A 72,089-nucleotide genomic window follows, 5' to 3' on the forward strand; every position below is an offset into this window, starting at 1 on the left:
GGGAGTACTATGAGCCTCCTTGAGAATCTTACATTTTAAGACCTCACAACTAGGCACACACCAATGACCTTGGAATCGTAGACCATCATCAGGTCCAACGTCGAAGTCTCTGGCGCGCCCTTCGCTTATAGCGACTCGAACTCCTTCTAAGTATTCATTCTCTCTTTGCTTAACTCGGATCTCATGAAGAATCTCGGGTTCAGCAACCATCGCACTCAAATCTAAAGTACCAGGAAGAACTACCTCAAGGCTCATCTTCTAGAATTCTCGACTTAAGTCATCAGGTAACACCAACACAAATCTCGTAGTATGGCACACCTTGCGACTCAAAGCATCGGCAACCACGTTTACCTTACCCTCATGATACTGCAGCTCAATCTTGTAGTCGTTAAGCAGCTCCAACCAACGTCTCTGCCTCATGTTAATATCTCTCTGAGTGAAGCTATTCTTCAAGCTCTTATGATCCGTATAAAAGTTGCAAGAGACTCCATGCAAGTAGTGTCGCCACAGCTTAAGTGCAAACACCATTGCTGCTAACTCAAGATCGTGAGTCGGGTAGTTCATCTCGTGAACTTTCAACTGACGGGAAGCATAAGACATAACTTTACCCATCTGCATCAAGACACAACCCAACCCAAACTTCGACGCATCACAAAAGACAGCGAACTCAACACCCTCTTCTGGTAGAGTCAACACAGGAGCGGTAGTCAACCTCTTCTTCAACTCCTGAAAGGTAGCTTCACAAGACTCAGTCCAAATGAACTTGGATTCCTTCTTCATTAACTGAGTCATCGGTTTCCGATCTTAGAGAAGTCATGCACAAACCGATGATAATACCTATAGATGCTTCATTTCTGCACCTCCCGTAAACCACCCGGTGATGATTGGGCCGCATGTTTGGTACACGGAACGATTTATAACATTTCGTAATTTTATCGTCAAGTGATAGCTCAAATACTTGTGTCTACCTCATGGTCGTCATCTAGGTGTCATTACGGTCATTTTGGTAGTAATTAGAGTACATTTGGAGTTTGGGTCAAAAAACCGTCTTCATTTCCTAAAACCGTCAAATCCCGAGTCAAAGCAATGTGCTTGTCTACCTAAGGTTAGGATGTCATAAAATGTCATAGGTATATCTCATTTTGAGTCACATGTCACTTCTTTAGGCTAAACTTAAAGTTTACATTACAAAATGTGCATTTCATTTAGCTAAAATGATAACCCGACCTTTAAGCCCATTTTACGAGGTGATAACGACTTTTTTGGGTCAGGTATATTCCGCAGAAAGTTCTAGATATTTCTCTTAGCTTTCCAACGCCACCGAAATCACCTTATTCCGAGTCTTGTAGAGAAAGTTATGCCTAAAATACGACAGGCTGTCAAACGCGCTTTCTTGCGCAGGAGGAACCCGCTGAGGAAAGGACGCAACACCTACTGCGCCTTTTCCTCAAGGTTTTCTTTTTGTCCAAGTTTTCGTGTTTAACCTAATTCGGTTATTTCCGGATCTTTCTCTCCTTTCCTAAACCCTAATTCCGTGATTAGTATAAATAGAGACTTTCGATCTCACATATTTCTCACGCGAGTGTCCGCCCTTCTCTTCTCCCTTTGCATTCTAAGACCACGCTCTTGCTTATTGGCGCCTACGTGCTTAAACTTTCGACCACGTAAGCTCGGATCCTTACGAGTACCAGCCTCGTTTTGCATGACCGACCAATTTGACCAACTCTACTACACCATAATCAATTAATCAATTCAATTTGTTTTTAAATCCTTTTTCAAGGGCACTTTCATATTTGCATTATAGATCGAGTCGAGTTACCACTAAAAACCGATTTAGTTAAATCTCGCGACGCTAACATGTAAGTCTGAGGGTGTAAAATCCCAATTTTATTTAATGTATTTTATTTAATGTATTTATTTTCTGTATTATAATTAATGTAAGAATTTATGTCATGAGCATGCTCGAAACCGTCTTTTAAAACCCTTTTTAACGGAAGTAACACAGATCTGACGTGGGGAAGAATCGCATCAATCGATGCGCCTTGAAAGGGCGCAGATTCTAACGCGCCTCTTCAGGGGCCGCTTTCGCTTAATGCACTTCTTCTTCTTCCTCAGATTTTTGTTCCTTTCGTCTTTTATTTTTCTTTCTTCGTTCTTTCCCTTATTTCACCTAATAATTTTCAAATTAGTTTTTATGAATCCATTTCAATAATTTTTGACTTAAATCCCTTATAATTAATATTTGTGGGGTTTTGTCACAAATTCAAACTCAGATTTTAGAGACTCGATTCGTTCATATCAAGTCCCTTGATTTCGTCTTTGATACATGTTTTAAATCTGTTTTCTTCATCAATTCGTAATCCTTTGTTTCCACCATTAACTTCAAGTTTGTAAATAAATCAATTCCAACTTCGTAAATAATATCTAACTTATAATAATTCGTTTTAAATTGTTTTATTTCACTTCATGACGATCCCAGATGCATGTAAATCAATTAATCACTTCTACTCGAGTTACCAATCAATAAATCAATGTAAATTAACCAACGAACATTAACAAACCACGAGTCTGACTTTCACAGTCAGAACCTAACTCAAGAACCGACGCAGGAAGTGTTGCGCCTCTTCCAGAGGACGCAGCAGATGCTGCGCCTATTCTGAGGTGGTTTCTGCCTCTGAACTCTTCTCGTTTTGAACTAGGGTTTCTAATTAGGATTTTAATTAACCATTATTCTTATTATCACCATAATTTCCATAATTTCCATATTTTCCAAATTTCCATAATTTCCATAATTTCCTTATTTTCCAAATTTCCAAATTTTCCAAATTTTCCTTATTTTCCAAATTTTCCTTTTCTTCAAATTTCCTTATTTTCCAATTTTCCTAATTTAAATCAATTTCCAATTTCCTTATTTTTTTTTCCAATTTTCTAATTTTCATTTATTCTTTATTTTATTTCTAAAACTCTTTTGGGCATGTTCATGACGTAAATTCAAGTTTATCAATTGTAATTTATTTCTTTATTTCGTATTCGTATTTATTATGTATGATTTATTTACTTGGCATTCACATGTAATTAATCTAACATTCACTTCGACCCCAATTTATGTGCTAATTACTTGTTCACTGACTTAGTCTAATTCTTCACGTGTTAGGATTAATCTAATGAATGTTACATTGCATGCATATAAATCGACAATATATCGAGTATGGACAATTTTCCCTAATCATTAGTAGAGGCCGCTATCGAGGCGGGCGGGATTAGGTGTTCGATCAAAAGAGCTTTCTAATACGTACCCTCACCCCTTACTCTAGATCTCTGTGAACATCCGTGTTCATTGGCATCCACGAGAGTCATTCTAGACATAGAATGCTAAGGGTAACGAGTTCTTGGTGTTAATGTCACTACTTTGTGTCTTGACATGGCACGAGGTATTCGAACGGTTTCCAATTTTCCACAATAAATTGGTGGCGACTCCACAAATGCAAACGCTTGTTCCCAAGCGCCCCCGTGGACCCATGTCCACAATACCCAGCTAGACCAAGGAAACTCCGAAACTCGTTCACATTCTTTGGACTTTCCCAATCAACCACAGCTCGGATCTTCGACGGATCAACCATAACTCCATCGTCAGATATCACATAACCCAAGAAGGTAACTTCCTTTACCAAAACTCGCACTTTGAGAGCTTAGCATACCACTTCTGCTTACGCAGAGTCTCCAAGATAACACGAAGATGAATCTCGTGTTCAGCCTCATCTCTCGAGTAAATTAGTATGTCGTCTATGAACACCACGACACACTTATCCAAATACTCGCTGAAAGTGCGGTTCATCTGATCCATAAAAATGGCTGGTGCATTCGTCAGACCAAACGGCATCACAACGAACTCATAGTGGCCATACCTCGAACGGAAAGCAGTCTTAGGAATATCCTCATTCCTAACTGGAATCTGATGGTAACCTGACCTCAGATCGATCTTCGAGAACACACTCGCACCACGGAGCTGATCAAACAAATCCTCGGTCCTCGGCAAAGGATACTTATTCTTGATAGTAACCTAGTTCAGCTCACGGTAGTCGATGCACAACCGCATACTACCATCTTTCTTATTGACGAACAAAACAGGAGCACCCCATGACGAAGCACTCGGTCGGATAAAACCCTTATCGATCATCTCCTCAAGTTGCTTCTTGAGTTCCTGTAACTCAGCTGATGCCATACGATATGGAGCTTTCGAAATGGGACCAGTTCCAGGCAACAACTCAATCGAGAACTCTACGTCTCGCTAAGGAGGAATACCAGGTAGATCCTCAGGAAATACATCGGGAAACTCTCTAACCACAGAGATATCCTCTAACTTAGGCTCAGCTGAAACACCATGAACACTGCACAGATAGATTTGGTAACCCTTTCTACCCATGTTAACCATCTTCATAGCAGAAACCCACTTGACCGTAGGTGTAACCCTAACACCCTGATAAGAAACCCTTGAACCTATAGGACTCTTAAGCACGATCTTTTTATCACGACACATGAACCTAGCGTCATAGCGAGATAACCAATCCATACCCAAAATCACATCAAACTCTCCGAGTTTGAATTGGACGAGATTGGCAAGAAGGATCGCCCCTGCGATACTGACAGATACGTCCTTGAAAAGAACGGAGCAAGAAACAATCTCACCCGTAGGAATGGATATATAGGTGTGAACGGATGAAGACAAAGAGAGTCCAGCTCGGACGGAAAAGGATTCGGATACGAAAGACATCGACGCACCCGTATCAAAAAGAACAAAAGCAGATAAAGAATGAATGAGAAAGGTACCCGTAACCACATCTGGATTAGCATCTGCTTCAGCACGACTCATAACGAACACTCGCCCAGTCTTGGGCGCATCAGCCTTTGGCGCACTAGTCTTCGGAGCATCAGTCTTCGGCTTTTGAGGACAGTCAACAGCTTTGTGACCTGGTGACTTGCAGAGATAACATGTAAGAGCATTACCATCGTAGTCCTTACCCGGATGGTAAGCATTCCTACAACAAAAATACCAAGTGTTCTTTCGGGGCTGAAACTCGCCACGGGAGACGGACGAACTAGCATCAACCTTTTGCTTCTTTTGGAAGGAGCTAGGCACAACATAAGGCCTCTTTACAAACTTACTCTTCGCACTCTCCTCAGCCTTAGTAGCAAGGACTGAATCATAAATGCTAAGAGCACAATCATAAGCCTGCTGGAAAGAAGTCGAAGGAATACCAGACATAGCAGTCCGGACCTTAGGAGCTTGATTCTTCTCATAGTGAAGAGTCCTCGAAACCTCGTCCATCGCAACAGAAGTAACAAATCGTGACAGCTTCACGAACTTGTTGGTGTACTCCTCAACGGTCATGGATCCTTGCTGTAGACGAAGGAACTCCTGCTCCTTCTGCCAACGCATCTCATTGGGATAGAACCTCTTCTTGAGCGCTTCAGAGAAAACGACCCAACCATATCCTGGTTGAACTTCCAGACCAGCTCTAGCAAGAGCCCACCAGTTGTTGGCCTCGTCTTTCAGATAATAGGTGGCGATATCCACCTTCTGATCCTCGGGACATCCAGTAGCGAGGAACAACTTCTCGATCTCTCGAATCCAAGCCTCCAAAGCAGTAGGATCATTCGCACCATCATAACTAGGAGGACAGTGACGAGCAAAGCGATCAAACACAGTCTCATGTGGGTGGTTGTTGCTGTTATTGTTGTTGCTGTTGAGGTGATTCGTGATACCTTCGGCTATAGACGCTAAAGCGGCCTCAAGTCTCCTGATGCGATCTGCATCAGACTCACCATTTCCGTTGTGCACCATCTGCAAGAACGAAATGTCGTTATAAGTGGTAGAACCTAAATACCACTCCAAACAACTACTCATTCATTCTACAAACATAAGAAAACCAACAAATCCTATTGGTTTCTACCCCATTTACTCTCACTCATTATCTAGGTCTTTTATTTTAGTCATCAACTAAGCGAGAGTTGGGAGCTTGTTCGCTCTGATACCAACTGTAAGAACCCGGATTATAAAACATAGGAAAAACTTATATAAAATAAATATCCGAGTACGATACTGATAAAAGGGTCAAGGTGGCGGAAACACCTGACCAATCTGGTTCGCTACTAAAACCAAAACAAACTAGTACATTATTCAAAGGTTCTCAAAACATAAAAACAAACTTCTAATTTATTATTCGTCTCGCCCCTCGATGCATCCCAACATCATCCAAATAGCGACGAGCATTCAACCTGAGAATGGGGGTCGACAATCAGTCGGGAGCAACTAGATGCTCTCCCAATCATGTTTACAACAATCGAATATAACCAACAATCAATAAAAATTGAAATGCAAAACTAGTAAACATGTGAGACCATCTATACTCATGAAAAACTCGACAGCAACTTATCATAGATCAACGATATACGAAGATATAATCACAACGTAACAACATTGCTTAACCATGCAAATCAACAACGAAAGAACCAAATAACCAACCACGGAGCGTATAACAACTGCCTCCACTTACCCAAGCATAGTGTATAGAACGAACGCCGTAAGAGTGTATAACAACTGCCTCTAACTGTCAGAGCGTATAACAACTGCCTCTGAACGGACGGAGCGTATAACAACTGCCTCCATCGGTGTGGATCGTATAACAACTACATCTAAGGTACTATGTATAGCGTATATCAACTGCATATATGCCTAAGACCTGTCCAGGCTCTCGTTGCAATAACTGTACACCGAACGACACACGGGGACCAGAGCATATAATAACTGCCTCTAGCCAATCCCGAACATAGACCTACGGCAAGTCCCACAAGGGGTTGCGTTTGCTCATTCCGATCGGTATGTAACTGATACCTCACGTCATCTATACAACTAGCCCATAAACAATGCACAATATACGTGACCATACATACATGTGAATAACATCACTATCAAATCATAGAATAATATAGCTGACCATCCTATGATTATATGAACAAGAGTAATAAATGATATATGCAAACATAGCGTTATATAATGAAACTGAACACCACATAACATGTGAAACAAGTATCAACCATTCAATGTTCTAGTACTCTAGCTATAACTTTTAACATTAACCATTCAATGTTACAGTAGCCCTACCATAAAATGAACTCTGGATGCGAGGTTATTGTAACCTCGACTATAAATTCAACATATATAACTTGAAGTTATACTTACCTCAACTATAACCTTGACACGAAACTCAAAGTTATACTAGTTCCAACCATAACCTTGAGCCATAAATTTCAGAGTACGTTAGCTCCAGCTATAACCTTAACTCGTACTTCAATGTTATAGTAGCTTAAGCTATAACCTTGAATCATATTTCCAAGGTTATGCCTCAAACAGCCATAACTTGAGTAACAACCCAAAGTTGTACTAACTTCAGCTATAACACTTGAATCATCATCAAGGTTATACTAGGTTTAGCTATAACTTTGGAGAGCACTCTTGGCCGCCTATCATGCCGCCACTAGGGTTTGATTCGTAAACCCTAATTGCGCTCATGACACCCATAATAAACATATAAACAATATACGAGACATAATTAAAGCATTAAATCATATACAAACATGCAAAAAACATAATTAACATGACAATAAACAATCAAACATGTACTAATCATACAAATCAATCATTAAATCACATTAATTACATCAATTGGCATAAACACAATTAAAGGAAAGCACCTAGTTACCTTATTATGCAAATAATCCTAAAGATCGTCTTCAACGATATAAACGTCCTCTCCAGGAGCAACTTCCACGCCTTCATAAAATCATCCACGTGCCTAAGATAACGAATCTAATAAATATACTAACTATGTATATATAAACTACAAAAACTATAAAAACTACGCGAAAATATAAAACTTACGAAGAAGATAGGTAGATCCAAGAAGTAGGATCGATCTAAGCACGAAGAACGATGAAGAACGAAGAAGAAAGGAAGGTTGGCATGAAACCCTAGGCGAGAAACGCGCGGCACAAGGAAGGAAAGAGGAGGAGAGAAATTAGATTTAGGGTTTTATGAGAAAAGAGAAGCAAGGGTTTGATTTCCCTTCTTATTTATAGAGAAGCTAATGAGTATATTTCAATCTTAGGCCCAAAACTTACCCATCTACACCAAGAATCACGTGAGACCCAAGGAAAAAGCGGGTCTTCACCGTTTTCGAACCCAACGGGCTAAAAGACAAGAGACGGATATTTTCCCGAAAAATAAAATATGAAATATGGGAAAATAAAATTAAAGAAATTATATTACGGAAATTAGGGGTGTTACATCGTGGGTAGAGAGAAGATATCTTTAGATGAAGCAATAACGGTGGTAAGAGAAAATGAGAGGATGATGGCAAAAATAGATGGAGATGCATCATCAAGTGATGGGGCACTAGTGGCTGATGGTTGTGAAAGAGGGAGAAGATCAAAAAGACACGAAGATGGCGAAAGAAGTAGATCAAAGTCGCGCGCGAGGGACATGGATAGTGTGGAGTGCTACTATTGTCATGAGATGGACCATATTCAACGAAATTGTCCAATAATGAAGGAAGACTTGAAAAGTGTGAAGTCTTTAATGAAAAGTTGGGCAAAGCTAAGGTTGATGATATAGGTGATTCTTCCAATATGGTATGTGGTAATAGTAGTGATGAAGATATATTCTTGACTGCTCAAGATGAGGTAGAGTGTCAAGAAAAATGAGTGATGGATTCGGGTCCTCCGTGCATATGTGTAAAGACCAAGAAGTATTTGATACTTTGCAAACTAATGGTGATTTTAGGCATGTTAAAGTGGGCAATGGCCTCAAATTAATTTTGGGTGTAGGGAGTGTAAGAATGAAACTCCATGATGGCAACATAAGAACTTTAAAAAATGTGAGGTATGTCCCTAGAGCTTGTTCCAACATTATTTCTTTGGGTGTGTTGACGACTCAAGGTAACCGATATGTTGGTAGTGGTAAATGGTTCAAAATATATCGTGGAAGAAGCTTGGTAATACAAGGGGTGAAAACGAAAAACAATATTTGTTATGTGGATGGACATAGCGTGAAAAGGAATGCCAACGTAAAGAAGAAAATCCGCTTTTTTGAGATAGTTGAGGTGTTTAGAGCTTTTGGTCGAGGGAGGAAATTGTTGGATTAATCTCCCAAAAACTCTAACAATTAAATGTTGAAATAAAGTGTAGAATGTTTCACAAACAAATACGTAAAGTGTTTTACATTTTGAATAATGAACATAAAATGCACAAGATGCTATGGATTGTTTTAATTAGAACAATCAATGACTTGTGAGAAGTTTTAAGATTATATTTAGTATAAATAGCTATTGTTGGTAATAGTTTTATACACACAAAAATATAGAGAGACAAATTAATATAATTTGGAGAATACTTCTTGTTCTAAAGGAGAGAAAAGAGAGTGTTCAACATTCATTAAAGATAATAAGGGTGAGAGAGAGAGAGAGTGACAATATTTGTGTGTGATTGTACTCTAAGAACTTTGTAATTCTTATTTGTGAATTAATTTGTCGAGAGAGCCCTGGTTTTTCACTTAGTTGATAAGGGTTTCCACATGAGAAATTGTGGTGTCTTTATATTTGTTATTACTTACTTTTGATGTTTGTGTTCCATTCTAATATCATTGTTGGGTGAGACTCTTCCCGCATCGGGTTTACAGGACGCTTCCCCAACAAAATGTGCACGTGTCAAATTTTCCTTTTATCCTGTATTACTAATTAAAGATTTGTAGTTAATGAACTATGGTTCAAAATTTCTCTTTAAATATGCACGAGTTTCAGTAAATGAAAACTAGGTTTAATAATTTGTACGAGTGTGCAATTATTCAGATGCATGCATCCACTAATTTGTACAAGGCAAATTTTTTTAACGTCGCCCAAGTAACAAGGCATAGTAAAAACTTAACTTTAGCTGACAAAATGACATTTGTACTAGAAGTATTTGGTTAATTGACACTAACATATTATTTATGTTAATTGCAAATAAAATTTATAATTCCAATCTAAAATCTTAAATACGACTTTATAACACAATTATTACATCTGCAAATTAAATTTGTACCAAAAAAGAAGAGTAATTTTACTGCTTCACTTTAAAAATTTATTTCTAAAGATAATTAAATTTTGAAGGAGATCATAATTAGCGTACAAACTAATCTCGAATATTTACATTTTCTTATAGTAGCAAAATTTTAAAACATTACCCGTGCAATTTGCACGGGTTTAAGACTAGTTCGGGACAAAATAGCATGCCAACCTACTTCTCTTTATAAATGGAAGAAAATTAGGTTAATTTCCTAGACAATGGTCAAATTAGTCCCATACGTTTATCCTTATGTTCAAATCATCCCAATAAGTTTCATTGAGTGCACAAAAACACAAAGTTATTGGGTGATTTTGCATGAAACTTATGGGGGTGATTTGCATATAAGGCTTAATTTGCTACTTATCCGAGTTATCCTCTACTATAACCAACCGCTTAAAACCCAAAATATTAGGGAAATGATAATGCCACTACACTTTTTGTTAATGTCACAACAATACAAGTTATGTTAAATGTCTAACGCATGTTAGTATTCAGTTATTCACTGAATCAATGTCTCACAAATGTGAATGACATTAGTAATTTTGAAGTGGTATTATGTCCTTCCAAATATTAGCTCTCATAATATTTTGGCGATTATAAACTTTTCAAATTACACGACTTGTTTATATAAATCGCATCCACTACTAGGGATGTCAATGGATCGGGTTCGGGTCGGGTGAAGCCTCATCCGTCATCCATCCGTCTTTTTAAAATCTCATCCAACCCGTCCGTCATCCGTGAAACATATCATCCGTCATCCATCCATCCATCATCCATGGATGAAACGGGTGGATCGGGTGATAAACGGGTGTTGTGCATTTATAATTTCAAGTTTAAAAAAATGATGATTTTTTTTTTCTCTACAAAAATAAAGTTAGATAATTAATTTAATTTAACTTTCTAGTGGGTAGGCTTACAAAATATTTATATTGAGAGTAGAAAAATATGAAAATTTAAATATTTTATATCTTAATAATGTGTTATATGTAAAAAAAATTAAATAAAAAATAATAAAATCGGGTGATGGATGGATGGCGGGTGAAATTTCTTCATCCAACCCATCCGTCATCCACATCCGTTTCATCCGTCATCCATCCACCATCCATTTAAATCGGATTTTCATCCATCTTTTAGGATCGGGTGGATCGGGTTTTGATGAATGCGGGTGAAATTGACATCCCTATCCACTACTATTCTAAACTGGACAAATCGAGTTCAATAGACGAGACGACTCGTGAACGAACTCAAACTCATTTGTTCAATAATCATCCATCCATCCATCCTCCATCTTTTCCCTCTTCTCAGTTCTCAAGCTGTCCTCCCCAATGACATCCATGTCGATTCCTTCATCAATCCGATCAATCAAAATCAAACCCAATTTCAAAATTCTCCCAAACCCTAACCTCTTCTTAAAACCCTTAATTTCATCCTTTCCTCACTCCCTCACCTCTTTCAAATCAATCACTTTCCAAACCCTACCTACAACAAAACCCCAATTCATCCCCAATTCTTCATCATCTTCATCTTCTCTTCAATCAGTTGAAGAACTTCCCCCAAAACTCCAAGAAATCGTCAAACTCTTTCAATCTACAGATAACCCACGTGCCAAATACCAACAACTTTTGTCCTATGCCACAAAATTACCTCAATTGGATGAAAAATACAAAAATAAAGAGAATAAAGTTGAGGGTTGTGTTTCTCAAGTGTGGGTTAGAGCATTTTTAGGTGATGATTCTAAGGATAAAGTGTATTATGAAGCTGATTCTGATTCTGTTATGACTAAAGGTCTTGCTGCTTTACTTGTTCTTGGTCTTTCTGGTCAACCAATTACGGAAATTGTTAGGGTTACACCTGATTTTGTTACCCTTTTAGGGCTTCAGCAGAATTTGACTCCTTCTAGGAATAATGGGTTTTTGAATATGTTGAGGTTGATGCAAAGGAAAGCTTTGTTTTTGGGTTTGGAGGCTGAGAAACAAGGGAGTTCTGATTTGGGTAGTGAGCTTTCCGGTGCGAAAGACGGGATTGGTGGTGTAAGTGAGGAGGGAATGGATAGTTATGATTCGAGTCAAAAATTGGATGATGTTGGTGGTGTTAATGGGGAGGAAAGGTCGATTCTTGATGATGTTGGGGACGAAATTGAGGGAAAATGGGATGATGGTGGTGGTGTTAATGGAAGGGAAAGATTGAGTATTGACAATGTTCGAAGCGAACTTGAGGGAAAATGGGATGATGGTATTGGTGTTAATGGGGAGGAAAGGTCAAATCTTGATGATGTTCGAAGCGAAATTGGAGGAAGAGGGGAGAGGATTAGAGAGGTGTTGGAGAGGGAATTGAGTCCTGTGAAGTTGGAAATTGAGGACGTGTCTTATCAACATGCTGGACATGCTGGTGTAAGAGGGAGTGATGGGGAAACACATTTTAACTTGAAGATCGTGTCGAATGAGTTTCAAGGGAAGAGCATGGTTAAAAGGCATAGGATTATATATGGTTTGTTGCAAGATGAATTGCAAAGTGGGTTACATGCTTTGTCTATAGTTGCTAAAACACCAAGTGAGGTAGAGGAAGGGAGATAAAATGGGAGTATTTTTCGGCTACAATGAGGTTCCTTTTTCTTATTTCCTGTTACATTAGACACATATGTACGTGACCTTGTTTATTTAGGATATGAGAATATTGTAGTTACTATAGCTTTTTCATTCCTATTGTTAAGCCATGTGAACATTTTGCTTGTTTGAATAAATGAGACGCCAAGATGTTTGGTTTATAATTCATTTATGGTTTCTATTGCTGTCTATCTTTATGATGCCTTTAGTTTTTCAGCTTTGATGCTATGTCGAATAACCGACGGACGTAGCTCATAGAGTGACAGTATTTTGAGCTAATAACTTGTACTCCGGATTCTATATTATACAACAATTAATACTTGTGGTACTTGGTTACCCAACAGTGGCATTGTGGGTTATAGACTTATAGTGGTGTTGCTCGAAGTTCAAATGTCACTATATAGCTTTGATCCATTTATTGTGGAGTTTGGATTATCTAAGCTAGCGACATATACTGAAATATTTAGTTACTGCACTATTTGAAGTTACCGTGGACTGAGTTGCCTTACAAAATTTGGTTTGGAAATCAAATTGAATTTTTACTTCTGTCAGCAAATGATTTTGAAGGGGACATGGAGAAAACCATTTTGTCTTCACACTTGTTCTTAATCATATTTTAAAAGAGCTTGAGTTCGGGGAGCCCTCCATATAATGTCACTGGTCTACCCATGGGTTGTTGGACTCTGTCTTTCTGTGCTTCAATAAGTTATTGCTTTTGTTGAGTTTACTAAACAATTCAATCGATAATGCCAGAACACACCCCTATACTTCTCTAGCTATGCTTGGTAGTTGGCGACGAACCATAGTTGCCTCTAATGTCATATGGATGGTAATCTGATATACAGTATACAATACAAATGAGGATAACCTATGGAGATGTTGGATATGCACTGATAGAAAAAGCTAGCCGCTTGTTTACTGCCCAATATAGTGTGTTTTAGCTTTTGAGAACTACACATGTTGCAAAACTGCATGTTGCATTTTTTCAGTTTAAGTATTGTTTGCAACAAAAAGCTATTGCTGCTTGCAATCAATATTTAAAAACCTACCAACCTGTGTAGTGTGCCAAGTGCTTTTCATTTTTTATGGCCTTTTGTACCCTTTTGCTCTTTATTTCTTATGGAATTACATTGAACATGTAGATGAGGCGAATGTGATTCAATAATGAGATGCTAATTGTCCTTTTTCCCTTTTGGCTGTCCCCTCAAGTACTTCAATTATTAATAGGTTAGAATGCTAAAAGAAACGTGAATCAATGAATCATCGGTCATTGGGGTTGAGAGGTTCTGAAGTTATGGAATCCTAACCTGTATGTGTACCTGTGCTAGTATCCATTCACATTTCTTGAAAGATAATGTAGCTTGTCTGCCCATGTTGCTCTTTCTGAAGGATTGCCGCTAACTACCGTTAAATTTTAAAACTGAACTCATAATGAACCTGTTCTGTTCTCCTGATGGTGGCCTCTAGAAACTCCGCCTTCGAGTATTGCTCATTCATTGAAAGCATATTGTTCAAAATTGATAATTGGATACAGAATTTTGGGTTCGAAAATTGATAATTGGATACAGGTTTTTGGTTTCGAAGATAAAATAGCAGGATAACATATCCATATTTTTTGATTGCTACTAGCCTTTGCTGGTTTTAACCTCCTACTTTTGGTGACTAATGGTATGCACATAAGCTTTTGATGAGTAGGCTTAGGTCTGTAAAGCAAATTGTTGAGAATTGACGCTGCTGCAGCACCTTTACTGCTAAACTTCCTTTAGCTTACTTTTAGCAACAGACCCTTATGATAGTTGGGTATATGATTCCCACCCGATACCGTTTTCATATATTCTACGTACGTTACCCTCAAATTCTCTCTCATCATTTATGTGCTCGTTTCTTTCCTTAACTAGTGTGAGGAAGAAGACCAGTAGATTCGTAAGCTGGTTTGAACCTAAGACCTATTTTACCTGTCATGACGTTGTTGCTTGGCTTATGTGACACTGGATTTCATGTCCTAATAACCATGGAGAGAGTGTCTTTGAATCTATGAGGATTTGCATTATTTGCTGATACCCTATTCTTTATGAGACAATAACATGTCATCTTCCACTTGTTTGTCTGTCTTCCCGGAATTGTTCACACTTTGATGATTTAGGTTCCCTTTTTTTTAATTTTGTGGGAGAAAGCAGGAAAGGAATCTGTTTTAGATATTGTAGTACTTTGCTACTGTGCTCTGTGATGTAGGACTTCCCATAAACAGTTTTCGTGAAACGGATGGGCTGAGACCTAGCAGCCCCGAGTTGTAGATCTTCTTGTTGTTGCATCGGCTGTTCCATGACCACAATCGTTCATACTAAAACAGAGTTTGTTTGCTAACTAGGTAGCAAATCTTGTTCAATATGAAACAAGTAGCATTCTACGACTTCAACCCGGATCTTGGCACTTCTAAATATTGTGTAGTAATATCCTGAAAAAATTGTTATTCTGTGGATAAAATACATTTCATTGATCCTCCTAACTTATCAGTGATGAGTTCAACCCTTGGCTCAGCTTAGCAAACAGGTGGATAACAAGCTTGGACCAATTACCATCGGATTTAGTGAAAGTTGTAATTTCCCTGAATAGTGAATCTGCACTCTTAAGCAGAAACTAAATACAAGTCAATAAATGTTGATTCTTGATTGATGATGAATAGAGATCTCCAAGAAACCTTGTTACAAAATTTCTCATTCTTGGACTGATTTATATGTATGCAGCTAGATATGTGATACTAACTTCTGTACACCTGACAGAATGAAAACAACAACAACATTACCCCAGTGCCAAAATGGTTCCCGCAAATTGCGGGGTAAGTTTGAAGTCGGATGTCTGTGCCTTACCCTTGTGTTAGCAACACAAAGAGGCTGTTTCCGAGTGACCCAAGATGAAAATTGCGTCGAGAACTACACCGAACGACCACTACTTCACAAGAGAAAGAAGCGCAGCCACTTTAGTGAGCCATTTTGCTTTATTCCATCATAATCCAGAACCAAAGAGTAATGAATCTTTGGCTCCATTGGAAATATGGAAACACCTGACAGAATGAAAAGGTCTAAAAAAAAAAAAAAAAAAAAAAAAAAAAAAAAAAAAAAAAAAAAAAAAAACAATTAAAGAAACAGAAGGGAAACGTTTGAGAGATTCTGCTGTTTTTCATGTTCATCTCTTTGTTTTGCAGTTTCTAGCGACTAGACGTCCAGTAGGTGGACTTGTCATCTCTAACTGGCATGTCGTATGCAACCAGTATGAGAAACGGATAATACCTACTCGAGCCCTGACCCTGAAATTTCCCCTGATATCATACTTGACCCTATTGATCTGCACTTGTCTCTGTAGTTCAATTGCAGGATATGGGGGCAGATATACCAAGCTCGATATTAAATGGATCATTTCCAGCCTTCTTTCGCCTGGTCTCTGAGTGAAGGGCTCCAGAGCTTGAGTTGCTATCAGCCTGTCGGCAAAGTAGAGCTCAACATCCAGGTAATCATATCTTATACTGATTTTCCTATTTGGGTTGGTGAAATTTGCCAATAAAGTGAAGTCTCCATTGAAATTTTCAGGGGAATCGAAGTAGATGGCATTGAGATTTGCATTTGGTACGTCGAATGTCGAGTATCTCGGCCGGATGACTAGATAAACGATCAGAGTCACGATGCCAAAAAAAATTACAAGGAGGCAAAAGATGAGACACATAATCGCACTACACCAAACTAAAGGATGAGTTTTTCTAGGCCGGTGGAGTAAAGGATCGTTGCTTAGTAACCTTACAAAGGGTGCTGGTGAGTATCCTAATCTAGGGCTTTTTAGATTTACACCTTGCCTTGTTACCGAGAATGGCGAGAAGGGATTTGGAGGAGTTGAATTCTGAAACCTTCTTGGCGGAGTTGGCGTCTTATTACTATGTTGTCTTTGTGGAGGAGGTGGAAGAGATTGCCCATCTCCTAATGACGGATCAGACATGTTGCAAAACCCCGCTTCCCAGAGCGATTTCCAAGCTCAATACTCAAAACCCATCGATATTCCGTGCTAAATTTTTCGTAGGTATGGATAGAAATGAATGGAGATCTAGAGTAAGATGAATTTAGGAGGTTAAAGTGAAAGAAACAAAGAGCTTTTTTGATTAAGAGGAAGGGTAAGGCAAGTAAGTGGACCAATAGTGCTGCTTTTTAGATGAACAAAAGGTGGGAGATAAAGTTAGCCTCATATCAGTATTATTTCATGTTTGAATTCCTTTGATTAGCTCTTAAGAAATTGCATATTTTTTTCCACCTAACTTTTGATCCACTATGCTATTGATTTGTTTATAGAGATGTTTGAATCACTTTTTGATGCATTTCTGACCCTTTGATCAGTAAAATGAACGGGTACGATCGTTTTCAGGATCTTATGTGTATCATCGGAGTATGTTCTAAGTTGTTCTACTGCTTTTAGAAAAATATAATATGTGATTCATGCAGGAAAAGCTTTTAGGGGGCAACAGTTCTCCGGGTTAAATGAAAAAGATGTTTATATGAATGAATATACTGTATGGCACCTAGGAAAGCATATGCTTTTACTACCGGAATCGGGGCTCCTGGTACCATAGGTGAACTACTTGAAACGAGCATTTGATTTTATTTTTTTCGTTTTTTTTGTAAGAAGTATTTTAACCAAACATAAAAAGTCGATTAAGTTAGAGAGACTTAATTAAATCTCTGCGTAGATGACGAAAATAACCACATTTCCTAAACCTACATAAACGGATACACTAATTATTCATATGCACAAAATGTAAATAAAAACACCTTGGAGCGCTTAGTTAATACTTTTAGTCATAGCAACTCTATTTATAAATATCCGTGTATAACCTCTCCGTCAAGTTAAAGGATAATCGCTTTTCAAATTTAGACCACATTTCACTATTTACCATCGATATTCGAGTAGCTTACTTTGTAATATTGTAAGTTATTCTCCTATGCTGTCAAAAAAAAAAAAAAAAAATATTTGGAAAATTTAATACCGTCATCCTCGTAACGAGGATTACCAAATTTTGATACCACCCTCTCGTATGCACAGAAGTGAAACCAAAATAGAGAAATGAGGAAGGATCCTGAATTATTGAGTGATAGTGAAAACTGCCAAACAAGTTGTACTGAACAATCATTTAAGAGGTGTGGTCATACCCCATTTCCAAACCACCCTTATCCATACACTGATAAACATTAAACATAGCAGTGTGATTCCAGAAATGCTTCTGTGCATCACATCTTCTAGATTTATAGCTTGTTGAGTCGTAGAAGACAGCAATTCTTCCTTTTCAAAACACTATCTACTACTTGTCTCATGTGCATATATAACTACCTTAGTAGCTCAGTAGGTCTTACTTAAGACGGTTTTAAGCAAGTGCATAGTATTACTCTTCAAGAAAAGTTTGTAAAAGAATTACTTGATCATGGAGATAATGTATTCCACCGTAGCATTACTTGTGACAACTTTGTTACTATGCAAATTGATCAAACTCATATTTACTGGTGCAGCTAAAAAAAGTAAGGTCGGGATGGTGGCGCCAAGTCCACCATCCCTGCCTCTTATTGGTCATCTGCACTTGTTAAAGCACCCCTTCCACCGTAGCTTCGAAGCCTTATCCAAAAAGTATGGCCCGATCATTTCTTTACGTTTAGGTCAGCTGCCCATCTTGGTGATTTCCTCCCCGGAAGCTGTGGAGGAGTGTTTGAGCAAAAACGACATTATTTTTGCAAACCGGCCTGGGTTGTTAACAGGGGAGATACTAGGGTACAATCATAGTGTACTGGTGTGGGCACCGTATGGAGAGCACTGGCGTAATATTCGACGTGTGGCGACAGTAAGCGCACTGTCGGCAAGACGAATACAGGAGTCGGGAGAAGTCAGGAGAGGGGAGATACACAAAATGGTGAAGGAGATGGTAGGGGAAAGGGAGGAGAAGAAAGTGGGGAATATGAGTGAGAGGTTCGGGAAGTTAACGAGGGATATAGTGATGAGGGTGGTCAGTGGAAAGGCATGGGAGACAAATATAATGACACCGCCTTCAAAGGTGCTGACACCGTGCGATTTTTGGCCGGTGTTGAGGTGGTTGGGGTTTAAGGGGATTGAGAAGGAGATGCGGCAGCTTCAAAAGGAAAGGGATCAGTATATGGAGAGCTTGCTGGATGAGGGTAGGGTGGTCAGGGAAAAGAAAAGGTTGGCTGGAGAACTCGGAGTTGGGAGGAAGACTTTCATTGAAGAGTTGTTGGATTTACAGGAGTCTGATCCTGAGTATTACACTGATCCTGTCTTAAAAGGACTCATGTTGGTAAGCATCCCGTCCATGATTACGTGTGATTGTGTGATGAATTAATACTCTTAGGTCGTATTCTTTTGTACTGAAATGTCCGAAGTAAAATGAGGTGAATTAGTGAACAAAAAAACTAAACTGACCATAAATCAAGTCCAAAACAGATAACATATCTATGAGTATATATTGATCATTGAAAGGGTATGTATCATCCATTTCCGACATATGTTTCGTTGTAGGAAATGCATCCATGATCGTCCTTGCTCAGTATTAACATGGTTAAAAAAAATATGCTCTTTCAACCGGCTTATTTTAAGCTTTTAGCTGCTGTATGTAAGATTAATATGAATCCCACATAATATGAGTTTATGCATTCTGTATGCTTCATTGCAGTAGATTGTCCTGTACTGACTACTGAGTATAAAATTTGGCAGTTGTAAACTTGTAATGTACATAGAGCAAAGAATTAAAACGTTTGAAGTGAATGTCGCAGGTGATGTTGTTAGCAGGATCAGATACATCAGCTCGAACGTTGGAATGGGCACTGTCACTCCTTCTGAATAACCCGGAAGTCCTTAGCAAAGCACTTCAGGAAATAGATTGCAACGTAGGCGATTCCCGGCTAGTAGATGATTCGGACCTCCCAAAACTAAGCTTTTTGCGTTGTATAATCAATGAAACACTAAGGCTTTTCCCACCCGCACCTCTTCTGGTACCACATTACTCGTCTCAAGACTGCACGGTAGGAGGTTACCTAGTACCCAAAGGAACAATGCTTTTGGTGAATGCTTGGGCGTTGCATAGAGACCCTGAGCTTTGGGACGAGCCTACCAAGTTTAAGCCAGAAAGGTTCGAGAATGTAAAAGAAGGATTTAAGTATATGCCGTTTGGGATTGGGAGGAGGTCTTGCCCTGGCAATAACTTCGCGCTTAGAAACGTCACATTGACACTAGCCACTCTCATACAATGCTTCCATTGGGAAGCCGCCCATCCCGGTTTTGTGGACTTGACAGAACGAGATAATGGACTTATCATGCCCAAGGATAATCCTTTAGAGGTCATTTATCGCCCTCGCTCTACTATGTATCCTCTCATCTCTCAGCTTTAAATATCGACTTTGAACTCCTCTTCAAAGTGTCACGGTGTAGGATGCCGTCTTCAGGTTGAGCAAGGGAAAACATGGGCATGGGAAACTAATTTATGCAGAGTACAATATTTAGGGGATTTTAGTTTGTGTTGGAGATCGTAGCTTATCTACCACTGGTCATCTCCGTCTGCCACGCGCAGTCCAAATGAGGGCTTTGGGTTTGTATATGAATTTCTCCTACTTAATTTTCATGGAAATTAGTTAATTTACAACATATTATCATAATGCGATGACATATCCACTGGTCACCTCCGTCTGCCACCTCCGTTTACCACTAATATATGAATTTCTCCTATTTATTTTACTCGAAAGCGATAACATGGCAAATTAATTAGATTTGTAATGCAGGTGTTATAAATCCGTTGTCCCTCGCAGCTTGATTTACAATATATCGTGGCTTACAGATAATTATTATTATTATTATTAATTAATTAATTAATTTATTTATTTTTATAATAACCCAGAACTTTTAGTAATATCAAACAAAAGTTTACAATAAGTGAATGGGTAGCCGAGAAACAATCAGACGCACAGGAATGAAACCAGAATAGAGTAATGTAGAACGATCCTGAAATTCTGACTGATAATGTTTTATTATCATTGAAGACGGTACGTATCCGTCACTTTGAAGTGACGGATACCATTTCCTCTCACAAATGACCCAAATAGAGGAGAGAGGGAAGCACATGGGGGTGCCCCCACCTTGTCCCCCCTATCCGTTTTGTGAGTGGCATTACCCGTCACTTGCTCCAACCCGTCTTCACCAAGACTAATTGAAAACCACAAAATCTCATTGAAGACGGTACGTATCCGTCACTTTGAAGTGACGGATACCATTTCCTCTCACAAATGACCCAAATAGAGGAGAGAGGGAAGCACATGGGGGTGCCCCCACCTTGTCCCCCCTATCCGTTTTGTGAGTGGCATTACCCGTCACTTGCTCCAACCCGTCTTCACCAAGACTAATTGTAATAAAACTGGTAAACAACTTGTACTGAGCCATTTAAGACTTCAGAGGTGTGGTTACGGTATGCGTCATGGGGTACGCCTACATGCCACATCTTCTAGATTTGTAGCTTCTTGAGTCGTACAAGACTACTACTCTTCAACTCTATCAAGTACATGTACACTGTATATAAGTATACGTATATATATACTGTGTATATACGTATATACACATCCAACAAATCGCTTTGTTTTCACTAACGTTAAGATTGATAGACATGGAGATAATGTACTCTACCATAGCAGTCCTTTTCACAACTTTGTTACTTTACAAATTGATCAGACTTATATTTACGAGTTCAGCTAAGAAATATGGGGTCGGGATGGTGGCACCGAGTCCACCATCCCTCCCTGTACTGGGTCATCTGCACCTGCTAAAGCACCACTTACCCCGCAGTTTTGAAGCCTTGTCTAAAAAGTATGGCCCGATCATTTCTTTACGTTTGGGTCAGTTACCCGTCTTGGTGATCTCCTCTCCGGAAGCTGTGGAGGAATGTTTGAGCAAAAATGACACTATTTTTGCAAACCGGCCTGGGTTGTTAGCAGGGGAGATAGTAGGGTACAACTATAGTGTACTGGTGTGGGCCCCTTACGGAGAGCACTGGCGTAACATCAGACGTGTGGCGACAGTAAGCGCGCTGTCGGTGAAAAGGATAGAGGAGACAGGAGATATCAGGAGAGGGGAGATACATAAAATGGTGAAGGACATGATAGGTGAAAAGGGGGAGAAGAAAGTCGGGAATATGACTGAGAGGTTCAGGAAGTTAACGAGGGATATAGTGATGAGAGTGGTGAGTGGAAAGGCATGGGAGACAAATATAATGACACCGCCTTCAAGGGTGCTGACACCGTGCGATTTTTGGCCGGTGTTGAGATGGGTGGGGTTTAAGGGCATTGAGAAGGAGATGCGGCGGCTTCAAAAGGAAAAGGATCAGTATATGCAGAGCTTGCTGGATGAGGGTAGGCTTTTCAGGGAAAGGAAAAGGTTGGTTGGAGAACTCGGAGTTGGAAGGAAGACTGTCATTGAAGAGTTGTTGGACTTGCAGGAGGCTGATCCTGAGTATTACACTGATTTCGTCTTAAAAGGACTCGTGTTGGTAAGTATTTGGTCCATGATTATTTCTGATGAATTGCCACTCTTAGGCCGTGTTCTTTTGTACTGATATTGTCGTTAGTAAATTGAACTGTATTACTAAACAAAACAAAACTGAACAGATATTAAGTTAAAATAAGCTAAGCTTTATTGTCATAGATAATACTCCGTATATGTTGGGAGTAAATATCGATAATTGACAGGGTATGTATTATCCATTTCCGGCATAGGTTTCCTTGTAGGAAATGCACCCATGATCATCCTTGCTGAGAATTAACATGGTCAAAAAATATCTGCTCTTTCGTGCGCCTTATTTTAAGCTTTTAACTGTTGTATGTGAGATTAATATGAAGTCTGTATAAGATAAGTTTATGCATTTTGTACGCGTCATTGCAGTACATTGTCCTGTACTGAGTATGAAATTTGGCAGTTGTAATGTACTCCGTATAAAGCAACGAATTAGTAGTGCGTAATGTTCCGAATTAAAATGTTTGAAATGAACGTTGCAGGTGATACTGTTAGCAGGATCAGATACATCAGCTCGGACATTAGAATGGGCACTGTCACTCCTTCTGAATAACCCGCAAGTCCTGAGCAAAGCACGACAGGAAATAGATTGCAACGTAGGCAAGGAAAGGTTAGTAGATGATTCGGACCTCCCAAAACTAAACTTTTTACGCTGTATAATCAATGAAACACTAAGGCTTTTCCCGCCTGCGCCTCTTCTGGTACCACATTACTCCTCTCAGGATTGCACTGTTGGAGGTTACCATGTACCCAAGGGAACAATCCTTTTGGTGAATGCTTGGGCATTGCATAGGGACCCTGAGCTTTGGGATGAGCCTACCAAGTTTAAGCCAGAAAGGTTCGAGAAGGTAAAGGAAGGGTTTAAGTATATGCCGTTTGGGATTGGGAGGAGGTCTTGTCCTGGCAATAATTTCGCACTTAGAAACGTCACGTTGACACTTGCCACTCTCATACAGTGCTTCCATTGGGAAGCTACCCACCCCGGTTTTGTGGACTTGACGGAACGAGATAGTGGACTTATCTTGCCCAAGGATAGTCCTTTGTGTCTGTAAAATGTTCCGAATTTCTAGTTTTTTTTATATCGTTATATGAATGTATGAATTGAGTATATACGATGAAAACTTGCTTAATAAATGGTTTTTTCTACCGCAACTTCTAGAAAAATAGACTTTATTACTTTAGTAGTTACAAATCACACGGCCTTAGAATTTAGAATCGTAGAATCGTGTTATAATACCATGGGTAGATTTTCTAAACAAAAAAAATTGTAAGATCTACAGCAAAACCACATTTTTCATATATTATTGAATGATACCAAAAGCACAATTTCAACCAAAAATGTCAAGATTCTAACATGAATTGCTTCTGTGTTGCAAAATACTACTTTGTACTACTTAACTTTAGCGAAAACTTGTGTAAGGCGGTTTTATAATACAGTAACCACATCATTGTAAAATCGGTTAAATAAGGGACTGTTGGAAAGTCTCAACGGACCGACCTTCTGGGGATGAAAGGGCGGTCAAAGTAAGGCATAGGTTGAGCTTTGGGGACTAGTTCCTTCCTTAGCCTTCTTATCTCTTCTTCCTCTTCCAACTTTTGTTGCCTTTGTTTCTCCATTTTATATTGTTCAATCAATGTCATCTTTTCAGCCACCTGACAGTCAAACTCGGCACGTTCGACAGCCCTAACATCACTATGAAGCTTCAAGTCAATAGCTCTGGTAACTTCTTTCACTGGTGGTTTAACTAGACACTCTGGCTCATCAGTTGTCCATGGAAGACCTTGTGCAACCGGTATTCGCTGCTTCTCTTCTTCAATCACCATTTCTTCCAATTTCTTTACAAACTCTTCCTCTTTCGCCTTTCCTCGTTGCTCCGTTCTCAGCTTGAATGGTCTCAGGGATGTGACTCTATGCTCTTGTTTTTGCTGCAATTTTGAACCACTTCTTCTTCGGCTTCTTCGACTGCTAGTCGAACTTCCCCTACTACTTTCAACTGAAGAGGAAGCCTGATTATCAAACCCTAAACTCTCAGCAGTGAACGAGTACTCCCCGGGACAAAATGCCGGCGTAGGAGGAGATTCTTGTTGTTGCTGCAAACCAGGCAATGCCCATTTAATCCCTGTCTGAATATTCTTCTCATTCTCTTCTTCCGTCTGTTCGGTTTTCTTAGGCAATGTCAACAATCTCTCAAATGCCTTAACCAAATGCAACACTTTTCCGGACTCCGGAACACTTTCCCTCGCTTCCTCCAACAACAAATCCCTTCTTCGCTTCATCGTCGAACTCCCCAACCCTAACCCTTTAGGAGATTCGCCCTCCTCCGGCTCACAAATACCCATTTCATTTTCCGTGTTTCGACCCCGATCACTTGCCTCACTGACAGTGTCACTACTACTACTACTACTACTACCTCTAGACTTACAGAAGTCGTCTTGTGAAGCCCGTAAATTCTCATACGCAACACACAGACATTTCCCGTTAATTTTGTCCTTACACTTACAATTCACACCCGAATTTGGCTTCTTTGGATTATTCTTCTTTGCCACCACAAACTTCCTTTCTTTAATCTTCTTTTTAGGAGAAACAAATGTCGGGTTTTTCGAGGCAGATTTATGGATTGTTTTCGAGCCACGGAATGATGATGAAGGGGAGGATTTGAAGGGAGGGCTAGTGAGATTGGGATTAGAATTTTCCTGATTCTTTGGTTTGTTTGAGACATTTTGTCGAATTGGTGAGTGTTTTGGTTGAAACGCCATTTTCGGATGTAAAATGTGAGGGAAATGAAGACAGTAGATAGCAGAGATGATTGAGGAAGAAGACGAAGAAGAAGAACGTTAGATGACGCTTTTGTAACGGCTAGTTTTTGCTTGACAGATGTCACATTATTCACATTTACTCCTAATAAAAAGCAACGACCCCTTTTTCTAGGACTATAGGTCAATTTTTCCTCATTGATATTGTTAACAGTAAACACATAACCCGGTCAAACGGGTCAGGTGAACGAATTATGAGTTCAGTTATTTTGGGTTTGGGTAAAAATATGAGTCGGGTCTATTTCGAGTTTGTGTGGGTTGAGTTTTGGGTCAGAGTCAATTTGCCGCTTTTTTACAAATGTTTATTTTTTTAAAATTTTAATTATAAATATATAATGGTATAGTTATTCTTAATTTTTATAATTATTTATTTTAATATGTGATATTAATAAAAGGGTTGTATTTAAGCAACTAAAAGAAGAAATAAATAGTTAATGTATGCATTTATTATATTGATTTATGTGTAATTTACTCTCTAATTTCTAAATTAATACAAAATATAAAAGGGTATTAAATATTTAAATACAACCCATTTATCATTTCCCTCCCCTTAATAAAAATAAGCATTTTTTGTTTGATATATTCAATACAATATCGTAACAATAAATGAAGTATTAGATTGATAAGTTATTACACTTATGTGACAAATAGTGATTGTATTTATGTGTAATCATTTGTGTATCGCCATTAGCCATTAGGGGATCGTCTCAATCAAGTTATATTATTTAATTTATGTAAACTAATATATGAAGTTCGTTCAAAAGCTTTTAAAAATGGGTAATGATAAATACAACCCACTGGGTTGTATTTAAGAAATCAAAAGAGAAAATAAATTCTTAATATATACATTAATTATATTGGTTAATGTGTAATTTAGTTCTTAATTCCTAAATTAATACCCAAATTAGAAGGTATTTAATGCTTAAATACAATCCACTAGGTTGTATTTAGCATTACCCTTTAAAAATATACCCGTGCACAGGTTATCACTTTCAACCGAGATAAAACGTATCAAACACATGTAGATCTCTTTAACAATTTAGGCAGTTCGTTTACATATTCGGTCAGAATACGAGATTAATCAAATAAGGAACGAATTATAATGGTCAGGGTCAAATTACTCGAAATTTCAGAAAATTATTGTTGTAAGAAAATAGGTTGTATTGCTATAGTAGTACTAATTTGATTGTTGTGAAATCATAAAATCGTGTTATGACGCTATGTGTAGGCGTTTGCAACAAACAGAATCGTTAGTTCCAATATAAAAGGGCATACTTTGGATCGAGATCCGTCACTCTTTCGTGAATCGTAGAATTATACGATTCGGATCCAGGTTGGGATTCTAATAATAGCGATTTTATTCAATTTAAAGACAATAGTATCATATCTAGTTCACAAATTCTCATTTGTGACGGCGATATCCGTCACAAACTTGTTACGGATACCGTTTCCTCTCACAAAATGGCCATGAAAGGTGAGTGGGGAAGCACATGGGAGGTGCCCACCTTGTCCCCTCTCCCTTTTTATGAGAGGTCACAAGCTTATGACGGAATTAGCCCGTCACAAGCAAGACTAGCTGTATCAAGTTATCACAAAGTCCTTAGGACTCTTGCGTGCCTACGGCTAAACTATTCTAAAGTGATCAAGACGTTCAATCGATTGATCTATGACCTATACCACAATAGCTCACGCTCCTTCATAAAGAGTGAGGACACATATATCATTTACAATAATACATGTTGAAACCCTGAGTTTTTGAAGCAAATCATACCTATTTACAAAGTCCCACAGAAAACATCATTTTAACGTATAACCAAAACTTTCACACTAATTTTGCACAGGTTTCTTACTACTACTTCATACGTACTAATACATCAATCCTTAATTTTTTTTTTCTTTTGTTTTTTCTAGCCGACACACTCGCAAATATGATCAAATCTAGTATGAGCCAAAGAACATACAAAAACACTCTTTATCCAAAAGACCGGATTAAAAGAAGGATCGCTTAGCCGGAGGTCTACCAACGGCTCTCATAAGATCGGCAACATGAAGAACTTTGGCAGCCTTAATACCTCGCTTTCCCTCCGCCGATGCCCTCCTCTCCTCTGCCTTTCTATGTGCTTTTGCTATATCATTTTGCATCTTCTCCATTGCTTTCGCTCGTTTCTCTTCCAATTTTCTCTAAACATACCAACACACAAGTCTATGTTAACACTTGTATCCCCAATTGTGGAGATGCTCCACCATAATACACAAAATGCACAGTTGATTTCCTAAGTTAATTTAGTCTTTCAAATATTCTATCTTGCACTTCGTTTTCTTTCGGCTATAAAAACTTTTGTGTTTGGTTACCCTTAAAAAATAGAAATTTCAATTAATGTGAATTGTTTGATTAGCTCAATGAAAACTATCTATGAATTCTTTATGTAAGCGAAATTTCTACATGAACTCTATTCTTACAAGTTACAACCAAATCACATTTTTCATTTCTCATTAGTTCTAAAATCACATTTTTCATCTCGCACGAGTTCTAAAATCGTGATATATATTTCTTAAGCATTGTAACTTTGTAAGTTCTTACAGAATTATAGCACCCAAACGATCACTTATTAATGTTCTACGCAATTAACTTCAACGAAAGCTTGTGTTAGGTGGTTTTATAACAAGATTATTGTCAAATCATTTATTATTCTACATAACTACCCTTGTAAAAATTGCTACTGATAAGTAATGTGTGTACAAAATTTCGGAATTAAAATAATAGTTTTATAAGTTAATGTAAAACACCTCACTTTATTTTTAATTATGAAATTACCTAATCATTTCCCCCCACAATTTTTATGTTCCTCTCAAAGTAATTGTCATCTCTGTTCTCTCCAATATTTTATACTCCGTACTAGTTACTACTACTCATACGGACCTAAAAACTAAAAAGCCAATGCATATTCCTAAGTTAATTCATGTTTAATTCGCAAATCACAAATTCTCATTTAAGACGGAAATAGCTCATACTATCAATTTATCTTTGGCCTTACTCCTAATTAATAAAAGGTTTTATAGTTAATTTGCGTCATTAGAACAAACGCGAGAAAATAAAGTGTTGATTGGTATAATAAATGAGGTCAAATAGAGAAAAATAAATGATAAATGAAATGAAGGGGTGAATCAAAGGGGGAAATATAAGACATTCGCATTTGCCGATTTATTTAGAAAAATAAAGAAGGAATAATTAATTTGAGACGAACTAAAAAGAAAATAGAGACAACATAAATGGGATGACGGGAATAAATACCTCGACGATTTTCATACGAGTAGAAGCCTTATCAATTTGCTCGTTCTCCCAGCCAGTGATAACAGCATCCTCCCTTTTAAACCGATTATTAATCTTGGCAATCTTAGCCGTCTGCCATGCTGTAATCTTGGAATCAACCTCTTCTTTCTTCACTAAATGTACACCTACCTCCCCTGCCATCACCCCTGCTCCACTCGCGCTACTATTATTGTTATTATTGTTATTGCTGACAAGCCGAGTATAATTCTGAGTATAACTCTCATTATTATCAGGCAGCGGATTATTATCCGGCACAATTGCCAAACTGTTGTTAATTTCCTCGTCTTCTCCGATCCTATCCAAATTCTGTGGCGCTATATTTGATCCAGCCAACACCAGCGCATTAAACTCTCTACTCATAGTCGTAAAATTCTCGCTCGAGTTTGTCGCTTCGCTAGCTACCGACATATTGGATGACCTGCGGCTTATTGGAGCTGTTGGTATCATTGCGTGGATGTCTCTGAACTCGATCTCCTCCTCCACCTCCACCTCGTCGTTGTTCTGATCACCATTTAATATACGACCCCTCCTTGCGCTGCTGGTCTCCGTCTCAATGTTTCTCGACATAGGATTATACGAGTATATATTTCCAAACAAAATTAATAATTTTGCATACTTATTAGTGCTATATTGCTATATTCCAATAAGTAAAAGGCCAAATTGTGAGAGGGATGACATCATTTGATTTGAACAAGATAATTATAAGTATTAAACATGATCTATAGTGTGATTAAGAGAGATCACTACCCGCTAATTACTTTATTAATTCAGTAATAGCCACACGTTGTTTGAAGATGAGATGAAGGTTACGTGGATTAACAACATTGGTTTTGGTCTATGTTCATACCATTATCACTCTTTTATATCACATCAATCTTTGTCTTTTATTTTTCTTTGTATAAAGTTTGGTTTGGCTTTTGGATGCAAAATACCTCTTTTTTATTTTATTTTATTTAATGAGATCTTTATGTATTTTTGGTGTAAAGAGAGTTACGATGACGATTTTAATATTGACAGGATTCGTTAATGGTGGAGCTAGAAAATGGGTAGCCGACTAGCAGTCAGCAGGAGTACTTGCCTCCATTGGCAAATAAAAGTTACAATTTAAAATTGTCCTATTTTTTTTTTTTCGAATTTAACTTATACAGAGTATCATGACTTATTCGCTCAGGTTGAAATTTCTCTCCCCCACCTACGCCCTAGCTCCGCAACTGGTTCAAACTCAGATCATTCATAATTTTATCAATTAAGCTAATTGACATCTTTATTTAATATGTCCTTTATAATTTCCAAAAGTAATATGTATATATATGAATAATATGTTGGTGTGATAGCAATGGTTAGATTTGGATTATTATTAGGCAAATGGACCGTCCCGGTCAAGACAAACGTCAAATCTGATATTGGTCACTAGCTATAATAAGGCCAAGAAAGGAAATGGAAAAACAATCCTACTAAGAAAATGTCCACAAACATAAATTCTAACTTTCTAAATTCTAAGTGAAGTGAAATCCAAAGAGATTTAGATTTTTTTTAAACAAACGTGTACTATTTTATATAGACTATAAAAAAAGAGCATACATAGAATTCGATACAACAAAACAAATTACAAAACAAATATGGGGAATTAGATACCCCTAAACTACTGGACATTGAACTAACTGAACTAAAATTACAAGCGAAACTAACTGAAACTGAAATACGACATTTCTTAAAGGGTGGATGATAATAGTCCTCGAACTGGAGCAAGTCGGTCTCCTTACGTTTTGACCTTTTAGCTGCAACAACATTATCTGTGTACCTGCAAAAAAAAAGTAAATTATTGACAGAAACCGGTGATCTCTTCTCCAAGATAACAGCAGACATAACCATTCGACCCCGGCGAATGGAATGCTTCACCTTGCGACAACACGTCATGCTCGAGTTCTCTTTGACTGCAGCAAATTGAAACTGAACCGTGGATACCTTGTTAACCAGAGAGGAATCAGACGAAAGCCGCTTCTTTTTGGCAATATGTGAAACAGACTCCTCATGACCAAACTCAACACTCTTAGAACCCAAATGCGAAAGCTGATTGTGCTCTTCATGAAAAGGATAAAGAATGGGAACTGCTGCTTCCCTTGAAATATCATCATGGGGAGTTCCCGTCGAAATAGAATTTGTAGAGGTGAGGGGACGAACCCTCAAGGATGACAAAGATCTTGGATGGAAAAAAGAGAGATCCCTCCCGAGTAACAAATTCTCATAATCTTGGGACGATAAAAGCAAATTATTAGTAGGATGCTTTTTGTTTGAGAAGGAGTAAATTGCAGGCCTTGAAGTAAAAGTAGTGGAGGGATTACAATCATCCTTAGTTGCCAAAGCCGAATAAGCCTCGTTAAGGCTTTCAGAGTCCATAATAATGTCAGAACCAGTAGTAGCAATCATTTTTTCGGAGTCCATAATAATGTGAGCACCAGTTGCAGCATGAGTAGGAGAAACATAATCCGAAACCAAAGGGACTTTACTATAAGACGTTGCGTCCAAATCAACAGGGCTTGCAAACTTATCAGTCATAGTATCAGCTAGCAAAGGTTTCTTTCCTTTCTTGTCTGAGCCCAAAGGGTTAGAAGGAAAAACGAGCCGTTTCCCATTAGCATTGAAAAGTAAGAGGTTAGTCACAGAAAGGAGTTCCCGATTAACATTGTTGTTTTATGGTTCAAATTTTACAGCATGTTCAAAGTCATCAAGAGTCTCGGAGAGAAGATTCAAATGCTTAAAAGCCAGGCCCCTACGATATAGGGCCTTAACATTGGTCGGATCAAAGGATAAGACAAAAGAGCAGTAACAACAAACCCGATTATACTGGGACAATTTCAACTCACAAACAACTAAATTTAGGACAAGGGAGAGGCAGAGAGAAGTGGCTACGGGATGGTCATGTGCGGGTGGAAGGCCTAGGAAACAAACGAGTTTAATGTCTTGAGTGTAGTGACGAGCAGCCAAAACGAAATTCCCTTCCCTGAAAAGAGAATTGCCCCTACCTTTCACCAAATTGACATTGGAGATGGATGGTACCCCCAATTCCATAACCAATTTAGTAAAGTCATCATCATCGACCCATTATCATCCACAACAAACAAACCACAAAGATTAATTAGCAGAAATTGATAATCCATCTACTGAGATTATAACTCCAACTACTTATAAAAGGTTTGATAACCAAGCACAAAGATTGAGAGAAAACAAGATTAACAGGATGATTCAGAACATCCCCTGACCTAATTGGGATAAAGATCAGCAAACAAACCAGGAAATAAAAAAAAAACACGCAAGAAAAGGAACTTAGACAAAAGAACACATAGCTGAGACTCGGAGAAGTCAATAGTTGCCGGAGATAAAGAAGCTGAGACAGCAACCGCGCCACAAATCATCAATCGACCACCCAAACCAGCCTTTCAAAATCGAAAAATAAGGAAAACGATAAGCTAAAGGTGAAGGGTAAAGGAGGCTCTCACCGGCGGCTTGTGGGGATTCGGTGACGCCGCCGGCGAGATTAGGTGAATTGAGTTTTGCGGTGGGAATTAATTGGGATAGAAAGAATTGTTAAGAAATGAAGGATTTCAAAGAGATGTAGATTGTAGATATAGTAAATCAAGACGGTGGCGGGAGCTTTCTAGTGTTCCTTAAATGTATAGAACTTGAAAATTTTGGGTCGGGCAAGATTCGAACTACAAAGAGTTAAGAGTGCTTCAAATTTTCAATACTAGTGGAAAATTCTTTCAAGTTAAGTTATCAATTTCGAGTTTTCGACCCTTATTTCTTTGACTACAAGAATACTTTGGCTAATCTAAAAAATAAAGGTTAGCGCATGTCTCTATCAAAGCAGATCTTTCATAATATAGAACACGTTATATAGTTGACGGACCAGAATTTGTAGTTCGAGAATGAAAAATCTAACGATGAAAAAAATAATACAATAAGGCAAATAAGAAAATAAATCGACTACCTTAGCTTAAAATCACAAATTTTTTGTTATAGGTACATGAAATAAAAACAAAAAACCAGATGCCCATGAAGAATTTGTGTTCTTTTATAAGGTAGGCTAATTTGAGTGGAGAGACTTAATTAAATGATGCGGAGCAAAATGTAAAGTAAATTCCACCAGTTTTTCTAAAGGTATATGTTAAGGTAGCAATGTAGCATAAAAGGGAAATCAAGAAAGGAACTAAAGAGAAACGGTACGATAAAATTTGTATTGCATGAATAAAATATGTGTTCTGGAAATCAATACCCAATTTCAAAGTATAAAATCTCATTTTAATTTCGATGAGGCATTATTATATATTTTTTTTTTTTTCTGTGCTACCTTAAAATATATCATTGGAATCGTGATTCCAATGCATTCCAATTTGGTAAATGAAAAAGGATAAAGACGTGAGAGTTAAGCCGTTAAGGAAATTACGCAAAATGATCGAAGTCTCCTTTATTTCTGAGAAATCTTGTAAGGTATATATGTTGCACATTTCACAGGTATAAAGCTTTAAAATGGTGACAAAAATCTTGATCAAAGTATAGTGGAGCAACAATATAAAAAAAGAAAAAGAAAAATGAGAGCTATGCAATACGCAATGACGTCGAATAAAAGATGGCATGTAGTTGAATACACTTGTTTAACTAGCACAGGTTGGAGACATGAGTGTAGTCAGTCATTTGATGACTTTACCCTCTCACATATTGACACTTGTACTACTTATTTTCAGGTGTACTATTCCCTGAGTTTATGACGACTAGTGGTCTTGTAGTACACTAGTTAGTACACACGTTCATCTTATTGCGTCCTTAAATAAATAGTTAAATTTTAAAGAGAACAGTATATTGTACTCCCTCCAATCCAAAGCAGGCCATTGGGCCGGTTGGTGCATGTCGGATCGTGTTGGGGCTGGCTGGCTAGGGGTCAAGGAGTCCACATACGACATTAGGGGGTGGTAGAGCCGAGTTGTGGCTGGACTGTGCTAATTGGCCAGAGCCTAGTGTTAAATCATGCAAACGGGACTAGACCACACCCAAATGGAGAAGAGGGAGTCCGTTTCATAAGTTCAAGGAGGTTTCACTCTAAAACCAATTGACAATAGATGAAGTAACCCTTTAGCTTATAAAGTGGCAAACTCTCTCCTCTTTTATCAATGTGAGACAACACTCACAGAGTCACAAGTGTGATTTATTGGGTTTCTTCACACCTAGCACTATAGAGTTGAGGCGAGTGACCCGACCCGAATTTGACCCCTCCTAAGTTGAGCACCCGAATTGACCAGTATGTCCCCCAATTCACAATAAACCTCACTATTTCCTTTTTCGGTTATTCACAATAAACTCCCTATTTCCTATTTTGGTAAGTGATTGTGTGGTCCAAATTTAATTGTATGGTGGGGTAGTGTATTTGTGTGGTCCAAATTTAATTATATGGTGGGATAGTGTGTTTCCTTAATTTTTGTGCCAAAATGAAATGGGAGGTTTATTGTGAATTGGAGGGAGTATATGTTAATTATAATTGTTGATCTTAAGATATAATTATATAAAAAAATACTTAAAAAGTAATACTGTCATATTCCTGAAAAAATATTGATTAGTCTTGTAGTATATGAGAGACAAATTGTGTCCAATGTCACATCATTTATCTGGCCAAAAAATTTGAATTTATATATGATGGGGCATGCGAGTTAGCCCGACCCGTATGCCAATAGACGGATCACGCGGGATCAAATGTTTGCCAAGTCATACAAAAGGTACTCCTTATCCCCTATAAATATCTCCCTTAGATGTTTCTCAATGGAAGGGACTTACATAGACACGCAAATATCCATGTAAGACATCACATCTCAACACAACAACTCTATCTCTCTCTCTCTCTCTCTCTAGAAATAAGATTACAGAAGCATCTAAGAGAGCTCCGTGAACTTAGCCTCACGCAAGGTCCCGACCATACATTCAAGGATATTATACTGACAGGCATCGGAGAGGGCCCTCTCGGGACATCCCCCAATGCCCTGTGTGTTGCTTGCGCAGATACCATCCGAGGTAGCCGAGGACCATCACATCATACATCCGAAAGGAGCGCGTCGACAATTCAAGTTCCAGCGACGCTGACTTATTGTTTTAACCCGAAACAATATGATATAAATATTGCGAACCAAAAGATTTGAATGATGAATATAGTCAACTAAAATGTGGCGTGTGATAAGTGAAATTATTGAGACACGATTAACGTTTATATATGAAAGATAGTCATGGATTGTGGGCAAACAAAGAAAGTTGACATGAAATGGTTAAGATGTCATAATTCAGGCCATCCGGGTTCCTATTATATTCGTTTTGATAAATCTGAAGATTAACTTAGATAAAAGATATGTGCCGCAACTCTCCGTGTATCTCTAAATGTTATTGTAGGAACGAAAACATTGGGATTGCGTATATGTGATATTGGAGATCTAAACACTAAAGAACTGAACGTTCACGTATGGATTGACACTATATTGAGTGATTTGTAGCCATATATATACATATATATATATATATACATATATATATATATATATACATATATATATATATATACATATATATATATATATATACATACATATATATATATATATATACATATATATATATTGATTTTCTTAGTAGTTCTGTGAGTTAAAAATCACAGTTTGATTATTATATGTGAAAGTTGATCCCCCGAAAGTAAGTTCATCATTACATCTTAGTTTTAAATTATAAATATATATCACTACTAGGTAAACATGGGATAGTGAGGGACGAATCCGTCACTAGATTGCCTTTCACTTCACAAATAGCGGGTTTGTGACGGATTGCCCGTCACAAACTGACGTCACTGTTAATGGTCACAAAAGGCGAACTTGTGAAGGAAAGTCCGTCATAAATTGAGCTAGAACGGATTTGTGACGGATAATCCGTCACATAGTCTCTTCCACGTGACAACTTTTTGGCCGTCACAAAAATAGAACATGTGACGGATAGTCCGTCGCAAAATTAACACATGTGACGGATTAGCCCTCACAAAACTGTCAGACATTATTTCCTTCTGTGACGGACTATCCGTCACAAAAGGAGCACTTGTGACCGGCAATCCATCACACATGTTTGAGTTTGTGACGGCCTATCCGTCACAAATGGGAGTAGTTTATGACAGATTTGTGACGGCTAATCCGCCACATGTACATGCCGCGTTTTTAAAAAAACCAGCAGATTTGCTGTTGGCCACAATGCACGTAGCATTGTTTCAGTAAAACCTGAAATATATCATACAAACCCATCGATCGCAAAGCGGGAATCTATTTCAAAGTCGACCGCAAAGCAGGAACCAATCAACAACACATTTCATACCAACACCGAAACATAGAGATAAAGGTTGTCTTTTATACATAAACTTCATAAAATCTAATACTCCCTTTTATTCACCATTTTCTTCCCTATTTCCTTTTTTGGTTTGATTTGTGTGGTCCAAATTCAATAGCATGTGGGGTAGTGTGTTTTGTGTGGTCCAAATTCAATTTCTTATTTCTTGTGCAAAAAGGAAATGGGGAGAAAATGGTGAATAGGAGGGAGTATAACATTCTAATTTACCAAGTTTTAAGTTTTGTTTTCTACTTAAGAAACTAATTTACCTAATCGGGGTGACGTGCTGACCACCAAATGGATGACCGCCGTGAAGTCGTCTTTACGACCTGGAGTCGGGCCACCTCGGCACGTAGGGGGAGGGGGTCCATCCAAACTTCTCAGCCAAGAACGCCTCCATGCTATCTCCTTCGTGTTTCTGGGTCATCAGTTCCATATCCATCCTACCTGTTTTCTCTCGCAATTGATTATTTTCAATTGTAACTCGAGAAAGCAAACTAGGTAAGTAAGAAGAAACTGAGTGACAGGCGATCTTATTAGCGGGAGGTGTGTATAACTCCGGTGCCACTGACCCAGTACCGAACACGCGCATTTTCCGATCAAAGCCTCCAGCGGCATTATAGTACGACTCGTACGGATCTTGTTGCGCTCCCCGGGCATTGGCTGGTTCATTAGTTGATGGTACCCAGCCTGAAAAAGTAATAAATAAGGAAAAAGTATTAGTTAGAAATTAAATCGAATAAAACCTTACTAATCTATAAAATAATATAAGAAGGCTAACTGAGCGTCTATTGACATGACAAGTGGCCGTACAAATCATTTTTTCTAATTAAATCGGTTACAAAAAAATTACGCCAGTCTCTGCTGTTCGAGGATTAATCCAGTTGTCGTGCTTGTCCTTCTTGGACTTCTCCATGAGCCGGTACGGTGTGGTTTCAGGATCCTGAAAAAAGCATAACATAAAATAGTTTTAAGATCCCCTATCGTTAATGCTTTGTTATGAGAAAACTAAGTTATGAAATATACTAAGAATAAATTATGAAATGCAATAAGAAATTTTATGAATTTGTGAACTCACATGCATTTACCATTCCCTTAAAAGCCAAAATTGCATTCTTTCCGCCGAGAGTGTGGGTTGTTAATGCTTTCCCATCTTTCGATCCCGACCTTCTATTTGCCTTATTTGTTTGAGAAGTTTTAGCAAATTCGGGATTCTCTTCTGCCCTTTTTTTCACTCTCTCCTAATGAGTTTGGCAAAGCCACTATGGCTTATTCTTTGCGATGGCGGCATTGCCGATATACTGGGTAATCCGCCTCTTGATCCGGCTCTCCCACTCAGCCCTAAGGGGATATCCTTTTTTTTCGGCCCGAACACTATCCTGAAATTACAAAAAAAAAAACGAATTGTTATTAGTAGATAAATAAATTTAATTATATTATTAAAGAATAAAAATATTATTAAAGAATGAACTTATTATTACATCAAATAATTATTATTCAGCAAAATACATATTAACGAAATCTGAAAGTATTGCCACATCCTCTCTCGCTGCTCATGAGTCGCCTTAGTCCAATTGGTGACTGAAGAGTTTAGGATTGTAAGTACCTAAGAGGGGGAAGGGCTGAATTAGGTACTATTTTAAAAAATTTAAATAAACTTAATTGATTTAAGTTAGTCAAATGAAATGATATCTCAAGTATCTAACAAACACCCCTTTTAAATGAAAGTTAAAAGGCGTATTGTTGAACTGACTAGAGCAACAGTGAGACAGACTGTTACTTGTTGGCTTTGCAAATGTTGTAAGCAGCAAACCAAACTGACAGTATCGTAGACTGTTGTGTTAAAAAACGATGAATGAGTTTAACTGAAAATTTCAACTTAATCTTTATGTTTTAAAGTAAGTTGATTAACAATATGAAGAGCAAATGAATACATCAAATAAATTGAATGATTAAATGTGTATCAGGAAAGCCAAAGGAGATTAATGAAGTTTGGGAGCGACAATTGTTCTGATTGTTACTTGATTGTCTTAGCTAGTGAAGTAAAAGCTACAGACCAAAAGTAGCAGTATTCAGGACTGTTGCTAGCAAAACCGTAAATGAATAACGAAAATTAAATTGCAGCGGAATTAAAAGCGAAGAGAGATCAGCACAGCGGCTTTTGAATTGGTTCGACCAACACTCTAAAGGCCTACGTCCAATATTCTTTTATTAATAAGTGAAGTGATCTACTCCGACTACTTAAGACACTTATAATAAAAGGACCAACAACCTACTCCGGTTGCAACACGAGTTCTAAGACTACTCCGTCTAGGAACTCGACACTCTAACTAGAATGTTTACGTACAAGACCAAGTTTTCTCAAACTGATTCTTTGAAAGAATTGAGAAGGACAACTTATTGGTACAAATGATTCTAAATGAGAGAGTACAATAGTATGAAACAACAGTGGTAATGACCGTGACACTTGAAGACTTAAAAGATTTTTTGCAAAGAAAAGGCTTTGAGTTATTAAAAACTGATTTTGCAAAAACACTTTGATTTCTCAGGAAAAGTCTTGCCTCTTAAATGAAGAAGTGTTCTCCTTTTATAGAGGATGCAAGTGTTTTGAAAATTAGGGTTTTAAAGGTCAAACTTTTTAGCGTGTGACAAGAGGTTTGACCATCAAAATTTGCACACAAATGGGTAATCCTTTAAAAGGTGAAATAAAAAAGAAGGTTTGTAAGGCATCTAAAGAAGGTTTGTTTTCAGAAATATAACATGTGAACCAAGCAAAAGAGGACAACCCTTGAAAGACTATTTTGGAAAGAAGCAAGTTTTGCTTTCATAAAGTAAGGGAAAGTCTTTTTACTATTTTGGAGAAAGCCTTTTAGGATATTCAAATGACATATTCTTTTCAAAGACCACCCTTCAATATTTCAAGTTTAAAACTTCTTTTAAAGGTGATGCATGAAAAGCCATTTTCAATAAAAAAAGAAATTGAGAGACTTGCTTCAAGTGTAACAGACCAAAAGTGACAGTCAAGCATACTGTTACCAGCGAGAATAAGGGTAGGCTTGACTGTTACTATTGCAAATATTCTACTCTTTTATCTTTACAATAGTTGACACAAATGACTCTAAATTTTGGGTAGCAAATTATCAACCAATCTTGACTTTGACATTGATTAATTCTTGCTTGAGGAGGTTGCATTATTCCTGAAATAGTACACTCAGAAACACGATTAAATTGGGCATGTCATCATCAACAAATAGGTCCTAACAAATTCCCCATTTGATGATGACAAGCCCCATAAAATTAATGTTCCCATTGAGTTCCCCCTTAAGTGGTCAGTCCAAGATAAATCATGAGGGTAGAAATAAGAGCAATGTATACTTAAGAAACAAACAAAACCTAGAACAAGATTACTAACATATATAGTCCACCACATAGCAAGAGTTTAATCAATAAGCAAGTAGAAAGAACATGAAATTTCCCTTTTTCCCCCTCTTGACATCATCAAAAAGGCAAGAGGCTACCCCCGGACACATAATAATCATGCATGAGACGTCACATGAAAGACAACCATAGTTGCATCATACTAACAAGGTCAACACAAAGCAAATGTTTAAACATGAGTTCAAACACAAAGTTCAACAAGGCTAAATCATAGTTTAATTAGTACACCACCGAATGATAATGGGAGAGGGACAAGATGTGTAAGGCAAAATAAAAGTTTGAGTATGGGCAAATTCAAGGTGCAAAAGTTTGGTCATCGTTTTTGAAGATAATGAAGAGGATTGCAAAATGGTTGAGGTTTGACAACGAAGGTCTGAGTCACAGTCATCTCTACTGTTGCATTGGACTTTGTACATATTCAAAACCACCAAGGTATGCACCGATATAAGTTCTCAATATGTGATGAAGGAACATCAACTTCTTATATGTTGCTCTCATTTCATGAAAATTCTTGACAAATTTGATCTTGACCTCTGAGCATAGCAACAACGGCATACATTGTGACTTCCTTTCTATTTCTCCCAACTTTTTGCTTTACTTCTTTTCTCAAGAAGTTCGCCCTCAATTGCATCTATCTCGTTTCCAATAATTACAATTATCACTTTGACATTTATCATATTGTTTTCCCATTTCTTTCCATCTTTTTTTTTTATCATTCTCCATTTTTCCAACCAACTTCTCAATCATCTCTTGATGCATATGTAGAACATGTGGTTGTTTGGTTCTTTGTTTAACATAGACCTTTGCAACATAAGTGAATTGAATGTGAAAGGGTGAGGTCTTTGGGAATTAAAAATGAAGGATTTTGAGCGATTTGAAGTGTAAGAGACATCCATTTGAAGATGGTTGAAAGGGTCGTTATTCAGATTGATTTGAGAGGGGAGGTGTCCTCATTCAATAGGGTATGTACCATTAAACACAAGACTAGACATGCAGTTGAGTGATTATTAAGCACACACACGGTTTATCGATTAGGACATAACATGGAATGAATAAATTAGAATAAAAGATAACAATCCCGTTCTAGTCAATCATATGAGGGATTAGTTAAATTCACACAAAAATTACATGCAATTAATTAAACCAATTTATAACATAAGTTTTTCAAATTGTTCTCTTGCAAGTGGTTTAGTATATATGTCGGCAATTTGATATTCGGTTTTGCAAAAAATAAGTTTAATATGCCCTTTTTCTACGTGATCACGAATAAAATGATGACGAATCTCAATATGCTTAGTCTTAGAATGTTCAATCGGATTTTTTGATATATTTATTGCACTCGTATTAACACACGATATGGGAACGGAGTCATAAATAATACCAAAATCAAGGAGTTGTTGCTTTACCCAAAGAAGTTGTGAGCAACAATGTGCGACACTAACGTACTCACTTTCGGCTGTTGAAAGAGCAACCGTGTTTTGTTTCTTTGAGCCCCGTGAGATTAGGCAAGGACCCAAGAATGTTGCGATTTCGGAAGTGCTCTTTTAATCAACACTACACCCCGCATAGTCCGCGTCGGAATATCCTATAAGATCAATGGGACAATGTAAGGGGTACCACAAATAAAGATCTTGTGTTCCAATCAAATATCAAAGAATACGTTTAACCGCTTTAAAATGAGATTCTTTCGGATTTGATTGGAATCTAGCACATAAACAAACGCTAAAAAGAATGTCGGGACGACTTGCGGCTAAATAGAGAAGCGATCCAATCATACCTCGATACACCTTTTCACTAATGCTCTTACCGTTCTCATCTGTGTCCAATTTGGAATAGATATCATAAGTGTGGGGAATGAGTTCCCATTAGTCATCCCAAACTTCTTGAAACAATGGCGGTTTGTCCCCCTCAGATGTAACAGTCTCGGTAACTGTTGTCTGTTGGTCAGAGGAGGGCTCTTCATTATGTTTTCAGTGTACGCCTGGAGTAACAGTGTCTTGCACTGTTACTATTCTGGAAGTGGATGCAATGGTGGTTGGGTTTGTTACTGCTTGAGAAGAGGAACTGGAAGTAAGAGTGTTACTGATTGTTCCCCCTGAGTTGTTGCTTGCATCAGCAGGTGATGACCGGTTTTTGCCGTCACTTCCGGTACCAAAAACTATTTGTAAAACCCGAAAAAGCGTAGTATTTAGTCGGGGTCGAACTCAAGGACGGCGGGGGTTGCTACAAAGTTCTATTAAGAGACAAGTTTAATCAAAATTAAAAGTGAAGGTTTTGGTTATAATCACTAGAGCAAAAGACAAGCAAGATGATGATAATGAATACGGTTAATTAAAAGCTAGGGCTTTCGGGGTCATCAATATGGTCTAGGGGCAAACATGAAGATCAAAAAGGGTCAATGGTGAGAGATTAACCTAAGATGAAGAACCAATGTCTTGGGTATCTTAAGGGTGGCTACTAATTTTCATTAAGTATCCCTCCTCTCCTAACATACATCAAGACTCCCAAAAACTTTCATTCTAAGGGAGAATTAAGCAAAAAATGAAGAAAGGCAAAAGCTTTCACTTGAGCAAATCAACAAACACCTTGAGTGCAATGAATAGGAAAGTTAAACAATTTCACCAAAGACCAAATTATTCAAAGAATCATGCCCATAAATCCCATAAAGAATCACCCTAAACCCTAGAAGGGATCTACTCACTCATGTTAAGGGAAATTATGCTAAATGGAGAAGAAAAGCAAACAACACAAGGAGGAGACATAATAAAGGTTGTAACAAAATCAAAAGACAAGGAAAATGTAAAGAAATGATAAACAAGTAAAAGAAAGGAGAGAAATTATACCAATAAAAGAAAAGATGGAAGCTTGATTGATTAATAGGAAGGAAAACCCTTCAAAATCCCCAATACAAACTTCAACAAACAAGTGTAAACAATTGACTATTACTAGAACTAACTAATTCTTGCTAAATATTAATAATAATTATTGAAAGATTAGAACTTGATTAAGGAGATATTACAATAAATATGGAATGTTTTTCAGATCTAGGGTTGTGTGCAAAAGGGTTTAAGGAGGGGGTATTTATAGGCTATCATTGGATTAAGGAAAGAAAGAATGAAAAAGCCCAACTCGTCTTTGCGTGTCTCTGCTGCGGCGGGCCGTGCCGGCCTCCTCTGCCGGCGCGCGTTCTTTCAAAAACCGAGAAAAATGAAGGTTGGGTAATCCCCTGCCGGTGGGCAGTTTGCCGGCCCGCCGCGAGAAATTTCTCTTCTTGGGATTTTCTTCCAATTCTTCATGCCAGTGCCTTCTGCCGGCGGGCCGGGCCGCTGCTTGAACCCAATGCGGTAGCGCGTTGAATTAACTTTGGCCAAAAACTTCTTCAAAATTTGACTAAGTATGGGGATTGTGTCCCTCTTGGGTGGGCTTGCTGCCCCTTCTCGGAGAATTTCTCTTCTTGGGATTTTCTTCCAATTCTTCATGCCAGTGCCTTCGCGGCGGGCCGGCCGCGGCCACTGTGCGATAGCGCGTTGAATTAACTTTGGCCAAAAACTTCTTCAAAATTTGACTAAGTATGGGGATTGTGTCCCCTGCCGGTGGGCAGTCTGCCGGCTTAGACGAGAGAACACTCTCTTAGCTGGTTTCCTCTTTTTCTCCATATAGCCACATCCTCTCGCCGGTGGGCCGGGCTTGCCGGCCCCCCCGAGATTTCTTCTTCAAAAATCCTTCATCTCCCCTCTCTTCATGTAAAGGCATTAGAATGCCTTTTCTTGCCCCAATTCCTTCATACTCGACTCGGTTCCTACAAAAGGACACACAAAATGACAAGTACGGGGATCGGGCACAAATGCAAGGAAAAGCACACGAAATCGACTCGTTATGAGCCGGAATGCGCCAAAGAAAGAGGGAAATAAGGTGCAAATAATTCATATATCAACCTCCCCACACTTAAACCTTACTCGTCCTCGAGTAAGTCCACAATCAATGCACAAGTCCCTACTAAAATAGACAAGGAGAGTGAGTGCACAATATAAGCATCACTCAACTAAACTACTACTTAAGCCGATCGAGTATTAGCGCACTCAACGCCCCTTCAACTCACAATTTGACACTCATGAGGGAAGAGTGCCCTATTGCAAGGCAAGTTGGGTCTTGCTACAAAATTTTTGATGCAATCCTTCAATTAAGCACAAATCGACAAGTATGACGCATCACAAAAATCAAACCGCTTTCCTCATCTAAGCGGCCGTTTTACTTTGAACGATTAAAGGTTTTGGTCGGGAGATACCGTTTCATAGTCTCGGCGGGGTGTCAATGCCCTAATGGTGGCTCAAGCAACCGCAATTTGACAACCAAATGCCTAGGAAACAAATTCAAAGGCGGGAAAGGGGGAAACAAAGCCTAACCTTCGAGAATCACATGACACACTCGAGATTCAACCAAATTGACCCATGACTAAGGGGACCAAGACTACCGACTTCCTCACGGTTTTCACTAATCTCTCATTTCGTTTTTGGAACGGGTGATTTTTGTGCAAAAAGTAACCAAATCACTCATCTACTCGACTCGTGAGACATGCCCGCAATCTAACATGGAAGCTTCTCCTACAAGACCACTAATGAGATGCAAAAAAGGAAAATATGCATAAAAGAAACAAGGGTTGTAATGGGGTTAGGCGATGGGTCGAAACGGGATTGGTGCAAGCACCGTTAATGGTTATTTGGAGTTTAAGATCAAGTTGTTGTCAAAATTTCCCTTTCTTCCCAACTTATCACAACAAATGAATGAATCAAAAAGAACATGATATTAGTTGCCTAAATCACACAAAAATTTGAAAATCCGACTCATTTGGAAAAACATCATTTCCCCTTTATTTTTGCAACGCCTTTTTCTACTCCTTTGATGAAGGAGTGTTGCTTGGCTTTTTCTCATCAACAAAGTAATAGTGCAAATTTTTTTCTTTTTTCATTACATTTTTCTTTTTTTTTTTTTATTTTATTTTCTTTTTCTTTTTCTTATTTCAAAAACCTCTTTATTCAAAGCATACCAAACTAAACCATCATTCCGACTCATTTGGAAAAACATCATTTCCCCTTTATTTTTGCAACGCCTTTTTCTACTCCTTTGATGAAGGAGTGTTGCTTGGCTTTTTTTCATCAACAAAGTAATAGTGCAAATTTTTTTCTTTTTTCATTACATTTTTCTTTCTTTTTTTTTTTTTTTTTTATTTTCTTTTCTTTTTCTTTTTCTTATTTCAAAAACCTCTTTATTCAAAGCATACCAAACTAAACCATCATTCCGACTCAAATGGATTGTGCACATCCACTAAACTAAGATTCAAATCCCCTTGCTTCATACTACCCAAACTCATAGACAACTTCCTTGATCAAGGTCGGTTGTTTTTGGGTTGTAGTTAGTATTGTAGGTATCAAATGAAAGGTCAAGGCTCAAAAGGGGTAAACAAAATCGGTCCTAGTCTAAAGGGTCGAAAAATTAGGCTTATTTGGCAATGTGAGGCTCAAAAATTGAAATGTAACTTGTTGTTTCAAAATATGCATACAAATGAACATCTCATGGTCTAAAAGGAAAGGACGCCATGCTTATGCGTCGTGATGTGACATGCCACGCGAGGAGCCTACTCACACCTAAAGGGGGACCGGGTATGGATGTACCGATCCCAAGGAGGCTCTATCCTCACATTTGAGTGGCTAGGTCGAAATCTAGGCCTAGTCTACGGTCTATGGTCTCACAAGGTGGTCAAAACTCTCCGGTCTAGCCTCATTTCCCGTATAACGAGGATGTCACAAGGTGCAAGCCAATAGGAGGGGAAAGACGTGGCCAAGACAATATCATCATTGAGGTATCATACTCCCTTCCTAGACCAAATTTGTTCAAAAATTTATGTACAAACTCGATGCAAAATGTAAATAAAGCAACAAACACGTATTCACAAGGTACGAAATGCATTTCTAAGTACTAGCAACCTAAATAAACATGCAACAATTGTCTAAACCTAGCAGCACGTAAGCAACACACACCAAGTTCCAAAATGGAACATCCTCATCAACATAGCCCATCCTCCTCCATACATACAACAATTGTAAAAGAAAAGGAATGGAAAAGGAGAAAGAGATAAGAAAGATTAAACCGAGCGGTCTTCTAGTCTCCTAATGCCTCAAATGTCCCGTATGTGCCTGCACCACTCGTTAGACAAACATATATATACAATGCAATTTTTCCGAATTTTTGAAATTTTTCAATTTTTAGGCATTTTTGAATTTTTATCAAATTTAAAGGTGCAAATAAATATTCACAAGGTGGATATTTCCCTCCCCACACTTGAAATTTACATTGTCCTCAATGGAACAAAGTATAGGGAGAGAATAGGAAAAATAAACAACATATTTTTGGTGGTTTTTTAATTTTTGAAAATAAAAATAACATATTTTTGGTATTTTGATTTTTGGAAATTAAAATGCATTTTTTTTTTTTTTTTTTTTTTTTTTTAGGTCCTCCCCACACTTATTCATTTACATGGGAGGGCAATTGAGTGAAATAAAATAACATGTTTTTGGTGGTTTTAGTCGTTTTTGAATTTTTTAGTTGGTTTTTATTTTGGAAATGCAATGCATGCTCTATTCTATATGCTAAATTTAAATGACAATGCAATCTATTCTAAGTGAATGCAATTACTAAATGTGACAATATATTACAAATTGAAATCTAATGCAATTCTATATGAATGCAACTATATGAATTTCTAACTAAATGCATACAAAATTTAAATATGAATGAGAAGTTTGGATTGTTGGGTACATACTTGACATTTGGATTGAATGCGGGGAGCATACCGAAGGCTTTGGATTGAAAAGGGAGGAAAGATAGGCCAAATTCGAGGCCGCCTAAGACTCAAAGTCCCCGTCATCATCATCATCATTGTTATCATTATCATCATCATTGCCATCTCCTTCCACCGCTCCAAACGCGGACTTGCTAAGGAAGTCGTCGGTGTTCATGGGTTCCCCGAAATTTCCGCCGGAAGAAAGGAAGCCGCCGGAGGCCGCCCCGGAGCTACTCCCAACCTCGGGGCGGGAGAAAATGGAGGGCGTACCGTCGAACCATTGAGCATCATGCCCCTCCTCTTGAGAAGCGGGAGGGGGAAAAACGGGTGGGGTAAAATAATCCGGCCGGATATTGATGTCGGCGTAGACAAACCGGTTATCCTTGTGGTAACCACCATCCGGCTCAAGGAAGTAGGAGGGGTGGAGATGCTGGGGGTGCTCGTAGTTCCGCCTCATATAATCATCATAAATCGGAAATTGACCCACGGAGGTGTCATAATATATCCGATCCAACCTTTGTTCAATACCCCGCCTCTCATTAGCGGCGGTTTCCAAACCCAACCGCATGTCACTCATGAATTTGACCAAGTCGGCATGCATAGGAGGCGGGGGAGGAGGGATGTTGCTAGAGGTGCCTTCACCAAAATTACCCCCCCAAGGTTGAGGTTGGAAGGTGGAGGGTGGTCGGAAGGAGGGCATGGAGTAGTGGAGAGAGGATGGAGTTTCCCGCCGGTTGTCACGACCATAGGTGATGGGGTTGGTCGGGGGAGGTTGGGTTTGATCGGGTTCCTCCTCAATTTCAAGGAGGTAGGACGCCTTCCCGGGCTTGATTTTGAATTTGGAGGCATTGGGAATTGGGACGGAATTTTTCTTTTGAATTTGCCAATACTCGATTCCATCAAAAGGGTTGACCTTGATCCACTCTAGGCTTTTCGTTAACCATTGCTTGGTGATGTAGGTCTCCCCCCGGATCCACCTCATGTTGTTCAAGTTCACCGGCCGGTCAAGGTTCTTGGCAATTCGGGTTATTATCCCACCCACATGAAGAGGGACTTTTTGCCCCGGCGATTTAGAAAGTGATTGCAAGTGAAGGGCCAAATGGTGACCCACATTGATCTCATAGGGGGCCGGGGTGGTGAGTAAGTAAGACCCCAAGATCTCCAATTCGGTAACCCGAAAAACCCATGGCTCATGGGTTGCAAAAATAGAACCTCCCACAAACCGATGCCAAATGCGAATGAGGGCATTGTGGCACGCAATTTCCGGCCTTTTCACGCCGGTTTGGTCATCTAAGCCCGAAATGGCTTTCCACACCCGAGAAAAGTGATGGGTCTCGGGTGCCTTGAATTTTGGGGGGTTGTTAAGGCCGAAAATTCGGCAAAGCCTTCCTAAGGACATGGAATGATCACGGTTCATCAACCGGAAGTGAATTTGCTCGACCATACGGGTTTGTCGGTGCTTATCAAGACGGAAACTACTAAGGAATTCCCAAGTGAGGCGGGGATAAGTTTCCTCATGCAAATCATATAAGCCCTTCATACCAACACCCTTAAACAACTCGAAGGTTTCGTTGTCTAGTCCCATATTTCTCATAGCCGGTCTACAAATAAATTTTGTCGGGGTTAAGGGGCGATTTTTGAACAAGATAAATTTACCTTTTTGCTCTTGAGTGACGAACTCAACATCCGGGAAGTCGGGATCCGGGTTAGTGTCGCTCGCCGCCGCCTCAACCAAAAGCCGTTGAGCTTCCGCCATTTCCGACCTAGTTCTCTTGTTTGCCATGGTTGAAGGAGGAAATAAAGACAAGAAGGGAGGGAGGATGAGGGGAATGAAGGAGGGTGAGGTGAGGAAGTTGATTAATGGTGGTTTGGGTGAGTTAGGGTTAATGGAGGTGAGGGATGAGGGAGATGAGTGAAGAAGGAAAGAGAAAGGAAATTGAGAATATGGGGTGCTAAGGCGATTTCGTGCGTTTTATAGATCCCCCGCCGGTTTGGCGAACCGGCCAAGCTGCCGGTAGGGGGTTTGATATTCTTCAGAAAAATTCAACGCGCTGCCTGGTGGAGGGCACCTGCTCTGGAGGTCCACCGGCAGAGAATTCCCAATACTCTCTTTTTGATGCTCGTGGTTCCCCTACCGGTGAGCTTCTTCTTTGCCGGTAGGGGATTCCTTCCTCTTCAATTTCCCAAATTTCACCATAGTAAGAGGTCCTCTACCGGTGGGCCGGCCGCGCCCTGCCGGTAGGGAATCCTCCTCTCCTTGCTTCCTTCATATTTGGCACAAAGAGACGCTCCTCTACCGGTGAGCCGGCTGTGCCGCCTCACGGTGAGGATTCTCCTCCTTCAACTTATCAAAGTTTTCAACAAGTACGGATCTCCCTGTCGGTGGGCCGGCTGCCGGCCTGCCGGTAGGGGATTCTCTTCACCTTAATTCTTTCAAATTTTTCACAAAAATTTTCAACGCGCTGCCGGTGGAGGGCGCCGGCTGCCGGTCCACCGGCAGAGGGTTACATCTCTTCACTTTCAACTCGTTTTTCCCCTCAAGCTCAACAATACACTTCCAATTCCTATCCTTGCCCATTTTTCGAGTTTTCAACTTTCAAACCGACGACTCGTGTCGGGATCTCGGGCGAGGCTAGGGGTCCCACCTCCAAATTCAAGTTCGCCAAGAATGTTCAATCCAAACTATCTCAAATGCTATCTACATGCATGCTATTTACAAATGGTGGTTCTTGTGGAACTCCACCAAACCAATTCATTTTCAAGAGTTTCAACTTTCCCTTATCTCGGGGAGGGGTTCCCCGAGATAGAGTACTTCAATTGGACCTTTGTTGTCGCCGTCGTAGTAACGCTTTACTCTTTGACCATTCACCCGAAAGGTACCTCCCTCCTCGCTCCAAAGCTCAAAGGCGCCATAGGGGAATACCTTCATCACTTTGAAGGGTCCGGACCACCTTGACTTGAGCTTGCCCGGGAACACCTTTATCTTGGAATTGAAAAGGAGAACGAGGTCTCCAACACTTACCTCTTTTTTCATGATCTTGGCATCATGCCATTTCGTCGTTTGATCTTTGTAGATTTTGGAGCTCTCATAAGCCTCCAATCTCAACTCCTCAAGCTCATTCATTTGGAGAAAGCGCACTTCTCCGGCGGCATCAAAGTCAAAATTCATTTCTTTAAGAGCCCACCAAGCCTTGTGCTCCAACTCCACGGGCAAATGGCAAGCTTTTCCGTACACAAGCTTATACGGGGTGGTGCCAAGTGGTGTCTTGAAGGCGGTTCTCAATGCCCACAAGACATCCAGGAGCTTTTGAGACCAATCTTTCCGGCTCTTGTTGGCTACTTTCTCCAAAATGACTTTGATTTGGCGGTTAGAAACCTCCACTTGCCCACTAGTTTGAGGGTGGTAGGCAAGTGCGGTCTTGTGCCGCACACCATGTGATTCAAGAAGAGCCTTGAAGGTACTCTTGCGGAAATGAGATCCGCCATCACTTATAACTACCCTTGGAGTTCCGAATCTTGGGAAAATCGTGCCTTTAAAAAGTTTCATCACAACTTTGCTATCATTGGTGGGGGAGGCAACTGCTTCAATCCATTTGGATACATAGTCCACCGCAACCAAGATGTATTCGTTTCCACAAGAGTTGGGAAAAGGTCCCATGAAGTCTATGCCCCAACAATCAAAAAGCTCAATCTCTAATATGTTAGTCAAGGGCATCTCACTTCTCTTCCCTATATTCCCGACCCTTTGGCAAGCATCACACGATTTAACCAAGTGGTGAATGTCTTTGAACATGGAGGGCCAATAAAACCCACCTTGGAGGATCTTGGAAATTGTTCTAGAAGTGGCCAAGTGTCCCCCGTAGGCGGAATTGTGAACCCGGTCAACAATTTCTAAGCCTTCCTCTCTAGACACGCATCTCCGGAACATACCATCCCCACACTTGCGAAACAAATGTGGGTCATTCCAAAAGTATCTTCTAGCATCATTTCTCAACTTCCGCCTTTCTCTGGGCTCCATTTCATCCGGCAAGAAACCACTCACAATGTAGTTGGCAAGATCCGCAAACCAAGGGGTTTTGGCGGTAACTTCCATGAGTCCATCATCCCGCAACCACTCATTTATGGGTCCACTCTTGTCTTCTATCCCATGGTCTTCAACGGTCAATCTAGATAAGTGGTCGGCTACAACGTTTTCCGAACCGGCCTTATCCTTAATCTCTAAATCAAATTCTTGAAGAAGAAGGACCCATCTCAAGAGTCGGGGCTTTGCATCTTTCTTCACCATCAATTGTCTCAAGGCGGTGTGATCGGAGTAAACCACCACCTTAGACCCAACAAGGTATTGCCGAAATTTCTCCACGGCATGAACAATTGCCAACATTTCCTTTTCGGTAGTAGCATATCCACATTGAGTTTGATCAAGAGTCTTGCTTGTGTAATATATCACATGATGCTTCTTATCCACAACTTGCCCAAGTACCGCACCAACCGCGAAGTCCGAAGCATCACACATTATCTCAAAGGGAAGATTCCAATCCGGAGATCGGATTATCGGTGCCGTGACCAATGCTCTCTTCAACCTATTGAAAGCTTCAAGACAAGAGTCATCAAACACAAAGGGGGAATCCTTGAGGAGTAATGAGGTTAGGGGCTTTGCTATTTTTGAAAAATCCTTGATAAAACGCCGATAAAACCCGGCATGGCCTAGAAAACTTCTCACTCCCTTAACATTGGAAGGGGGTGACAAGTTCTCTATGACCGCAACTTTGGCCCCATCGACCTCAATACCCCTCCTTGAAACGATGTGACCGAGTACAACCCCCTCCTCCACCATGAAATGGCACTTTTCCCAATTAAGGACGAGGTTATGCTCCTCACACCGTCTCAACACACTAGCCAAGTTCTCAAGACCAAGCTCAAATGAGTCCCCATGGACACTAAAGTCGTCCATGAAGACTTCCATGCTTTTTTCAAGGAAATCTGAAAATATTGCCATCATGCACCTTTGGAAGGTGCCGGGCGCATTACAAAGCCCGAATGGCATCCTACGGTAAGCATAGACTCCTATTGGGCAAGTGAAGGTCGTCTTCTCTTGGTCATCCGGGTGGATGGGAATTTGGAAAAACCCGGAATAACCGTCTAAGAAGCAATAATATGCATGGCCCGCGAGCCTTTCTAGCATTTGGTCAATGAAGGGAATTGGGAAGTGGTCTTTGAGGGTGGCGGCATTGAGCTTGCGGTAGTCAATACACATTCGCCACCCGGTCACGGGTCTAGTGGGTAGGGTGGTGCCATCCTCTTGTTCAACCATTTGTATCCCCCCCTTTTTGGGTACCACGTGGACCGGACTAACCCATTTGCTATCGGTAATTTGGTATATAATACCGGCCTCTAGGAGTTTCAAGACTTCATTTTTCACCACCTCGGCCATCTTTGGGTTAATCCTCCTAAGACCGTCAACCTTGGGTTGACTCCCCTCTTCCAAAACTATTCTATGCATGCACAAACTCGGACTTAAGCCCTTGATGTCATCAATGCTATACCCAAGTGCCCCTCTATGAGTTTTCAAAATTTCCAAAAGCTTCTTTTCTTGGGACTCACTTAGGTTAGCATTAACGATCACCGGGTAGGCCTCTCCCTCATCAAGGAAAGCATACTTGAGTGAGGGAGGCAAGGGTTTGAGTTGTACCTTTGGAGGGAGAAAGCCCTCCACTTTCTTTAATAGCTCTTCATCGACCTCATGATCCTCTTTCATTGCTTCATCATGCAAAGAGATTTGAAAAACCTCTTCCATCTCCGCCTCTTCACGGGCTACTTCGTGCACTACTTCATCAATTACCTCGATTGTGCTCAATCTTTCTACACTTGGACCTTTCATCAAATTTGGCAAGTTAAATTCGACTTTGTTGCCCTCAATTTGGAAGGTTAGCCGCCCATTCTTCACATCAATGAGTACTCCTCCGGTGGCCAAAAATGGCCTACCTAGGATGATGGGAGTGTGGCTATCCTCCGGAATATCAAGGACAACAAAATCGGTGGGAATCAAAAACTTTCCAACCTTGACGGGCACGTCCTCAAGCACCCCCATAGGGCGTTTGACGGACCTATCCGCCAATTGGAGAGTCATGGTAGTGGGAGCCAAGTTTTGAATGCCAATCCTTCTTGCAACTTTCAAAGGAATAACACTAACACTTGCTCCCAAGTCACAAAGAGCTCTAGAGATAGGAACACCGCCAACTACGCAAGGAATGGAAAAGCTTCCCGGGTCACCAAGTTTAGTGGGCAATTTGTTAAAGATATGAGCACTACATGCTTCTTCCATAGCCACTATTTCTTGGTCACCCAAGACTCTTTTCTTTGTCAAAATGTCTTTTAAAAATTTTGAGTAGGTTGGCATGTTCATTATCACCTCCGTAAAGGGTAGGGTAACCTCAAGTTTCTCAAGCATATCACAAAATTTGGCATACTTGAGGTTTTCCCTACTCTTTATGGCTCTTGAAGGGTAAGGAATTTTAGAAACAAGTTGGGAATTGGAAGATACCTTTGGAGGAGCCGAACTTTTTGTTACCTTTTTAGAATGTTGCAAAGGTATTTCTTCAATAGCTTCCTCCTCATAAGGGAGGTCTTCCACATATCCATCAACATCCTTGCCCACTTGAATTCCTCTTCTAGTCAAATCTTCACAAGCTTTCTTTCCTTTCTTGTCTTCATTAGCTTTACCCGAAGCCTCAATGGGTGAGCTTTCCTCTTCATCATCCACTTCTACCTCATTCCCCTTGGGATCTTCATCAACTTCCAACTCAAGGTCTTTGTAAGGGTCCTCAAGCTCTAAACCACTCCTTAGCACTACCGCATGAGCATGGTGGCTATTTGAGGCATCTTTGGAGCTTTGTCCTTGAGCCAACAAACCACCGGGCGGCCTTTGAGGGTTAGCCATGGCGTGAGAAGCCATCCTAGATTCCATTTCCCTCATGTCCTTAAGAAATGTAGCTCTCAAGTTTGCTTGTTCTTGTTGAGTAGCTTTTGCAAAATTAGCTATCTCTTGGCTATGTTGAAGTTGCATGTTCTTAATCATCTTCAAAAGCTCCACTTGAGAGAGCTCACCTTGGGGTTCTTGATGAGGTTGGTTGGCTATGGGTAAAGGGAACCCATAGTCATATCTAGCATTGGGAACTTGGTTGTTGTTTTGCCCCACTTGAAAGTTACCTCTCGGACCATAGTTGTTGAAGTTTGATCCTTGACCTTGTTCTTGAGACCCTTGAACATACCCTTGCCCAAATCCTTGATTTGCTTGATTTACTTGATTCCCTTGGTAAAACCCTTGGTTGCTTTGGTTTCCACCAAACTCTTGGTGCCCTTGTTGTTGGTTGCCATAGTTTTGGGGTGGATTGTTGCTTGACCATTGGTTTTGATTTCCAAAGTTATTTCTTGGGTTTGGGAGAATTCCCCTTGGTTGAGCAAAACCGGGTGGATTGGTTTGGGTTTGTGGTTGGAGATGTTGGGGGTTTTGAACATTGGTGCTTTTGTAACTAAAGTTGGGTGGTTCCTTAAACCGGGGTGGTAGAAATTGGTATTTGGATTGTAGACATTTGGGTTGTTGTAAGGTGGTCTTGTGGGTCTTGAATTGTTGTTAAAGGCTTGAAAGGCGTTAACCTCTTGAACATTCTCTTCATAGCCCCCATTGTAATTATTGCCACACAAATCATAAGTATGACCACTTCCTCCACAAAGTTCACAACTCGCGACTTGAGCAACTTCTTCCATGGGTGGCCCAAATGAGGTCCCGGCTTGGTTCACTTGATTCCTTGAAAACTTCTCAAATTGCTTTGTGAGCAAGTCGAGCTTGGCATTTGTATCGGAGTTGGAGGCATTTTCCTTAGGGAATTTCCCGTTTCTTCGTAGCATGTTCCCTCTAGAACCATAGTTTGCCTCCGAGTCTACCATTTTCTTGATCAATGCCGTGCCCTCTTCATCATTCAAGTGGTCAAAACCTCCCCCCGCGGAGGCATTTACCATCTCCTTAGTTCTTGGTAGTAGAGTTTGGAAGAATGTTTGAGTAATGTACCATTCCGGTATTCCATGGTAGGGGCAACTTGCTATCAAATCTTGATAACGGTCCCAAGCCTCACCTAAGGACTCCCCATCCTCTTGTTGGAACGTATGGATCTCGTTGCGGAGCATCGCGGTCTTTGAGGAAGGGTAGTACTTGGCCATAAACGCTTGAGCCAAGTCATCCCAAGTAGTGAAAGTATCCGGTGGGTGAATGTTCAACCACCGGTCCGCCTTGCCCGTCAATGAAAACGGAAACAACATCATTCTCAAGGTGTCTTCGGACACCCCATTCTTCTTCATCATTGAAACTTTCCTTTTAAATTTCCGGAGATGGGCATGGGCATCTTCCTCAATATGACCTCCAAACAAGTCCTTCTCAACTAACCCGACTTGGGCGGGATGCATTTCAAAGTTGTTTGGGGCCAAGGTGCCAAAGTTGATGGGATTACATGAATCATTATGGTTAGGCCGGTTATGATCTCTAAGAGCCATTTGTGGTGGGTGGTTTGGTTCTTGATGTGGTGGTGTTTGAGGTGGACTATTGTAATTAAGGAAGTTATGAAAGGGGTTCTCTACTAAAGTCTCAATTGTGGTATTTGATTGAACCGTAGTTGTTGTATCAAAATTTTGTGGGATGTGTGAGTTTGGTTGATCAATGTTTGCTTGGGTGGAATTGTTCCTCACTCTTTCAAGAGTCCTAGTCCTCAAGGTCCTAAAAAGCCTCTCGGGGTCGGAGTTGAATAGGAGAGCTTGATGATTCCTCCTAGGCATACACTTGGCAAATCGTAAGTCTCCTAGTGTTTTTACACACTAGGGAAAGGCAAAAATCACACACACTCTACAAACAACAATCAACTACTAAAGCAAAAATGACAATTGAGACAAGATTAAAGCAAAGACTCTAAATGAAACTAAGCATAACCTAACGCCATCCCCGGCAACGGCGCCATTTTGATGACCGGTTTTTGCCGTCACTTCCGGTACCAAAAACTATTTGTAAAACCCGAAAAAGCGTAGTATTTAGTCGGGGTCGAACTCAAGGACGGCGGGGGTTGCTACAAAGTTCTATTAAGAGACAAGTTTAATCAAAATTAAAAGTGAAGGTTTTGGTTATAATCACTAGAGCAAAAGACAAGCAAGATGATGATAATGAATACGGTTAATTAAAAGCTAGGGCTTTCGGGGTCATCAATATGGTCTAGGGGCAAACATGAAGATCAAAAAGGGTCAATGGTGAGAGATTAACCTAAGATGAAGAACCAATGTCTTGGGTATCTTAAGGGTGGCTACTAATTTTCATTAAGTATCCCTCCTCTCCTAACATACATCAAGACTCCCAAAAACTTTCATTCTAAGGGAGAATTAAGCAAAAAATGAAGAAAGGCAAAAGCTTTCACTTGAGCAAATCAACAAACACCTTGAGTGCAATGAATAGGAAAGTTAAACAATTTCACCAAAGACCAAATTATTCAAAGAATCATGCCCATAAATCCCATAAAGAATCACCCTAAACCCTAGAAGGGATCTACTCACTCATGTTAAGGGAAATTATGCTAAATGGAGAAGAAAAGCAAACAACACAAGGAGGAGACATAATAAAGGTTGTAACAAAATCAAAAGACAAGGAAAATGTAAAGAAATGATAAACAAGTAAAAGAAAGGAGAGAAATTATACCAATAAAAGAAAAGATGGAAGCTTGATTGATTAATAGGAAGGAAAACCCTTCAAAATCCCCAATACAAACTTCAACAAACAAGTGTAAACAATTGACTATTACTAGAACTAACTAATTCTTGCTAAATATTAATAATAATTATTGAAAGATTAGAACTTGATTAAGGAGATATTACAATAAATACGGAATGTTTTTCAGATCTAGGGTTGTGTGCAAAAGGGTTTAAGGAGGGGGTATTTATAGGCTATCATTGGATTAAGGAAAGAAAGAATGAAAAAGCCCAACTCGTGCTGCGTGTCTCTGTGCCGGCGGGCCGGCCCGCCTCCTCTGCCGGCAGCGCTTTTTTCAAAAAAAACGAGAAAAATGAAGGTTGGGTAATCCCCTGCCGGTGGGCTTTGCCGCCTCTGCCGCGCAGAGAATTTCTCTTCTTGGGATTTTCTTCCAATTCTTCATGCCAGTGCCTTCTGCGGCGGGCCGGGGCTACTCCTGCTTGCGTAGCGCGTTGAATTAACTTTGGCCAAAAACTTCTTCAAAATTTGACTAAGTATGGGGATTGTGTCCCCTGCCGCCGGTGGGCTCTTGCCGCCAACTCTACGGCAGAGAATTTCTCTTCTTGGGATTTTCTTCCAATTCTTCATGCCAGTGTGCCTTCGCCGGCTGGCCGGCCGTCCGGCTACTGTGCCGGTAGCGCGTTGAATTAACTTTGGCCAAAAACTTCTTCAAAATTTGACTAAGTATGAGGATTGTGTCCCCTGCCGGTGGGCCGGCTGCCGGCAGAGAACACTCTCTTAGCTGGTTTCCTCTTTTTCTCCATATAGCCACATCCTCTGCCGGTGGGCCGGCTGCCGGCCTGCCGGCAGAGGATTTCTTCTTCAAAAATCCTTCATCTCCCCTCTCTTCATGTAAAGGCATTAGAATGCCTTTTCTTGCCCCAATTCCTTCATACTCGACTCGGTTCCTACAAAAGGACACACAAAATGACAAGTAAGGGGATCGGGCACAAATGCAAGGAAAAGCACACGAAATCGACTCGTTATGAGCCGGAATGCGCCAAAGAAAGAGGGAAATAAGGTGCAAATAATTCATATATCAGCAGGTAACAGTCCGCGTGTCTATTGCAGGGCGTCATTGTTTGGAGCTTCCTCATCCTCAAACACAAAGTCTTTTCGCACAAGATCAATCTCAAATTCATCATCTTCATCCTCATTTTTTACCTGCCCAAGAATGCTAGATTCATCAAATATGACATGGACACTTTCCTCAATTAACATGGTTCGTTTATTGTAAACTTTATACGCCTTGTTATGGTCGGAATAACCAATAAAAACCGCTTAATCACTACATGGATCGAATTTTCCTAAGTTATCTTTACCATTATTGTGAATAAAACATTTGCTCCCAAAGCATCTAAAATATGAAATATTGGGCTTTCTTCCACGTAGTATTTCGTACGGTGTTTTATTGATTATGCTCCTGTTCGATTATGAATGTAGCAAGCAGTGTTTACCGCTTCGGCCCAAAAGTTCTTAGGCAATTTAGTAATTTACTAAACAACAACATGTTTCTAGCCATACTTTCAAAGGTCCTATTCATTCGTTCAACCACTCCATTTTGTTGTGGAGTTCTAGGAGCCGAAAAATTATGATCTACACCATTGTCATTACAATAAGCACTAAATGATGAGTTTTCAAATTCGGTTCCATGATCTGTTCTTATTGAAACAAGTTTGAAATCAAGTTTATTTTGAATCTTTTTCAACCAAATTAAAAAATAATCAAATGCCTCATCCTTGAAGCTTAAGAAAAGTGCCCAAACAAACCTAGAGTAATCATCAACAATGACACACAAATAACGACTACCACCTCTACTTCTAGTTCTCATAGGTCCACATAGGTCGATATGTAAGAGTTGTAATGGACGAAGAGTACTCACAATTCTTTTGGGTTTAAAGGAACTTTTAACATGTTTACATCTTGCACATTCATCACATACTTTATCAAAGTTAAATTTCATGTTAGGAAATCCTTCAACCAAGTCAAGTCTCCTAAGTGTATTAAGAGTTTTAGCACTAATATGTCCAAACCTTTTGTGCCACAACCAAGGATCGTTTTTCATTACACTCATGCATGACATGGTATGACCGGATAACGTGTTTAAGTCGGTTAAGTACACATCTTCAACACGTCTTCCTTCGAGAATAATTTCATGAGTTGTGGCATCAATTATTCGATACAAATTAGCACTAATTTCCACAATGTTACCTTTATCACATAGTTGAGAAATGCTAAGGAGATTATGTTTCAAACCTTTGACAAGCCGCACATTGGCGACGCAAAGTAACGATGACTTACCAACCTTTCCCATGCCTATTATTTCACCTTTCTTGTCGTCGCCAAACGTTACCTTGCCACCATCATAAGCTTCTAGTGAGAGGAATTGGCTTCTATCTCCCATCATGTGACGAGAACATCCACTATCCAAGTACCAATTGCGGCCGCCTCTCACCAAGCCCTACACAAGATTAGACTTTGAGTTTAGGAACCCAAATAAATTTGGGTCCCTTCTTATCCTTCATATTTCTCAACATATCTTTTCTAATCCATATTTGTTTTACAACTTTGATGTTCTTGTTAATGTCATTGTGTCTCTTCTTGTAAGCATTAAAGACATGACCGGTTTTACCACAATAGTTGCAAATGATATACTCTGGAAGACCAACGTATTTCCTTCTTCGAAAATCTGTTTTGGTTGGATCCGGCTTTTAGATGTAACAGTCTGACTGACTGTTCTATTTAAAACCTAGACCGGCAACCCTATCGTATTTTTTAGGCTGATTTGTGAGAAAGTTAAGACATTTTGACTTCTTTCCCAATTTTTTGAAACATTCTTAGCCTCAACAAGTTCCTTGTTTAGTTGCTCGACTTTAAAGGTGAGATACTTGTTCTTCTCCTTAGAGTTTTCAAGCTCTCTCTTCATTATAACATATTCAGATTTTAGCTCCATGAAAGTTTCAGATTTTTGTTGAACATTAAGCTTAAGACTCGAGATGCATCTATCTAGGTGAACAATTTTGGATCTAGACGAACTACATTCGGGAGATTCATGTTGAAATTCGACAAACTTTTCGTGAAGCATTCTAATCTCCCTTTTGTAGGCATCTATGTTGACCTTAAGACACTCATTCTCCTTTGATAGGTTAGTGACAAGTTCATTCGAAGTTTCTTTGGTACTGTCAGAGGTAACAGTCTCAGACACTGTTACTTTAAGTTCTACTACTTCATCAACTAGGTCATCGATTACACCTTTGAAAATGGATTTTTCTTTTAGAAGCTTATCACGTTCCTTGGTTATCATGGACATTTACATAACTAGAGTGGTGTTGACATTATCAAGGTCAGAGACATCATTGGGAGTCGACCTAAGACACTCTAGTTCTTTGGACAATTCTTTATTTAGCTTGTTTACTCTTTTTACCTCATCATATGCCTCAGAGGTAACAGTGACACTATCTGTTGCTTTCTGTTCATTTTCAAGGTTAAAGTTTTCTTGAGCAATTTCTTTTATTTCATCTTGCATGACGTCTAACTTTTCATTTTGTGAACGACATTTGTCAAAGAGTTTGTCAAGAAGCTTACATATTTTTTCTTTGGAGTAAGACCTAACCTTGGCTTTTAGATGTTTTACCTCATTGTCGGAATTCAAGTCGGAATCATCGGGATGAGCCAAAAGACATCTAAGATGTTCAGATTTAGAGGGTTTGGAGACTTTGTCCTTGAGACGATTTGTAAGACACATTTTAGCCTTTATTACCTCCTCGATGATTTCATCGTCCTCGGAGTCGGACATTTCCCAAATGGCAGACATGACCTTGTGCTTGTATTCCTTTTTAGCCTTATCTCGCTTATCCTTAGACTTAATCTCATCTCACTTAGGACATTCTTTAATTTGATGCGATTTGTCACCACACTTAAAGCATCCAATGTTGGTAGTAGGTCTTTTTTTCGAAAAGCGTTTTTTCGTGTAAGTATTGTTGAACCTTTTATATCCTTCGCCCATTCACCATTATCCTCCTGCAATCCAGTTCTCCTGGCCCCATTCTTATCATGTATGCAGTCAATAATGTTCCTCATTTTCCTTGCAGCAATCTTAGAGTAGTAAAATTTAGTGCTAGAATCATTCAGCTTCAGTTCATGAACCTTTCCCCTCTTATGTAAAGACTGCATTTCAACTCTCTTAAGGTGGGTATAAGCCTGTAACAGCTGTTTTTCCTAACTTAGCAAATTAGAATCCCGAGGAGAACCATGAAGTTGAGTTTGACAACCTAGTAAATCAGTCTTAGCAGACTTTACTCTATCAGTTAAGCCACTAAAATCTGAAGAATGCAAACCTCTTAATGCCCCTTTCAGATGTTTGAGTTTCTGAAATAGGGTGTTGATTTTACCACCAAAATAGCCCCTCTGCCAATTCCACTTAACACAGTTCAAAAAATCTGGTGAAAGTGCCCAATAGTTCATGTATTTAAATCCTTTCTTAAGTACATTATTTGCTTCCAGAATAGTAACCAGAGCTTGAGAGTGGTCAGATACCCCTGCGTCAAGGAAAAAAGTTGTGGAACCAATATGACTAATCTATTGTTGGTTTATAAGAACCCTATCAAGCTTAGCCCATCTTAGCCCATCACCCTATTTATTGTTCCAAGTAAAGTAACACCCTGTGGAAGAATGATCAATTAGCCCACAAGTATCCAAGCAAGAACCAAAGTCATTCATGTGAGCTAAATGGAGGTGATCACTACCCAGTCTTTCTTCCATTTTCAAAACAACATTGAAATCTCCCATACAGAGCCAGGGGTGGGAAACTGTAGAAGAGATATCAGTCAATTATTGCCAGAGAGCCTTCCTTTCCATTCTTGAATTAAATGCATACACAAATGTCACTTCATACCTCTTGAGAAGCATGATGAAGTAAGAGACAGTGTATATGCTGGGCAGTTTTAGAGAGCCGAGACAGTAGAAGAAACCCATATTATTATTATTATTATTATTATTATCATCATCATCATCATCATCATCATCATCATCATCATCATCATCATCATCATCATCATCATCATTATCATTATCATTATCATTATCAGTATCATTACTAGTATCATTACTAGTATTATTATTATTATTATTATTATTATTATTATTATTATTATTATTATTATTATTATTATTATTATTATTATTATTATTATTATTATTATTATTATTATTATTATTATTATTATTATTATTATTATTATTATTATTATTATTATTATTATTATTATTATTATTATTATTATTATTAGTACTACTACTACTTGCCAAGAGAGAACATTGATAAAAAAAAATAGTCTAAAATACAAGGTAAAATAATAACATTTTTCCACTTTATATACATTGGTTTGTTCATACATTATACTATAATTACATTACGATAAAAAAAGTAAATCACATATTACTCTTTTTTTTCTAACCATTTATTTCCATATTATCATAATTCTCATCACTTTCATTTTCATTATCACTCCCAACAATAAATCCATTGCCTCGCCAAATGTTTTTGTATCGATTTTTAAAAATAATACTCCGTATATAACTTTTCTGAACTGAATTTGTAGGATCTGAACTTTTCTGAACTGAACTTATAAGATCTAAACTGAACTAAACTTATAGGATCTGAAGTGAACTAAACTTATGACATCTGAACTGAACTAAACTAAACTTATATGATCTGAACTGAACTTATATGATCTGAACTAAACTTATAGATATAACTATATAAACATCTAACAAAGTACATTGTAATACTACTCTTCAATAAATTGAACTCTCGGGCTGTAATAAAAATAAAGGAGAAATTTTTGAGTTTATCATTGACAAGGTTAGGAAACGATTATCTTCGTGGAATTGTGTTTTTCTTACTTTGGCTGGTAGATTGGCTTTGATTTTTTCCCTTTCTGTTTACTTTCTATAAGTATTTAAAATACCGGTAAGTGTGACAAAAAGGTTAGATACTTTCTTGTCACATTTTTGGTGGGTAGGTCACAAGAAATCTTCTTCTATTAGTTGGTGTACTAGGCTATTTCTAAGCCAACCTAAAGGGAATGGTGGTTTGGGTATTCGACGTATGAAGAAGTTCAATCAAGCACTTTTAGCAAAGCTTGGATGCAAAATGATCACTCATCCACAATCTATTCTTAATAAGTCTATTGGTGCTAAATATGGTTTAAAGTGGTTGGATGGTGATTTGCTTTTTAATGATGGCATGAGTAATTCTTCGTGGGGATGGAAATGTATTGTTTGGGGCCTTGAGCTCATTAAACCTCTTATAGCTTAGAACATCTCCATCTTCTGATCTTTGTGTTTGGAATACTAAATGGGTTAATGAAACAGTGTCGAAACCGACGCTTTGTATAGAGCTTCTTACTGGCTCTCCTAATTTGAGTAATTTGAAAATCAAATATCTTATTTGTAACAGTAATTGTTGGGAGCTTGGGACCATAGGTTCGTGTATATGTTTTTTTATGAAAGTTGTGTGAAAAACATTCTTGCTATTCTGATTTGATGCTCTGAAGGCAACGACAACTTCTTTTGGCCGACCTTGTGGTTCGAGAATTATTCAGTTAAGATTGGCTATTAGATTGCCCTATAAAATTCCTGGAATACTTCATTTACCCCGAAGGATGTTCAAGAGCGCCAGCTGTGTGTATGGGTTTTTTACCATAAAATTCTATGAAACCTAGCAGGGTCGAAAAAGTTGGATCATTCTTATTTGGGAATTTAATTTCTCACTGAAACGTTGCCCGGCCGAGAAGACTTCTTAAAAGGGGGGGGGGGGGGGGGGGGGGTTTAATGAGCCCTTTACTTGCTTGCTTTGTGATTCATAAGAAATAAGGATATTATAGTAGCTTATTACGGAGTAATTCTTATTATATTACTCCTTCCTCCCGGTTTATAGTTATCTATAGGCACAAATTCTTATTGATCTATGGCTGAGTGGTAGATGGGTGATTTGTGTAGTCCAAAAGCATTATCACATCCCTAAATATTTGTGTCAAAAAGTAATATATAACTTGTAACACCCCCATATTCAGAGGAGCCTTAACTAGGCCTTCCTTAGTATATAAGGGCGTTACCAACTCGGTTGCCCGAGGATAGTAATAATCAAACGTCGATAAAAGAAATATTACATTGTATTACAAGCGGTTTAAACCAACAAACAATATGAAAGATACAACTCGAAGACTACTAGCTACGACCATCGAATCTCGTGAAGACTCATCCCTGCCCGGACTCCAGCTATCCACAACACCAACACCTGCTAAGACCGACTGCTCACCATAAGGGATCACGGCAGACACATAACAAACAAACAACCACACAAGGTCAGTACTGAGATAAGATACGACAACGGCAACTACAATTATCAACACAATACAATGCTACTAATCTCAACACAATCACGGTAATTCAACCAACTCACACATCGACCGTCCAAAGGGACCAGGGCCTGCCAGCTGGGGGACCGCAGCCGTTCCCACCAAATCCCCGCTCCTCATAATGAGCGACAACCCTGTCCATTAATGTGCACATCCCCTCCCGTGGCGGGTTCCACGGAGGGCGAAACTAGGGCGTGAAGCCACTCCCGCAAGTGACCCCACTCAGCCGAGACGCATCTCGAGAACCAGAGACAACAACCACAATCACCATCACAATCGTCACCATACAATTATGACACTAAGCAAACACAAAACAATCACAACAACTGACACGCTAGACCATCTACAGAAACTGAGTAGGCGAACCTACCTTTAAGCAATCACCAACCAATCCATGCCGACAAACAACGTGTCCAGCGACCAAGCAAAGCCTATAGCCACAATACAATTCTATATTACTAACAAGCAAACCCTAACTATGAAGAATAAGGGCACGGATGATGATTATGACATACCTATAGGGAGAAACTCAGCAAAAGACCGCTACCCGACTCAAGAGGCGTTCTCCTAAAGCACAAGGATCATCAAAAGGCTTCCATGGAGGTTTTGAGGTGAAGGGAAGGGAAAGAGGCGACTGAAGGGTAGGAGGAAAGTGGCGGAAGTGATATGCGGATTTAACAAAACGCGATATAAAACCCTCGGCGAAAACCCGATACTCGATCGAGTACCCAACATACTCGATCGAGTGGCCCCTACTCGATCGAGTAACCTAGCTACTCGATCGAGTAGCCTCTACTCTATCGAGTACCACTCTTAACACGTAACCTAAGATGATATTGGCACTCACTTCCAAGACTATTCCCGCTCCCAAGGTCGGTCAACGCTGGTCAAAGGGCCTCTAAAAGGGCGGGTATTACGCTCTTCCCCTTAAAAAGAACTTCGTCCCCGGTTCAACTCACTTTTCCAACACCCTCGACACGGAAAGACTACCTCACTCTTCTTTCGACACTACTCTTCCTTAATTACCAACCCCCCCCCCCCCCCCCCAAGTCATCATCATCCGTCTAACGCTCTACTCCTATGTATATATCGACTCTTGCAATTATCCTACAAACATTATTAACATCGATCACACCTTATATGTATACTTCAACTTTTACAAACTATCCTCTATAAGACATCAACCTCGCAGTACCAACCAGTACAAACAACGATCTCCCATCATAAGGCAACAACTATCGACCCGAACATATCTCATAACAGCTTCACGCCGCACAACTACACCATCATCGCAATTCTATTACAACACCTTGTACCGCAACTAACTCTTTACACCCATACTATCATTATCAAACTCCCACGCATAAATTACTCAACAACTATGGTAATCAATTACGCTTCCTACAAGTGAACAACAAAACATTATAGGCAAACAAAACCTACTTTCGAAATCAGCCTTTTATTTCGCGATAATTTTCGCGACATTACTCTTCCCCTCTAAAAAGGAACTTCGTCCCCGAAGTTCACTACCAAAATTACAACACATATTACCTATTATTTGCATCATAACACTAAAGAAAACCATATTATTTATTATGGACATTACTCACTAACTATATACTCGTTAAATTAGAATTCATACACCAATATTAAAATAACACATGTTAATATGGTATGAGCAAGTGTACAAGAAGTTATAACGTCGATAAATAGCTCGCAACAGGGCGTATGCAACATTAAAGTAACAAGAAACTATTGCGCTTCACTAATTGTGAGAAATACGCTCATAAAACTTCAAACACGACTTCCAATATATGAAATTAACGGTTCAAAGGTGTTACTACGCACTAATAGCCACATTAAACATTAAACTTGCAATTATAAAACAATTGAACATTTTTAATTTTAGAAAATCTCCTGTAACAGTGCTACTCGATCGAGTAAGTAGCGGTACTCGATCGAGTAGCCTACAGATCAGAAAGCTTTTTATCCCGTCTTCCTGCAGCTACTCGATAGAGTACGGGGTACTCTATCGAGTACCTACAGGCCAAGTTCCCTATAAAACCTGTCATAAACCACGTACATGCACATATTTGTCATATAAAATCGAGTCGGGACGACTCCCCGACTTCTAACATCCTGCAACAAGTCAAAGTATCAAATCCGGCCTTATGGCCAACAATACAAGTTCAAAATCAAAGTCTCCACGATAACTACTACTAAAGTCTAACCACACTACTAACATCTAAAACCAACTACCATCAACAAAGATAAATACAAGGAGTATCACTCCTCCTGCTGCTGCTGCTGCTGCTCAAACATCACCTCATCATCACCACCACCGCCCGCCGAAGTACCGCTCCCGATGACCCAATCCCCGCGTCCACTCCCCGCTCCCCGCTCCTCGCTCCCGGGCCTACGTACCATGGAGTCAAGCCACCGTAGGCAAAGGACTGAGGTGTCCCCCACGCCGACTGATCCACCCCGTAGGAATGGAAAACCCCTGAGTAGTCCCCAACTCCACTCCACCACACCGGGTGCGGTCCCTCGGTCCCTATCCCCTGTGCGTACGCCATCTCGTGCATGTTCCTGAGTGTCAAAGTGGATGACACTCTCTCCGCCAAGTAGCTGGATCGCGTCTCCGGGGTGTCGAGGTAAGGGTAGCACAGAAAAGGCTACTACTGCTGTGGTGCCACCGGCCGTGGCCTAGTCTCTGAGGTCCTCTCCCTCACTCGACGGGGTCCTCTCCCCAGCCTAGGTCTCTCCACCGCCACGATCGATGCATTCTCGCCTTTTGTCGGCTCCGGCATCACCTCGAGAATGGTGTCGTCGATGAGGTAGGTCTGTAGATGGCGGGGTCTGTCATCATCCTCCTCCTCCTCCTCCTCATCATCGGAGTCCACCGTCACTACCGTCGGCTCCAAGGGCTCTGTGGGTGGGAGGTGCTCAAGAGCTGGAATCTTCATCCAACTCATGCCCCACACCCTCCAAGCTAGACCACCGTCAGCCAAAGTCCTCAACCATTTCAGGTCGAGATAGTAGGCACGGTCCATAGTGGGCACTGGGGTAACTAGAGGCACGTACTCCGAAGAAGCCTCGAAAGAGGTTAGCTTTTCGCCTAACCGAGTGGCGATAGCGCCGCAACTCAAGTACCGGGTAGAGCGGTGGCCATCAAGGCAAGGGCGGCACAAACCATGGAAGGAGCATTGAAGACCACTTTCCCGGTCCGCTCCGGTTTCAAGTAAGACATCGAAGTAACACCTCATGGTTGTTCGACCATCGATATCCTTTCTCATAAAGGAGGTTTGAAAGAGAACGAAGAAAGACCCTCAAAGTAACATGCTGAACGTCATTAATCAGCATGTTGCTTGAGGTAGGAGCTGGTTTCCCGGTCAGGCAAGGCATTAGGCGGCATACACCGCACTCAGCAGGGATGTCGGTGATGGAGTCCTTAGGAGGCTTAGCCAACCCAAGGTGAGAAGCAAATTGATCCATAGAAAGCAAGAAACTAGTGTTCATCAACCGAAACTCAACGGTCTGGCCAGCGGGGTCATAGATAAAGGAGCTCATAAACTCCAAAGTGAGAAAAGGATAAGAGTGTTTCCTCGGCCTATACAAACCCATAAGACCCAAGGTCTCGAAAATGTGACGGACATCCGTCTCTATCTCCAACTCCTCCAACAAAGTAGTGTCTATACACCTCGTAGGTCTCATTTTGCGTTTTTGTAAGGCTACAAAACGCTCTCTCGCTTGAAATCGACAAAAACAATCAAGGGTATTCGGGAATCTGCGGGTACCACAGTCCACTCCCTTCCCCCATCTCGTGGATTACCCCCCCCGTTTACTTTGGCGGGTTCCAAGGTTCGGTCTCGATCTCGCTTTAGGCATATGTTCAAACAACTTGTATAAACATGCAAACATTTATTTCATGTAATTTGAATTCGACATACTTAGCCAGGCACACCAATTTATCAACAACTTTCAGCATGTGAAGCACATAATTTACGCCGTTAACTTTGAATATTAAGCTAAGTACACACGTTCACCAGCAGTTTCTAAAATTTTGACATACAAGCTCAGATTATTACTACTCATAAGCCATAGTTGTGAAAGAAATTATCATGGTGATTACATATGCTCAACAAATTCGAATATCCTAGCATGATTCTAAGGTTATTCCAAACATACTTCTAATCACATGTGAGGCATTCTTACTAGTTCATGGGAAAGAATAATTTGGAACATATCATTATCATCCTTCAATATTATGAACAACAATTCACTTAAAATTTTCAGACGGTCCTTACAGCTGTGATAATTTTGGCATATTTTCATCAATTATCGTTTCTATTATCATATTGAAGTTCAACTTATACTTATAATGTCATTCACAACACAAATTTTCAAATTATAAATCACGAATTTCCATTTGAGGCACTTTTAAGACGGAGTTTTAAGGCAACTTTCTAAGGTGAAATCATCAAAATCTATCCTCCAACATGATATAAACAATACTTAAGGCTCAATTCTACCATCTAACCATTGTAAAACAACCAAAAATCGATTTCAATTTTGGAAACCCTAGAAATTTCGGGTTCAATCTTTGCAATTTCTAGTCTAATTTACAGCAATTAATCACAAGCAAACATGGAAAGGAGGCATGTGAATCATATTCTATATAATAATATAAAAAGGCTTCTTGAGCCCCCATTGAGTTGCCACGTGTCACCCCTCAATTGTCCGCCACCTATCACTTAAAAATCTTCCCATCTACCTATTAACATAAACACCCTTAAAAAATAAAAAAGCCCAAAAAAATACCGACATAACTCTCACTAATTCATCTTCCTTACCTATATGACTCTTCGTATAGCTTCACTAAAAAATAACTGCAATTTCAGATTTAACGTCTTAATTGATCACCCTTTATTACATCTTCATTACCAACCCATTATGTATTCCATCCATTAATTGGACAACAACTCTATTAAACGTTCCTACCTATATATTGGGATCGTTCCCTCGATCAAATTACGTTCCTACCTATTTGACGATCAAATTTGCGTAAACAATTGGCATGACACACGAAACAATTGGCATTCTCCTACTATATAGATTGGTATGACAACTTCTAGCGCCTTCCCAAATCCCAATTAATTTCTTGATTTTTCAATTGAAGAATATTAGTAGATAAAAAATGATTGTCGTTGTGCCGTTGTGGAACCGTCAAATGTGCCACACTTGACATTTTGCTTTCAATTTCTGCAGGACCAAGTTATTTCATATTATAAGGTATAGGAACTAATGATTAAGGTAATTATTAATTACTAATTGGGTTTTTCTAGATTTTCCTATAAGAAACAACTAGAATGGTACCGAGTAGAAGAGTACTTTATAATTCTGCAGTTACTCAGTTACTATTTGTTTTGGTTATTTTGCAGGCACATTTAGATTTAAACCGTAACTTTCAACATTAAAGGGTACGAAGTAATAGTTACCAACGAGTATCTCTTTTCTAATTTCCATGGAAGAGTAAGACGTTTCAAGTTGTTGTGTTATGTAAGGCAACTATGAAAATTGCCGCCTTTCTAATATCAACCTCTATTCTAAAATTTTCACATTAAGAAAAAATTGGAAAAGAAAAGAAAACTCTTTTATTTTAGTTCAAACCGTTTTCCTTTAAGCTTTTTCGCTATAGGTCTCATGAGAGATCGTCTTCCACTAATTTAGTGGGGAGACATAATAGGGGACAAAAAAATTCTGTGAATCCTTCACCTCATCATGTGAGAGGTCTCTCAATAACGCTATTGAGAGACCGTCTCTCCAGAGTTTTTATTTCAAATCGTTTTCCTTTAAGCCTTTTCGCTACTAACCTTGGTAAATTGCAGATAAAAGGTAACATTAACATCTACTGCGTGTTTAACTTGACCCCTTTTTTCTTCTTTAGCTTTCAAAATCAATGTTTTAGTAGGTGTATGATTAAGGTTTGTTATCTACCGTATAGCAAGATAAAGGTTTGTACATTTCATTCGAGTCAAAATCCTCTCCATTTCCTCAAAACAAATGGAGAGGCCATTACCTATTAACAGTCCAGATTGTATCTGGTCAACATCGAACGGTTTACAATTTATGCATAAAAATAAAGGGTTAATGAGTATAAAGGAGATAATATTATTAAATGAATTTGTGAGAGGAAATGGAGAGGATCTTTGTTGATTTCATTCAATAAATATTTTACCGAAAGTACAATTCTTTTAGTCCTATGTTTGCAAACTATTGGAAGCTTACAGGGTACCATCTACTCTCTGTGTGTGATTCTTCCAAGTTATATGTAGATCAAATGACCAATAACGATGTTCCTAATTCCGAATTTCCAACTTAATCGTCGTCGTATCATTAACAAGGCTATGGCTATTTTACCAGAAATATTTTTCTCCACTTGTGTATTTGGAGTAACTTTTTTACATTTTACTTATTTTTCTTTTAAAGTCCACTTGTGTGAGACTGACCTTACTATGATTGAATTGAGTTTCATAAAATGCATTATGGCTTTATAAATTTAGACCGTCTTAGACAAATTGTTATGAAAGTATGATTTGGACAATATTTGGTACCTAGAGTCCTGACTCTGCACTGTGAAGTGTGAAGTAGTGGTCTTCAGGCAGTAAACATGTGGCAACTCAATGGGGGCTCAACAAGCCTTTTTATATTATTATATAGATTTGTATTGAACTGAAAATTGGATAATTGTATCAGTATATTGAAATTTAGGGTTGTAAACAAATAAAAAAAATGAAGAGTTGGGGTTCAAAACTCACAAATTCGATGCTACCCATCAAAGAATCGAAGTAAAGATAGTTTTAGGTAGTTCCACATTGTCACTCATTGAGTCATTGGTAAGTTATCTTTTTTTTAGTCATTGTCAAGTTATCTTTTTTTTTTTTTTCCCACATTGGAAAGATTTGATATAAAGTACGGACTTCAATGTATTTCATAATCGTGCTAATTAATTACCTCCTCATTTTTCGGGGAATGGATGTCGGCTCACTCTATCTACCGACTGTTTTACTCCGGACTTGCAATCTTGCAAATGTGCTTTATTTATACCGACAAGAAGACCAACCATGACACTATGACAAACAACATTATAACGTGTCTCTCTACAAACCAAAAAAAATATGCATTGACGAACATAATCATGCTACAAAAAAATGTCATCAACTAGAAATGAACCCGTGAATCTCACGGGTAATAGAACTAGTTCAACAATTAAAAGCACCAAATTGATCATAATAATCGAAAATTTCAGATTGTTTCACTTCTCTAGCACATTCAAATCAATAAACCATGTACATTAGGAAGAATAGCATACCTTGATTGAGTAGCAAAGTAAAGAAACGAAATTAAGCAAAGAAATTAACCCAAGAATCACCACTAACCCAAGAGTATGAGAAGATTTGAGAGGAACTAAGGATTTGAGAGTAGTTTAGGTTTAGGTGTTTCGAAATATAGGGGAAGAAGAATAAGAAATAGAAAGATTAGGGGTTTTAGAAAACCCGTAGGATTCGTTGTACAGTAACCTACTCGATCGAGTGCCTAGGGTACTCGATCGAGTACCACCCTACTCGATCGAGTAGGAGCTATTTCGTCGAGTATCTGTAGGAAATTTCCCACATCCCGACGCCATAGCTTCCTAACTAGATCGAGTGAGGTCTACTCGGTCAAGTAAGCACTCGCACTCGGTCAAGTATAGTTAAGTACTCGGTCAGAAGTACGAAGTAAATCAAAGATACCTGCAAAACAACACCGCGTGTCGATTCCAAACTAAGTTCGGAATTCGGCACTAATTATTACCTTCGATCACGTTTTACAATTATTACTCACGCACAATGTATTGCCTTACTAACAAGGTGTATGCCACCTTACGCTACACAACTACCCAACTCGGTTTACCTGCTACCGAGTCACTCTCAAGCTTAGTCACGTCATCCTATCATACTCAAAACTTGTCTTAACGTGTTACTGTCACACTCGCTTCCACCACAACATGAAACATGTAACTAACATTAATTTATTCTTTCATATCACACATAATTATATACTCTTCATAACAAATAAATCTATCCATGTTCTCTAATGCAATTATAAGCAATTCATTTTACTCAAATCAATTGTCACGCAGCGGAAAAGTTTCAACTAATTAACAAAGCATATACACATTACCATATGCTATGATTCGGATTATTACTCAATATTTCTATAACTATCATCATAGTAATTACTGTAGGATTTATAAACTCGTATATGACTCCCGTCATCATTAACTTATAGCAAACACCTACATGTTCACTCTTCATGTCACGGCATTCAATTCCACCTTTTCACGCATCTCTATTACATAAACTTCCGTCACATATCTCATAACCATCGTATAAACTCACTAATCATTCTAAAAACTCCACTAATTTCACCAATGATTACTAAACGCGGCCCAAATACCACTATCATACCCCTATTAGCTCTAACAAAGACTTAACCGGAGGTAGCTCCGGCACAATTAACATACATATCACACATAGACACACGGACTCCACATTCCCATACCATGTGACTGGCTTAAGTGTCATTGGGCCAAGATTTTGAAATGAGGGCGCCTACTCACCCAAAATCTAGCATCAGCTGGGGCTCCCATTACACATACACCAGGTTCATTTTATTAGAC

General features: G+C 39.3%; 6 protein-coding genes, 1 long non-coding RNA gene and 1 other non-coding gene across 8 annotated transcripts; 4 read left to right on the forward strand and 4 right to left on the reverse strand.

Moving 5' to 3' along the window:
* Positions 1 to 11,365: 11,365 nt before the first annotated feature.
* LOC141657213 (sufE-like protein 1, chloroplastic/mitochondrial) lies at positions 11,366 to 12,929 on the forward strand. The gene has a single exon (XM_074464371.1). The coding sequence runs from the start codon at positions 11,484 to 11,486 to the stop codon at positions 12,729 to 12,731; it is 1,248 nt and encodes a 415-aa protein (XP_074320472.1). The 5' UTR covers positions 11,366 to 11,483; the 3' UTR covers positions 12,732 to 12,929.
* Positions 12,930 to 15,409: 2,480 nt separating this feature from the next.
* LOC141657216 (uncharacterized) lies at positions 15,410 to 15,891 on the reverse strand. The gene is made up of 2 exons (XR_012548691.1): positions 15,823 to 15,891; positions 15,410 to 15,534 (listed from the first exon to the last, which is right to left on the reverse strand). It is a non-coding gene; the product is annotated as an uncharacterized LOC141657216 (long non-coding RNA).
* A 26-nt stretch (positions 15,892 to 15,917) lies between these two features.
* LOC141657214 (uncharacterized protein At1g08160) lies at positions 15,918 to 17,211 on the reverse strand. The gene has a single exon (XM_074464372.1). It carries the CDS (start codon positions 16,743 to 16,745, stop codon positions 15,945 to 15,947), a length of 801 nt encoding a protein of 266 aa, XP_074320473.1. The 5' UTR covers positions 16,746 to 17,211; the 3' UTR covers positions 15,918 to 15,944.
* Positions 17,212 to 17,926: 715 nt separating this feature from the next.
* Positions 17,927 to 20,434, forward strand: LOC141657217 (cytochrome P450 81Q32-like). Its single transcript, XM_074464373.1, has 2 exons — positions 17,927 to 19,095; positions 19,571 to 20,434. The coding sequence occupies exons 1-2, from the start codon at positions 18,217 to 18,219 to the stop codon at positions 20,183 to 20,185; spliced, it is 1,494 nt and encodes a 497-aa protein (XP_074320474.1). The 5' UTR covers positions 17,927 to 18,216; the 3' UTR covers positions 20,186 to 20,434.
* Positions 20,435 to 21,397: 963 nt separating this feature from the next.
* LOC141655196 (cytochrome P450 81Q32-like) lies at positions 21,398 to 23,401 on the forward strand. Its single transcript, XM_074462287.1, has 2 exons — positions 21,398 to 22,326; positions 22,832 to 23,401. Exons 1-2 carry the CDS (start codon positions 21,448 to 21,450, stop codon positions 23,399 to 23,401), a joined length of 1,449 nt encoding a protein of 482 aa, XP_074318388.1. The 5' UTR covers positions 21,398 to 21,447.
* Positions 23,402 to 23,617: 216 nt separating this feature from the next.
* On the reverse strand, positions 23,618 to 25,220 carry LOC141657218 (microtubule-destabilizing protein 60-like). The gene has a single exon (XM_074464374.1). It carries the CDS (start codon positions 25,104 to 25,106, stop codon positions 23,835 to 23,837), a length of 1,272 nt encoding a protein of 423 aa, XP_074320475.1. The 5' UTR covers positions 25,107 to 25,220; the 3' UTR covers positions 23,618 to 23,834.
* A 1,695-nt stretch (positions 25,221 to 26,915) lies between these two features.
* LOC141657219 (remorin 4.1-like) lies at positions 26,916 to 29,390 on the reverse strand. Its single transcript, XM_074464375.1, has 2 exons — positions 28,456 to 29,390; positions 26,916 to 27,344 (listed from the first exon to the last, which is right to left on the reverse strand). The coding sequence occupies exons 1-2, from the start codon at positions 29,059 to 29,061 to the stop codon at positions 27,153 to 27,155; spliced, it is 798 nt and encodes a 265-aa protein (XP_074320476.1). The 5' UTR covers positions 29,062 to 29,390; the 3' UTR covers positions 26,916 to 27,152.
* Positions 29,391 to 54,242: 24,852 nt separating this feature from the next.
* On the forward strand, positions 54,243 to 54,349 carry LOC141658235 (small nucleolar RNA R71). The gene has a single exon (XR_012549132.1). It is a non-coding gene; the product is annotated as a small nucleolar RNA R71 (small nucleolar RNA).
* The last annotated feature ends 17,740 nt before the right edge of the window (positions 54,350 to 72,089 follow it).

This window comes from Silene latifolia, chromosome 5 (genome assembly GCF_048544455.1).
Source record: "Silene latifolia isolate original U9 population chromosome 5, ASM4854445v1, whole genome shotgun sequence".
Classification (NCBI taxonomy): domain Eukaryota; kingdom Viridiplantae; phylum Streptophyta; class Magnoliopsida; order Caryophyllales; family Caryophyllaceae; genus Silene; species Silene latifolia.

Excerpts from the sequence above, each read along its gene's own strand:
- LOC141657217 (XM_074464373.1), top strand. The coding sequence starts at position 18,217 with ATGGAGATAATGTATTCCACCGTAGCATTACTTGTGACAACTTTGTTA. Across the intron at positions 19,096-19,570 it reads TCTTAAAAGGACTCATGTTG|GTGATGTTGTTAGCAGGATC; the intron begins GTAAGCATCCCG and ends TGAATGTCGCAG.
- LOC141657214 (XM_074464372.1), bottom strand. The coding sequence starts at position 16,745 with ATGTCTGATCCGTCATTAGGAGATGGGCAATCTCTTCCACCTCCTCCA.
- LOC141657218 (XM_074464374.1), bottom strand. The coding sequence starts at position 25,106 with ATGGCGTTTCAACCAAAACACTCACCAATTCGACAAAATGTCTCAAAC.
- LOC141655196 (XM_074462287.1), top strand. The coding sequence starts at position 21,448 with ATGGAGATAATGTACTCTACCATAGCAGTCCTTTTCACAACTTTGTTA. Across the intron at positions 22,327-22,831 it reads TCTTAAAAGGACTCGTGTTG|GTGATACTGTTAGCAGGATC; the intron begins GTAAGTATTTGG and ends TGAACGTTGCAG.
- LOC141657213 (XM_074464371.1), top strand. The coding sequence starts at position 11,484 with ATGACATCCATGTCGATTCCTTCATCAATCCGATCAATCAAAATCAAA.
- LOC141657219 (XM_074464375.1), bottom strand. The coding sequence starts at position 29,061 with ATGTCGAGAAACATTGAGACGGAGACCAGCAGCGCAAGGAGGGGTCGT. Across the intron at positions 27,345-28,455 it reads CTCGTATGAAAATCGTCGAG|AGAAAATTGGAAGAGAAACG; the intron begins GTATTTATTCCC and ends TGGTATGTTTAG.